This window comes from Oncorhynchus tshawytscha, linkage group LG02 (assembly GCF_018296145.1).
Source record: "Oncorhynchus tshawytscha isolate Ot180627B linkage group LG02, Otsh_v2.0, whole genome shotgun sequence".
Taxonomy (NCBI): domain Eukaryota; kingdom Metazoa; phylum Chordata; class Actinopteri; order Salmoniformes; family Salmonidae; genus Oncorhynchus; species Oncorhynchus tshawytscha.
The window spans coordinates 52,259,639-52,331,727 of NC_056430.1; the positions used below are offsets into that span (position 1 = coordinate 52,259,639).

The 72,089-nt window shown below is 44.3% G+C and overlaps 1 protein-coding gene across 1 annotated transcript; it reads left to right on the forward strand.

Annotated features, from left to right (window-relative positions):
- Positions 1-552: 552 nt before the first annotated feature.
- LOC112267244 (protein CBFA2T2-like) lies at positions 553-53,659 on the forward strand. Its single transcript, XM_024445484.2, is given in 12 exon segments — positions 553-763; positions 40,945-41,097; positions 41,898-42,139; positions 43,222-43,311; positions 45,903-46,093; positions 46,325-46,359; positions 46,362-46,577; positions 49,156-49,241; positions 49,941-50,148; positions 51,130-51,198; positions 51,431-51,621; positions 52,152-53,659. Coding segments are annotated over 12 exon segments (1,830 nt in total). The 5' UTR covers positions 553-735; the 3' UTR covers positions 52,473-53,659.
- Positions 53,660-72,089: the final 18,430 nt, after the last annotated feature.

Sequence of the window (72,089 nt, forward strand, 5' to 3'; positions counted from 1 at the left end):
CCTCAAATAAATATTGGAAGTGTATGTGTTTTAGGCCTACGGCCATCTCTGTTGAATGTACATTATTATTATTATCAACTATTTTACATTTTAGTCATTTGTAGATGCTTACAGTAATGAGTTCATAGATTTGTATACATTTTTCCGTAAATATTAATGTATTGATTAGCACATGTGATGGCTGTCAAATTAGCCCACAACATGACCAAAATACAGCACCGAATCAATCTAAACATTCTCACCATGGATAAAATGTTGACAAGTAGCCTAATGACATTAAGACTACAGTATATGACCTATATGCATTGCCAAAAACCTAATGGATATCTTGATTTAAAAGAAGTGGCTCCAAAACAACAACAAAAACATTTGGTCTAAACCGTGGATATGTGAGCAAGTGGTGGTCTATTCTGTCGTGACTCGCGTTAATCATTTCCAAAACACTGGTGTTCGTATTTCCCTGCTGTTACGACGGTGTAATAACGCAGCAGTGTATTTGCTTTTTGGCGAAAGGATTACAAATAGTCCCGCCCACTCAAATATTCAGCGCAATCTTGCTACAGTAGCAGCCTATGCCCCGTGATACCTGATGCAGTGTTACGAATCACAGCGGGCTTTTATCTTCATTGAGAAACAACAAGTCAATGCGAGATATCAATCGACGAGCATATATAATTTTAATTACAGTTGGCTGTGCCTTGAAACGTGCACACTGTCATTCAAAGTGCGAAGAGCATGGTCGGGATTCCGGGCGCTTTTCAATGTAAGTAGCCTAACTAAACTAGTATCTATGTAGGCTAATGCTGTGGGGTGGTATATGTTTTGGTGTTGTAAAATACACCCAACACGTGTTTGTGGGCGTTTGGGGGTATTATTATTTGGATTATTTGTATATTATCCTATGACAATGTATGTGGATCAGATGCGCTAAAAATCAAAGATGGTGGATAAATGAAGATATATTACTTAGGTCGTTTACCATTGATTATAATTGTTCAGTTCCGGTCTACTTAACTGGGTCTGTCTCCCATAGACACCAATGCAATAGCAGCTGGGTTTGGTCTACGTAAATTAAAGGCAGTGCACTAACCAGGAGAAAAGGGAAAACAAACAGGGGAGTGGGGTGTCTGGCTTCCTCTTCCGTCTCTGCTAATTTAAAGTGGCAGTCAGACTCATTTTCACCTCATTTAACAAAAGGCACATCTCAATAGGTAGTTCGGTGGTCCAGGTAAGTCAGGGGGGCTTTCCTCTTTTGTTATCTATTGTTCCTCAAGCAAGAGGGAGGCCGATGACATCACAACTTCCCATCAAACCAACTCATCTAATGCTCTACTCCTTGAGGATTACAGTTGTCTCTCAAAAACACAATTTTTCTCAAAACATATTTTTTTACCCTTTAGTGTGCGTACTTTACTATATTTATACTTGGGATATCACTTTTCAACAGGAAAAGTTCAAAAAACACATAAACCTGCGTCACCTACACCTGGGTCTCTCACACTCAGGAACAATGCGGAAACAGTCCAGGGTGTTTTGCAGCCTAATGTTATGATGTTGAGTATGCAGACACGTTCAATGGGACCAACATTTACCAAAATATTCACACATTTGGTGTCAATGCAAATGTGTCTCATTATTTCACTAATACATTGTTTTATTACCTCATAACTCTCATCGTAAGTAAACATAATCGACCGTTTTCATTCATGTCATGGTTAGATAATTACATTTTTGTAGCCTAACTTCAGGCAATTATAACATGCATATCCTTCTGTTGTGAGCTTTGCCCTCGTATAGCTCATACTATCCTGCTATTATGCTCCAATTTGATTCAATAGCAGGGCCGCCACTCTAAATGTGCCTTTTCATTGGAGGATTTGGAATTAATCCACCAGGCAAAGTTTTGCACCATCTGGAGTTTACAGCTTTTCAAGACAATAACACCAGGCGGTCGAAAGACTGCCAATAGAGAACTCCCACTTGTCTACTTAGCCTGTGGGACAAAGGCACAGTCATGCAATGCAAGTGGGGTCGCCAGTTCTAGCCAGAGCCTCAGGGCACAACTGTATCATTGCTTGACCCCGGGGGCCACCAATTCGTCTCCCTTTTTCCCCTAACGTCAGAATAACAAACGATGGCCTGACAAAGACAAGACAGTAATGATGATGATAATGATGATCATATTTTTGTTACAGTAACCAGCAGGGAGCAGCAGAGCACCTCTGGCAGCCATGTTAGACCTGTAATCGTTTTATGGTTCTTAGTGTTCAGGGATTTTGGTCCAAAACGTTGATCGGGTTACATGTTAAATTACATCTAGTTAGTAGGTAGTTGTTTTGTTTTTTTATATGAAATGAACAGTTTTAGAGTATGGATGGGAGAGTGGTGACCTTCGTTGTCTTTGCTGGGAGTACACCATCGCTGAGTAGTACACCATCACTCATGTTCTTTCTCAATCATTCCCCCAAATTGTTGCTGTTTTGTCTCTTGATTAAATTAAATCCACTTGAAAACATGTGGCCAAGTTGGACGCTCCTACAATTTCCCCCTTTTTCCTTCTTTCTTTCTCGCTTTTCTTTGTGTGTTTGTGTGTGTGTGTGTGAGCGAGTCAGATTCCAATCCCCTGACTTTTAAAAGGGAAATAAATTACAAAGCCCTGCAGGTTTGCATTAGGCTCCTAATTGAGTTTGGCTCGAGTGGCTCATCCGGGTTGCCAGATCTGGCCCCTTTGTGTTGTCGTGTGGGACAATTTCCCTGGCGCTGTGGAGAGAGAGGTGCCTGTAGCGGGGAGTGAGTCAGCCCAGCATCCTCATTTCCTCTCATGTGCTGCTCTCTCTGGTCTCCGAGTGGGTCTTTTCCACCAGTAACACCTGTTAATGCTTTACTGGGCCCCACGGTATTGCGCTGGCTGGGGGCTCATCCAGCTCCGTTGTCAGGCCCATCAGATTGGAGGAGGTTTGCTCTAAGTCTGGCTCCCATTAACTATCAGAGGATGAATCTATGTTTGATTCAGAAACGCGGATGATTTGAGCGGGGTGGAATTGAATTGGGTTTGAGGTTTGACTCGTCACTGATGGGCGATGACATTTTGTTCAATGTGTGTGCACTGGCAGATCATTCTTAGACATTTGTGAAGTGTTGTTATGAGTGGAAACAACTTGAGCACACTTTCATGCTTAGTGTTGAGTAATATCAGGGTGCCTCGCTATTCCATAACCTCATCAATTAGAGCCACAACAAAAACAATTATTCTGTTCCAAAGTCTTCTATTCAGTAATGAGGGTCATAATCTATACTAAACTACTAAATACCAACTCCAAAAAGTCTAAATGAAAACAAAACTTTTACCCAAAATAAATCAATCTATTCCCTCACATCCATTTTGAAGTTCACCCATGTTTTGATAGTCATGACATCTACCCTAAATCTCCTCCACAAGGCTAAACACGACTCACTGACTCAATGGTTCTCCCTTGACAGACCCTCATGTTGCGTGTTTTCATGAGATAGTCGCCGTCCATCCATGCTCCTTATTGACTGCTCCTTATTTCACAAACCCCTATTACTTCAGCCTGTGAGGCAACCTAAAGTGAAGGAGAGAGAGACAGAAAGAGAGAGTGAGGGAGGAAGAGAAAAAAAAGGGGAGAGGAACGGATTAACTGTCAGGAGAATGTGAAGCTAATTGACGCCAGGTTCGCACAGCTGTTTCTTGTTGCTGTGCGCTGCACGGACCGGGTGGGAGGATTGGATCCAGATGTGGGCCCTGCTCTTCGGATCGCCCGCCAATAACAGTCCTCTGGAATGCCAGTCTACAGGAGACGAGACCTATTAGTGGGCCTGCGCTGGGGCGTGCTCCGCTCCTCTCCTCTCTCTGCTCCTCTGCTCCCCTCTCCATGTTAAACCCTTGGTTTGTTTTTCAGCAGACCGTCTTAAGATGATTACTTCTCAGGGGCTTTTTGTTATGGCGTTGAGTTGACTACAGGGCTCTCTTCGCAGAGCTGTTAACACTTCCATTTTGTTTTACTAACTAGCCTCATAATGTAGGTAGTGTCATTGTAGCCATGTTACACATTGGTATTATATGACACATTCATGTGTTTGAAACCAGCTAGGGGATTCGGAAATATGTTTAACATATTTCTCAGGTGCTTTTGAAAAGTTCCCCAAAATGGATAAGACCTTTGTGTCCTGCCTTGAAAAGTGTTTCTTTCAAAACCGTCATTGGAAATGCATGTATCCTTTCCACCCAGCTGTATTTTTGGGCATTTGACTGGTGGGATGTGGGGGCCTTATTATATGCAGGCATTTATTTAGTCTCCTACTTTAAGAAGAGGACATTGACCGAGAACAAAAGTACTAGTCACCCAGTAGTAAATTAGAGCGCTCACAGTGTAAAAAGGGAACTGAAAGGAACTTATCACCACATTATGCTTTTTTAATACCCGTTCTTCCCTCTTCCAGCCCAGACAAAGCCTAGTTCGGATTGGTTCCCCCTATTCTCCACGGCTTTCGGGGATATTCTACCCCTCTCGCTTACTCTCTCTCCTGGTCAATGGGGTTGGGGCTCAGCTGCAGTGGGCTTGTCAGCACCCAGAGGAGAGTTAAAATCCATGCTTGTATGAGTTTCCCATTGAAGACTGATAGTACAATATGGACTGGTTTTCAAATGAGAAACTCAAGTTTGAACGTTGCTGCGAACCTTCTCTCGCAAAGCATTCTTTACATTGTCATAATCGGGAATATTGACGCGACACATCATTGGCTGTAAAAGAAAACATCAGCTCATGACAAAGAATGCGTAACACTGTCCAAGTCTGTCTTGTTATGTGCTTTAGAGCTCATGCTAACCTTTTCTGGCTAACCGGCTGACCTAAATCAAGGCTTGCGTCATGAAGGCGGTTGATGAAAGATTCAGGAAAAGTCTCCCTTACAACTCTTCCCATGTGTCTCTGTTGTACGAGTGCTTTATGACTCCTCATACTATCTCATCAAACTGCACCCCATCCATCTCTGCTCTGTTTCCAGTCCTGCTGAGCTTCAGAGCCGCTCAGGGATGGAGGTCTGTTCAGGGTCTGTAATCATAAAGTCCTGATCCAGGATCAGTCTTTTAGATCATACTGAATGCAGTTCTTATTTTACTGACTTTGTCCCCGCGGGGAAATTTTGTTGCAGTGTCACATACACTTTTAAAGTGGCGTTTAAATACACAACAAATTGACAATACAACTTTCATAACAGTTACATACCAATAAAATGAGACTAGCCTGCTGGCCTTACTGGGTCAATAGGAACATTAGCCCAAGCTATTTAGGATGGATATCACACCTGGCACAAATTATTGTCTAGTTTTATTTTTCCTGCCGAGGTGTGCCCTATACCTGCGCCCAGAGGGAAGTAGTTCAAAGTCCGGGTACAAATCAAATTTATTTATATAGCCCTTCGTACATCAGCTGATATCTCAAAGTGCTGTACAGAAAACCAGCCTAAAACCCCAAACAGCAAGCAATGCAGGTGTAGAAGCACGGTGGCTAGGAAAAATTCCCTAGAAAGGCCAAAACCTGGGAAGAAACCTAGAGAGGAACCAGGCTATGAGGGGTGGCCAGTCCTCTTCTGGCTGTGCCGGGTGGAGATTATAACAGAACATGGCCAAGATGTTCAAATGTTCATAAATGACCAGCATGGTCAAATAATAATAATCACAGTAGTTGTCGAGGGAGCAGCAAGTCAGCACCTCAGGAGTAAATGTCAGTTGGCTTTCCATAGCCGATCATTAAGAGTATCTCTACCACTCCTGCTGTCTCTAGAGAGTTGAAAACAGCAGGTCTGGGACAGGTAGCACGTCCGGGTACAGGGGGTGGCTTGGGTCTAAAATTATTTTGTGATCCTTGAAGTGGGGTTCTGACCCTAAAGATCTCATCCAGGCCTGTCTGTTTGACTCCAGGTACCTTGCTTGCCTTGGTGATAATCCTTCTCAGCGTATTTCTCTGGCTGACAGTGGCATTGCCAAACCAACAAACAATACAAAAAGTTAAAATACTCTCAAAGAAAGATTTGTAAAACAGAGTCAGTATAGTACAGTCAACATTGAAAGATCCCAGCTTTTTGAGAAAGCACAGTCTCTGTTGACTCTTTTTGTAGATCAGGTCTTATGGACAGGGGATACCTGATCCTAGATCAGCACTTATACTCTGAGATGCTTTATGAATACTGTTGTTGTTGTGAAAGGAAACCCTACTGTTGTTCCGTTATTCACGTATCTCCAATTTACCAGACCAACTTGCTCTTGTTGGAATATGATCTATTCAGACCTATACTATATATACAAAAGTATGTGGACACCCCTTCAAATGAGTGGATTTGGTTATTTCAGCCACACCCATTTCTGACATGTGTATAAAATCGAGTATACAGCCATACAATCTCTATAGACAAACATGGGCAGTAGAATGGCCTTATTGAAGAGCTCAGCGACTTTCAACGTGGCGCTGTCATAGGATGTCACCTTTCCAACAAGTCAGTTCATCAAATTTCTGCCCTGCTAGAGCTGCCCCGGTCAACTGTAAGTGCTGTTATTGTGAACTGGAAATGTCAGGAGTGGTGTAAAGCTCGACACCATTGGACTCTGGAGCAGTGGAAACGCGTTCTCTGGAGGGATGAATCATGCTTCACCATCTAGCAGTCCGACGGACAAATCTGGTGTTGGCGGATGCCAGAAAAACATGCATAGTGCCAACTGTAAAGTTTGGTGAAGGAGGATTAATGGTCTGGGTCTGTTTTCATGGTTCGAGGTAGGCCCCTTAGTTCCAGTAAAGGGAAATCTTAACGCTACAGCATACAATGACATTCTAGACGATTCTGAGCTTCCAACTTTGTGGCAACAGTTTGGGGAAGGCCCTTTCCTGTTTCAGCATGACAATGCCTCCGTGCACAAAGCGAGGTCCATACAGAAATTGTTTGTCGAGAAGAACTGTCAGTGTGGAAGAACTTGTCCTGCACAGAGCCCTGACCTCAACCCTATCAAACACTTTTGGGATGAATTGGAATGCAGACTGCAAGCCCAGCCTAATCGCCCAACATCAGTGCCCGACATCACTAATGCTCTTGTGGCTGAATGAAAGCAAGTCCCCGCAGCAATGTTCCAACATCTAGTGGAAAGCCTTCCCAGAAGAGTGGAGGCTGCTATAGCAGCAAAGGGGGGACCAACTCCATATGAATGCCCATAATTTTAGAATGAGACATTCTACGAGCAGGTGTCCACATACTTCTGATCATGTAGTGTACGTGATGTTTATGTCTCTTTCCTCTAGTAGTGTTTTTTGTTAGTTTTCCTCTCATAGTCACAAAGCCGAGGCAGATGGGCTCATCATCCTCAGTCTGGGGTGTTTGGTTCTCTCTCGCTCTCTTTTACACACACACACACACCTTGGAGGGGAGCGCACCTTCAATAAGCCTAAACATCCCTGCGACTGAACCTTGAGTAAGGCAAAGGCATGTCTGTGTGTGTGTGTATGCGTGTGTGTTTGGGCTATACCCCAGAGTCCTTATCTAGCCAAGCTGTAATTGAGCCCTTCACAAATCCCCCCCGCAGGCTCTATCTCTGCTTGGCCAGGTGTTACCAATGTAACCCTCCAGATGAGCCACCTGCATAACACACTACACAGGTGTGGCCGTCGCCAGGCAAGAGCACAACACAGCTGCTCCGGCCCGGGGGATAACTAGAAGGTTATTATGGGATCAACTGCAGGTGGAGGAAGAAACACACACACACACAGTAACCGAACACCCCAATGAGATGAGAGGTCTTTGGCTGGCGATGTCAAAGCACGCCTTTGAATCCAAAAGATGAGGACTTTCTCTTTCCCGGGCCCCCGTGTTGACGTACGTTTCATTTCACCTGTCTATTGTTTCGTCTCTGACATGACAGGAACAATAATGTTCTTTGTAGGGCTGAAAGTGGCACTATTGTCAGGTCCTTCCTGCAAGCACAATGGACGACAAACCACCATCTTGGAATGAAGCTCAGGTTAAACCATTTAATATTAAGAGGAATGCGGTTCGTGCTTTTTTTTTATTTTTTACTTGCCCTACTGCCATGTCAGACGTGCCCATTGCAAAATGTCTGTTCCCTATAAAAAGCAGTAGCAAAGTCACCATTGTTTTACAAGGTGGCTGTTAAGTACATTAATGCACTGTGCTCATGTCAACCGTAGACTTCAAATGACTTATAACACTGTAGGTGTAGACTATAAGAAACTAAGAACGCAGTATGCGTATTGTATATGTTACTAGGCTATACTATAGAAAAAAGGTTTTATGCCTGCATACTGTATGTATGAAAGCAACAGTATCGCCATAGAAAGCATGCACATTGCACTCCGACTGTCAGTCTGGCATTTTTTGCTTCTAAGCAGTTGTTTATGTGCTGAGAATTTGGTAAGGTTGGCAGAGCAGGCCAAACTTCAAGAGATCTCTCGCTGCCTTGTACACTTTAATGATTAGAATACTGTAAGTAAGGGCATGTAAGGCTTTAGCTATATATGGAGTCAGCCACGGATAGCCCGATTGGTTTATCTGGTGCACGGTTTAACTGGAGAGAAAAGGAGAAGGTGGTTATTGAATATCGTTTAACAGAGTTATTGGAGAAAAGGTTTGGCGTCTGTCCCACACTTGGCCTTCCTCTGTGGAAACTTAGGGAAGATGCAGCCAAGTGAGCGTGTGACCCACCTCTCATAAATTCTTAGCGTGTGTGCACACGCACACGCGCTCTCTCTCACAACCACACACACACACTCGCACATTAACACACCACATGCACAGTTGCACACACAGGCACTCGAAAGCACAGTCCTCCCTTCTCCAACCAAAGTGTAACAAGAGATCTGACGGTTTTCCATGGGTGAGTAGGCGGGTCAGGCCTTACTTAAACTAATCGCTCCCAGCAGTGTTGAATAGCCAGACACTCTGGAGCCGTGGGCTGAGGTTTTGGAATGCCACTGCCGGCTCAATGCCTGCCTTTCATCGAGAGCAAGGGAGAGAAGGAGAGAGAGGGAACAAGAAGGGGGGTGAGAGAGAGAAAAAAGGGACCCATTTGTTACTGGTGATATAGGAGTGTCTGAAAAGGAGGGTACAATAGCTCATGTGGGGGTAAGGTGGAGCTTGGGGGTAATGGAGGGGAGGGGGGGTAAAGTAGCAGTCAATGGGTTTTCTTGTGTTTTCACTATGAGCGCCCCCCTACACACCCATTTGTTTTTAATATCCCCAGGATGATATGCGAACGAGCCTTTGAGTGAATCGATAGCTTTGAATTGAGTTGCTGCAAAGAGGGGGGAGACGAGGCCGAGAAGAGAACACCCATAGGAATTCACATGGCCTGTTCTGATTTTATACCATTATTGTGCTGAGTATGCAGCGAATAAAATAGTCCCCGAGATTTAGCGTGTGACCATACCACTGCCAAGCATCTTATTTATTTTGCATGTTTTTCCTTCACTGCTAATGACCCTACCAGACATGGAGAAAATGATTATGTCTCCCGTCAAGTTCTCCCTACAGCAGATGTAATGGGAAATATGGCATTAAAAGATCAAACGGGACTGCGGAAAAGCAGAGGAGAGAGAGTGAGACTCAGAGATTCAGGTGCATTGTGCTTTCATTGATTCCAAAGGAACTCCTGTGGGCTGAGATATGGTGAGTGGGAGGCAAGCCAAGGAGCAAGCTGTTTTGGCTGGCTCTCAAGCCTGTGAATGACGAAAGACAAGCGTGGCCTCCAACAGACGTACACAATAACACACACACACAAATACTCACAGGTGTCTACTTAAAACAACGTGTGGGGGAGGGGGATAGGTCATTTACGGCTGAAAGAAAAAGACACTTTGCAGCATCCCAGTGTTGTTGACTTCCTGCATGGATCTCAATTTGGCTAGCGTTAACATGTTTGCGCAGCATTGCAAATGAATCATTTAAGTCGCGTGGTTTGCAGAAAATGCATTTGCAAACACTCAAGCTGCCTTGTTTGTTTAATTCCCGAGTAGGCTACCTTGTTTGTCTGTCTCTCTGTCATTAGCATGTTTACTAAGCATTAACGTTCGTGACGCCATTATCACCAATGTAATTTAAGTCATTGCTGCTGCCTCCCCCCTGCATGCTTCTCAAACTTTTGTTATCTAAAATTTTCTTGGATGGCTTCGTATGCTAATACAGCACGACACTTGACTGAAGCCGTCACAGATGTAAACCATACGTAGCGCTAATGCTAATACATTAGCCGTTGATTGCATTCAGAGCATTCGTGTGTCGCCTTAGCACAATGGGGCTCCTGGGGATCCTGTTGCGTTGTGCTGCTTGGTAGCTTTCTCTCGCACTGATAAGAGCAGGCCCAAAGTGCTGTTGGGCTAGCCCCAGCTTTGTTGCCCTTGGGGGCATGTTAAAAGCCTAGAGATAATTGCCCATTTAAGAAGCAAGGTTCTTCTACCCCAGCCCCCCCCTTTTGAGATGGAGCCTCCCATCAGCGCTACCACAGCCATTCATGAGGCTACGTGGCCACCTTTTGTGATGATAATGACACCTTTCAGTAGTCACCTCAGCTGACCGGGGTTGGCTGTGTTTTCCTAGCACAAGGTGGTGCGAGTGTAAATTGTGTGTAAAGACTTTTGGGTTCGCTCCAAGAGGGGAGCATAACTGTTTGTGTCTAGGTCTTTCACTGAATGACCTTGAACCACACAACATATTTCATCCCCGATGAGTACATTTGGGTAATGTGACTATGGTCATGATGGGGTATTGATTGTCTCTGCTAGGGATTCATATTTTCCGCTAGGATATTCATATAATACCGCAAAAAAAATGTAAGTGCCCATTTAAAGCATTTAAATCCAAGATATGGTCACTATGCCAGGGTTCTCCCAAAATGAGAGGGGCGCTGGGCCACATTGCTGTCTTGGCTGCTTCACTATGTAAAGATTTAACAGCAGATGAAACGGATATTTAGTAATGATAGAGTAACTTTGATCGCCAATGACATTGATGTGAATTTCGAAACAGGCCGTTCACAAATTCTGAGCGTTTATGTTCCTCAATTAATTCAGTGCATTTTACTAGTAGGCCTAGGGCATCTCGACACAGAGCGCGCTCAGGACGCAACCCGAGTAGGCTACAGAGTCGTCGAATCATACAAACTTTGTAACGGCAGTCAAACAAAAGTAAAATGACCAAAGTTGCTAAACTTGCTAAATAACCTCAAAAAATTACAGAATATCTCATCAGCTCATAAAATAAAATAATCCATATCTAATCGCATCCCATTTGTTGATCGCACATTCTCTACCCAAGCTCTCATATGGGCAGCAATACAAGACAGCGCAGAGAGGCGGGGGAAATGTTTTAGCCGTATTTTTTAAATGCATAGGCGAAACGTGCTTTGATAATGCAACCTATGGATTACAGAATAAAGTTAGGAATTTTCATGCAAGACGGGAGTCACGATTTGGGGTATCAGTGGGATTGGGATGATAGGAAAATAGCAGAGTTGTGGACTCAAGTTTGATGACTTGAGACTCACCTTGATAGAAAATAACTTGGACTTGGAGACTCAAGACTCAGGATTTGACTTTGACTTGAGACTGATGACTTGTAATTGTCTGGACAGGTTTTTTGTCATATTTTGTCAGTCATTTTGTGGCACAGAGTCAACCTGGATGACTCTACATGCAGCCAGAGTCAGTAGTCACAGCTTTGCCTTTGCAAAATAACCTGCAACAGATTGGCTAGTGAAATGCACACTCGGCCGTCTGATTGGACTGTCAATCAACACAGGTTAGGTGAGCTAGCGAACAGATTGCTGATTTGCAGTACAGCTATAGGATCGGGTGCAGCGCAAACATCAAATTGTAGGGAGAGATGATTACCATAATAAATATGCAGCAATTATTATTTTTTTAATGGGGATCAAGAATATTATTAACTGTTGACTTTGCAAGTTCACCAGCAATGTGGCAACAATTACTATCATAGGTATGTACAAATTACTTGAAATTGATCATTAACTTATGAAGCTTGCAGGTAGAAGTTGTACGACATGCTTAGCTAAATGTTCCTGATCATCTAATAGATGAGCAAACTGTAATAAAGATGATCATTAGCCCTCACGTCAACTTTCCCCAGCCTAATTGTTACCAAATATCCAAACGGAGATACAGTGAATACAAACAAAAAAATCTGATAATGATTGAATTACCTAGATGAGTCTCCCACGCTCGTCTCAACACCGTGCGATGGCGCTATCCCAATCAAAACGGCGCTGGGAAATATAATCTAGGTGACCACATACATTTAAATTAGTAAAACGGTTGGATATGACTTTGGGCGTTTCAGTATAAACAAGAATTTGATACATGCCTTCAATTGCATTATCCTACTTTATTCCAATATTTTCATCATTCAGTTGATCATAACGAAGGTGAGTTATGAGTTATGGCTGTTTCCTTGTCTCCTCACTCCGCTGCCGCCCGCCTCTGCCCCTTTGTTCTCAACACCAGTTTAAATCAATACAGCCTTTTTTCCGGACTCATTTAATTTCTGTGATCTCGTACCAGGCCTGGGCTCGGGCTTCAGATCACCGGGCTTGAGTCGGACCGGGATGTCATTTTCAGTTCTGATTAGAACTCTTAACTGCATTCGGGTCTAGTGTGCAGTCCGGCAGTGTCAATCATTCATGTCCTTTGAATTTATGGTGACTTTGTGTAAATACTCTATTCTAAAGGTTTCTAAGCAACAACCAGTTTTGATGTGCTGTTAATGTGCTTTTTCATTTTATTGTTTTACAATCTGCTGCTGCGCATCTTGTGTATTTTGTGTAATTGCATTAGTGCAACATTGGGGGGAAATGTTGTAGGCTAATTTCCCGGGTTTTGTCATCAAAAATATCAGGAAATGTAGAGTGGTCCCGGGAGTGTCCCGGGAACCGGTGTTAATCCCTAGTCTCTGCTCAATAGTGAAGGGAATTGTGTCATTTTCACTGATATTGGGTCCCCCAAAAAATTATCACTTACCGAGATGTGACCACATTGACCCCTTTTCCCTCTCCCACCTGGACAAGAGGAACATCTACTGTACGTGATAATGCTGTTCATTGACTATAGCTCAGTGTTCAACACCATAGTACCCTCATCACTAAGCTCAGGACCCTAGGACTGAACACCTCCCTCTGAAACTGGATCCTGCACTTCTTGATGGACCACCTCCAGATGGTGAGGGTAGGCAACAACACAGGCCCCTCAGGGGTGAGTGCTTAGTCCCCTCCTGTACTCCCTGTTCACCCACGACTGCGTGGCCAAGCATGACTCTAACACCATCATTAATTTTGCTGACGACACAACGGTGGTTGGCCTGACCACCGATGACGATGAGAAAGCATATTAGGGAGGAGGTCAGTGACCTGGCTGTGTGGTGCCAGGACAACAACCTCTCCCTCAACAAGACAAAGGAGCTGATTGTGGATTCCAGGAAACGGAGGGCCTTTCGCACCCCCATCCACATTGATGGGGCTGTAGTGGAGCGGGTCTAGATCTTCAAGTTCCTCGGTGTCCACATCACATAGGAATTAACATTGTCCGCACACACCAACACAGTCGCGAAGAAGGCACGACAACGCCTGTTCCCCCTTAGGAGGCTGAAAAGATTCAGCATGGACCCTCAGATCCTAAAAGAGTTATACAGCTGCACCACTGAGAGCATCTTGACTGGCTGCATCACTGCTTGGTAAGGCAACTGCTTAGCATCCGACTGCAAGGCGCTAAAGGGGGTAGAGGTCGACCGATTAATCGGAATGGCCGATTAATTAGGGACGATTTCAAGTTTTCAGAACAATCGGAAAACGGTATTTTTGGACACCGATTTTTTAAAATATGTTTTATTTTTTACACCTTTATTTAATCTTTATTTAACTAGGCAAGTCAGTTAAGAACACATTCTTATTTTCAATGACGGCCTAGGAACAGTGGATTAACTGCCTTGTTCAGGGGCAGAACAACAGATTTTTACCTTGTCAGCTCAGGGGATTCAATCTTGCAACCTTACAGTTAACTCGTCCAACGCTCTAACCACCTGATTACATTGCACTCCACGAGGACACTGCCTGTTACGCAAATGCAGTAAGCCAACGTAAGTTGCTAGCTAGCATTAAACTTATCTTATAAAAAACAATCAATCATAATCACTAGTTAACTACATGGTTGATGATATTACTAGTTTATCTAGTGTGTCCTGCGTTGCATATAATCGGTGCGGTGCGTATCTTTGCTCCAATGTGTACCTAACCATAAACATCAATGTCTTTCTTAAAATCAATCAAATCAATACACAGAAGTATATCTTTTTAAACCTGCATATTTAGCTAAAAGAAATCCAGGTTGGCAGGCAATATTAACCAGGTGAAATTGTGTCACTTCTCTTGCATTCATTGCACGCAGAGTCATTGTATATGCAACAGTTTGGGCCGACATAATATTGAAGGTTGTGCAATGTAACAGGAATATTTAGACTTATGGATGCCACCCGTTAGATAAAATACGGAACGGTTCCGTATTTCACTGAAAGAATAAATGTCTTGTTTTCGAGATGATAGTTTCCAGATTCGGCCATATTAATGACCAAAGGCTCGTATTTGTGTGTGTTATCATGTTATAACTAAGTCTATGATTTGATAAAGCAGTCTGATTGAGCGATGGTAGGCAGCAGCAGGCTCGTAAGCATTCATTCAAACAGCAGCTGTTTATGACTTCAAGCCTATCAACTCCCAAGATTAGGCTGGTGTAACCGATGTGAAATGGCTAGCTAGTTAGCGGTGTGCGTGCTAATAGCGTTTCAAACGCCACTCTCTCTGAGACTTGGAGTGGTTGTTTCCCTTGCTCTGCATGGGTAACGCTGCTTCGAGGGTGGCTGTTGTCGTTGTGTTCCTGATTTGAGCCCAGGTAGGAGCGAGGAGAGGGACGGAAGCTACACTGGCAATACTAAAGTGCCTATAAGAACATCCAATAGTCAAAGGTTAATGAAATACAAATGGTATAGAGAGAAATAGTCCTATAATTCCTATAATAATAACTACAACCTAAAAACTTCTTACCTGGGAATATTGAAGACTCATGTTAAAAGGAACCACCAGCTTTCATATGTTCTCATGTTCCGAGCAAGGAACTTAAATGTTAGCTTTCTTACATGGTACATATTGAACTTTTACTTTCTTCTCCAACACTTTGTTTTTGCATTATTTAAACCAAATTGAACATATTTCATTATTTATTTGAGGCTAAATTGATTTTATTGATGTATTATATTAAGTTAAAATAAGTGTTCATTCAGTATTGTTGTAATTGTCATTATTTCAAAAACAAAAAAAAGTGTTCTATTTTTTTTTTAAATCGGCCGATTAATCGGTATCGGCTTTTTTTTTTGGACCTCCAATAATCGGTATCGGCGTTGAAAAATCATAATCGTCGACCTCTAATAGAGGGTAGTGCATACGACCCGGTACATCACTAGGGCCAAGCTCCCTGCCATCCAGGATCTCTATACCAGGTGGTGTCAGAGAAAGGACCTAAAAATGGTAAAAAACTCCAGACACCCAAGTCATACTGTTCTCTCTGCTACCGCACAGCAAGCGGTACCAATCCACCAAGTCTGGAACCAACAGGACCCTGAACAGCTTATACCCCCAAGCCATAAGACTGCTAGTTAGTTAAATAGTTAACCAATAGCGACCCGGACTATCTGCATTGACCCTTTTTGCACTAACTCATTTGACTCATCACATACGCTGCTGCTACTGTTTATCTATCCTGTTGCCTAGTCACAGTATCCCCACCTATGTGTACATATCTACCTCAATGACCTCGTATCCCTGCACATCGACTCGGTACTGGTACCCCGTGTATACGGCCAAGTTACCGTTACTCATTGTGTATTTATTCCTTGTGTTATTATTTTTCTATTATTTCTATTGGTTTCTCTCTGCATTGTTGTGAAGTCTACACCTTTTGTTTTACGAAGCAGGTGAGACACACACACACACAGGCACACACGCTCCAAATGGTCAAGGTATTGGCCCTACACATCTGTATCCATTCGACCCGTAGCTGTATTGTATGAGCTCATTGTGGAGGCCACAATCCTCCTCCTATTCCCCTCACTCACACAACAAGCTATCCATCACAAGGTGTAATTAGTGAGTGGGTGAGGTAATGATTATATATTTCTCCCTCTACCCTTTAGACCCTCCAAACTCCCCAAACTCCTCGTTCCTCCCACCTCTGGACTACAGGAGAGTGCCGGTGCTGTCGTTTAAGCACTCTGTTTATTTTTCTAAAAGTAGATGTTCGGAGAGAGAGAGAGAGAGAGAGAGAGAGAGCGTGTGAACAGAAACAGATGCTCGAGGTTCACTGGGGTGTCTCATTTTGTGGGCAGCTAGCAACGTCCCCTTTTCCTTTTCCTTTTTTCTCAGTCTCGGCCGCATAGCCTAGCACAATGGTTAACAGCTGTGGGAGACTGCATGAAGGAGCTAAAGCAATTCCATACCGCATTCAATATTGACTTTCCCCCTTAAAAAATGACTACATAAGTGTATGCTTTGCTTTCTCCCTCTATGGGATCGATTATGGCCAAATACATAGACAGTTCAGACGGTATGCGTGGCAGAGAAAGCTAAAGGCTAAGTAAGAATGGTTGGTTGGTTGGTGTGTGTTATCTGAATTAAGGGCTAGCTAGCATGGACACACTGACCTGTAGGGCTGGGTTTGGGTTTATCATCTGCAGAGCACCCGCAGTCAGTGCTGCACCTCCTGTTCCCTCTGCCACGGCCACCTGGCCCTCTCTCCCTTGGCCAGATGCACTCTCTAAATGTATCAGTCCAAGGATATCAAATAAAGCTGTGCTGTGCGTGTGTGTGTCTGCTCTTGGCTTAGTTGCCTCGTTTTAACCTGCAGTATCAGCTGAACCTTGGGAGGCAATTAGGATCTGTGTGTGTGTGTGTGTGTGTGTGTGTGTGTGTGTGTGTGTGTGTGTGTGTGTGTGTGTGTGTGTGTGTGTGTGTGTGTGTGTGTGTGTGTGTGTGTGTGTGTGTGTACGTACAAGGACGGGTTATATCACTTCTTAATGAACTGTTAGTGTTTGTCTTGGACTGTTGTTTGTTTGTTTGTTTGTTTGAGCACTTGTGTGCTATTTAGAGTACTCCTGTCTGGAGCCTTGAAATGCCTTGATTATGTGTACGTGGTTTGCCAGTTGTCAATTATAGAGCCTAATCATTGACTCACCACAGAATTAGAAGGAACTCAGTCTTGACAATCTAAAAATCTACATTATAATTCTATTTTTAGAGGTTTCATTCCCCCCAAAAATGTTGGTGAAAAGCAAAACCATCCACTTTCTTTCTGTCGATAAATCAGTTGCAGGCTTAAATTTAACTCAGTGAAGCTTGAGGACAAGAGGTTGCATTCATCTCCCCTCAAGTGTCCACACACTGGATTCAATGGCCTACCAGACTGCATTAAGGTGGTGAAACAAAAAGAGAGCCAAAGAAAGAAAAAGGGCCACAGAGGGGGTATAAAACATTGTGAGAGCCCCACTCTTGAAGGGGGGTATAGAGGGAAAGTAATGCCCCCCCTTACTTGTCACAGCCTTTGTTTAGCCTGAAGGTGCCAGTACAATTAGTTATGTTAATCACGAAGTCCGTCGGTAAATACATTAAATAGGGGGGACGTGGCCTTGTCGGTGACATCAGCCCAGCAGACTGTGCCTGGAAAAAGAGGAGAGAGTCTGTGGGAAAAGGGGGGAGGAGTCAGAGAGACAGACAGACAGACGGAGGGAGGGCGAGAGAGAGAGAAATTCACACAGCAGAGAGAGAGGTAGAGCGCGAACACACAGTGTGTGTGTGTGACAGAGAGAGAGCAGTGACAAAGCGAGAGCAAGAGAACAGGCACAGAGCGAGAGAGAACGAACAGAGCAAGAGAGAGCGAGAACGCACAGTGCTGGACTGCCTGGATATCCTCTTCCATCTGGGAGCCATCTGTGTTTCATTGGCTCTGGACTCGGCCACACTGGGGCTCACATATGTGGGAACGCAAACACATGCCTGACATATGAAGGCGTGGAGAGGGAGAGAAGACAAAGATAAGAAAGCAAAAGGCACCCCAGCTGAATTAGGACCGATAAGAGCCGACTCTGCTAGGGTGGAGGTAAAAACATATTCCTTCACTTTCTCGTGTGCGCCAAGTGCATTTTCTATTTTTGTTGTATTTAAATCTGTCTCTATGCGCGTCGGCGTGTTCAGGGTGTGATTGAGCGAAGGAGAGTGTGTGTGCTTTGTCTACCCCAATTAGCCTCTGTACAGATGGTGCATCATCCCCCTTTTCTTATCTTCTCATCTCTTTAGCATTGTCTGCCAAGGGAAGAGAGGGATGCACATGGCTAAGAGTTAGCTTAGCACCAGAAAACTGCTGCCGTTTGAGACCAATTGTCAGCTCAGGGTTGCAAATGACTGTTTATGGCATTGGGTCTGGTTTTGAATTGGAACGGACACTGTAAACGCAGGACTACTTACTAATCGGAGGTTGCTTTGGTCGTTCACGTATTTTCCCAGACGGATGGTAGTCTTGTTTTTAGATTTTTTGTTGTTGTTTTGAATGACAAGTGATAATTTGCTTGCGGGCTGTACTGCCGGGCTATTCCATGCTTTTTAGAGGTAAACCAAATGAACGCTTATGTTGAGGTGAGGCTTGGGTGACGATTTAAGGATATTGCGATCTTTCATGCTTTCCTTATCCTAAAAAATGTACCTGGCAACACGTTGTTAATTAATAGTACTATCCAGAGTAGGGCACTCCAGCCCTGTTCCTAGAGAGCTACCCTCCTGTAGGTGTTCAATCCAACCCCAGTTGTAACTAACTTGATTCATCTTATCAACCAGCTAATTATTAGAATCAGGTGCACTAGATCAGGGTTGGAGTGAACCTACAGGACGGTAGCTCTCCAGCAACAGGGTTGGAGAGCCATGGTCCAGAGAATACTCTTGTTGCTGACACTGTGTGCAAGGCTCACACTTTTCCATAGCTAATAATGAATTGAAATCGTTAGCAACTCAAGTACATACCTAGTACATGTATTATAGTGTAGGGCAAGGTATATATATTTCAAGAAGAGCTCTGCTGCATCAAAGGGTGACGTCTGGGCATGTTTTGAGGTAAACCAGTGAAGGGGAAGGCTAGTCCTATTGGTACAGTGAATGGACTCGTCTCTGTGTATTTGTGTTTGCTGGGGTGGAGTGGATGGAGAGGGAGGAATGGAAGGAGAGACAGACAGAGCGAGGACCTGGCAAGTCTCAGCCAAGTAGAGCAGGACTCCACGCCTGTAGGGAGATAGGACTGGGCAGGCTCAAACCATGAAGTCTCGAGTCTGGGGGCCGGCTGGACATTGTCACACCCCTGACAGCAGGAGGTGTGTGTGTGTGATATGGGCCCCCATTTTCTTCCATCTCCACATGAATTTTCAACCGTTTCAAAGTCGAGTCATTTGGTTTCTATAGAAATATTAGGATATTATGATTTACAGTTTTGAAAAATCCATTCAAACACTCATCCACCTACATTCTCTTACCTATGAAGTATGAATTTATACCTAGTCTATACCAATTATTAGTGATTAATTGATGAGATGAATGAGAAAGATCAGACTTTCATGAAGTCATCGACACCATTAACCTTTGTCCACTCAGCATTAAATCCTTACAATGCTACATTTATTTTCCCCTCTTTCCATCGCTCTCTTTGGTGCGCGCACACACACACACACACACACACACACACACACACACACACACACACACACACACACACACAAGTCCCAAGCAGCTGCTTCAAACATTGCGGAGCAGGAAGCTCTTGAATAGTTCCAGTGATTAGGCCTGTGATATCTAGCCTGGGGGAGGAAGAGGAGAGGTGGGGATGATGATGACCTGTCATCTTGTGCTCCGAAGAGGCCCCAATCACAGCAATTTGCTCTCGCCAAATGTCCATTTTAGAGCAAACTGTCTATATGTATATGAGGAGTTGGTGTGTGTGTGTGTGTATGAGAGAGAGTGCGTGTGTGTGGGGGGGGGGATATTGCCTGTGTGTAATTTATGACTGCTCGTGTAAGTTCATGAGTGTGTGTGTGAATGCCCCCCCCCCGCCCAACCAGTTTTCCATTGAGGTCCTATGAGGGCCCCCTTCCTTTGAGAAGTGTCATAGGTCTGGCTTGGAGCCTATGGCTCTGGTGGAGACTGCTCAGGGTAATGCCTGAGTGCCCCAGCCCAGTGACCCAGAACCGCAGGCCTTTGTTCACTGTACTGGTTTGAACAGATATGTTTCCCATCTGGGGGGCGGGGGGGGGTCCTTTGAGTGGTGTGTGTGTGTAAGAAAAAGTAGTGTAAGAGAAAGTATGTATGTGTGATTTTATTTTATTTTTTAGGTTCTGTGTGTAGGGAGTACAAATCAAATTGTATTTCTCACGTGTTGAATACAACAGGTGTAGACCTTACAGTGAAATGCCTACTTACAAGCCAACAATGCTTTAAGAAGTTAAGCAGAAAAATGTGTTAAGTAAAAATATAGACAGGTAAAATGTAAAAAGTTGCAAATAATTAACCAGCAGCAGTAAAATAACAATGGCAACAGCGAGGCTATATACAGGGGGTACCAGTAGAGAGTCAGTGTGCGGGGCACCGGTTAGTCGAGGTAATTGATGTAATATGTACATGTAGAGTTAAAGTGACCATGAAGAGAGAAACAGAGTAGCAGCAGCATAAAAGAGTGGTCTGGGCAGCCCTTTGATTAGCTGTTCAGAAGTCTTATGGCTTGGGGGTGGAAGCTGTTAAGAAGTATTTTGGACCTAGACTTGGAGCTCCGGTACCGCTTGCCGTGCGGTAGCAGAGAGAAGTCTATGACTAGGGTGGCTGGAGTCTTCGGCAATTTTTAGGGCCTTCCCCTGACACCGCCTGGTGTAGAGGTCCTGGATGGCGGGTTGGTCCCGGTGATTTACTGGCCGTACGCACTACACTCTGTAGTGCCTTTCAGTCGGAGGCTGAGCAGTTGCCATACCAGGCAGTGATGCAACCCATCCGGATGCTCTCGATGGTGCAGCTGTAGAACCTTTTGAGGATCTGAGGACCCATGCCAAATCTTTTCAGTCTCCTGAGGGGGAATAGGCTTTGTAGTGCCTTCTTCACAACTGTCTTAGTGTGTTTGGACCTTGATAGTTTGTTGGTGATGTGGACACCAAGGAACTTGAAGTTCTCAACCTGCTCCTCTCTGTGTTTAAGAGAAAGTATGTGTGTGATTTGTATATATTAGGTTCTGTGTGTGTCGGGAGTTGCTTTCAAGGGAGACACTGTTGTCACTGTGTGTGTAAGTGAGAGGTTGATTCGTAGATAGAAGCTGTGTTAACCTCTTGCACTTAGCCATCCCGGATCCGGGATCGTGAATACAGCCTCAAGCTCATTACCATAACGCAACGTTAACTATTCATGAAAATCGCAAATGAAATGAAATAAATATGCTAGCTCTCAAGCTTAGCCTTTTGTTAACAACACTGTCATCTCAGATTTTCAAAATATGCTTCTCAACCATAGGAAAACAATCATTTGTGTAACAGTAGCTAGCTAGCGTAGCATTTAGAGTTAGCATAATGCAGGCAACATTTTCACAAAAACCAGAAAAGCATTCAAATAAAATCATTTACCTTTGAAGAACTTCAGATGTTTTCAATGAGGAGACTCTGTTAGATAGCAAATGTTCAGTTTTTCCTGAAAGGTTATTTGTTTAGGAGAAATCGCTCCGTTTGGTGCGTCACGTTTGGTGCGTCACATTTGTCTACCAAAAAAAACGAAAATCCAGTCATAAAAACGCCAAACTTTTTTCCAAATTAACTCCATCATATCGACTGAAACATGGCAAACGTTGTTTAGAACCAATCCTCAAGGTGTTTTTCACATATCTCTTCGATGATACATCGTTCGTGGAAGTGTGCTTTCTGTCCTGAATCCCAGGAGAAAATGCCCGCAACTGAAGATTACGCACCAATTTAGACAAAGGACACCGGGCGGACCCCTGGTAAATGTAGTCTCTTATGGCCAATCTTCCAATGATATGCCTACAAATACGTCACAATGCTGCAGACATCTTGAAGAAACGACAGAAAGCGCAGGCTCGTTCCTGGTGCATTCACAGCCATATAAGGAGACATTGGAAAACAGAGCTTCAAAAATTCTACCCATTTCCTGGTAGAAGTTTCATCTTGGTTTCGCCTGTAGCATGAGTTCTGTGGCACTCACAGATAATATATTTGCAGTTTTGGAAACCTTAGAGTGTTTGCTTTCCAAAGCTGCCAATTATATGCATAGTCGAGCATCTTTTCGTGACAAAATATTGCGCTTAAAACGGGCACGTTAATTTATGGATAAAAAAAAGAGCGCCCCCTATATCCAAGAAGTTAAAGGGAGATTTTGGTTGTTTATCTACATACCAAGTCAGACGCAATGTACAGTGCCTTGTGAAAGTATTCGGCCCCCCTGAACTTTGCGACCTTTTGCCACATTTCAGGCTTCAAACATAAAGATATAAAACTATTTTTTTGTGAAGAATCAACAACAAGTGGGACACAATCATGAAGTGGAACGACATTTATTGGATATTTCAAACTTTTTTTAACAAATCATAAACTGAAAAATTGGGCGTGCAAAATTATTCAGCCCCCTTAATTTAATACTTTGTAGCACCACCTTTTGCTGCGATTACAGCTGTAAGTTGCTTGGGGTATGTCTCTATCAGTTTTGCACATCGAGAGACTGAAATTTTTTCCCATTCCTCCTTGCAAAACAGCTCGAGCTCAGTGAGGTTGGATGGAGAGCATTTGTGAACAGCAGTTTTCAGTTCTTTCCACAGATTCTCGATTGGATTCAGGTCTGGACTTTGACTTGGCCATTCTAACACCTGGATATGTTTATTTTTGAACCATTCCATTGTAGATTTTGCTTTATTTTTTGGATCATTGTCTTGTTGGAAGACAAATCTCCGTCCCAGTCTCAGGTCTTTTGCAGACTCCATCAGGTTTTCTTCCAGAATGGTCCTGTATTTGGCTCCATCCATCTTCCCATCAATTTTAACCATCTTCCCTGTCCCTGCTGAAGAAAAGCAGGCCCAAACCATGATGCTGCCACCACCATGTTTGACAGTGGGGATGGTGTGTTCAGGGTGATGAGCTGTGTTGCTTTTACGCCAAACATAACGTTTTGCATTGTTGCCAAAAAGTTCCATTTTGGTTTCATCTGACCAGAGCATCTTCTTCCACATGTTTGGTGTGTCTCCCAGGTGGCTTGTGGCAAACTTTAAACAACACTTTTTATGGATATCTTTAAGAAATGGCTTTCTTCTTGCCACTCTTCCATAAAGGCCAGATTTGTGCAATATACGACTGTTGTCCTATGGGCAGAGTCTCCCACCTCAGCTGTAGATCTCTGCAGTTCATCCAGAGTGATCATGGGCCTCTTGGCTGCATCTCTGATCAGTCTTCTCCTTGTATGAGCTGAAAGTTTAGAGGGACGGCCAGGTCTTGGTAGATTTGCAATGGTCTGATACTCCTTCCATTTCAATATTATCGCTTGCACAGTGCTCCTTGGGATGTTTAAAGCTTGGGAAATATTTTTGTATCCAAATCCGGCTTTAAACTTCTTCACAACAGTATCTCGGACCTGCCTGGTGTGTTCCTTGTTCTTCATGATGCTCTCTGCGCTTTTAACGGACCTCTGAGACTATCACAGTGCAGGTGCATTTATACGGAGACTTGATTACACACAGGTGGATTGTATTTATCATCATTAGTCATTTAGGTCAACTTTGGATCATTCAGAGATCCTCACTGAACTTCTGGAGAGAGTTTGCTGCACTGAAAGTAAAGGGGCTGAATAATTTTGCACGCCCAATTTTTCAGTTTTTGATTTGTTAAAAAAGTTTGAAATATCCAATAAATGTCGTTCCACTTCATGGTTGTGTCCCACTTGTTGTTGATTCTTCACAAAAAAATACAGTTTTATATCTTTGAAGCCTGAAATGAGGCAAAAGGTCGCAAAGTTCAAGGGGGCCGAATACTTTCGCAAGGCACTGTATCTGTCTAGTCCCCTGCTTTTGAGAGGAGATGGCCACTGTATTAGGATACTTTATGGGACGGCAGGTAGCCTAGTGATTAGAGCGTTGAACTAGTAACCGGAAGGTTGCAAGATAAAATCCCCGAGCTGCCAAGGTAAAAATCTGTCATTCTGCCCCTGAACATGGCAGTTAACCCACTGTTCCTAGGTTGTCTTAACTGACTTGCCTATTTAAATAAAGGTAAAATACTTCCAGCATTTGTGCTAGGCTAACTATATGCTAACTTCAATAAACTGCGCAAAGAGACAAAGATAAACAACCTACATCACGCAGTATCCCTTTAAAGGAGATTGTATTGTTTTGTTGTTTTTTTTCCCTTTCCCCATGCATGACCTTAATCAGAACCTTGCTCAGGGCCCACAGACACCCAGAGGTACACCTCGGTCTCTCTCTCTTGCTCTCTCTATCTGTTTTTCTCTCTGTGATCTATCTATCATCCGTGACCTCTACAGAGAGTGTGTGTGTGTTGGCTCAGGCCCACCTCACAGGCTGTACGACAGCCACCATCCAACACAAACACTTCTGTCTCTCCTCCCCCCCTTTTCTCCCTTACCCTCTCTACACTATCCACTCTCTTCTCACTCCCCTTTTGTTGAACCCCCGCTCTCTTTTTCCTATGTTTCTTACTGTAGCCCTGTTTTCTCTCTTTCTTACTGTTGTACACTATCCTCTCAAGGTTCTCTCTCTCTTCCTCCTTCTTTCCCTTCCTATTGATCCCTCTCCTTTCTCTCGTCCTTCTTTACCTTCCTCACTTCCCTCCCTCCTACTCTCCCTCCCTTTCCTCTCAAGTCAGCACATGCCTCCCTTCCAAAGGAGGCTGGTGGGAGGACCTATAAGAGGACGGGTTCATTGTAACGGCTGGAATGGAATTAATGGAACGGAGTCAAACATGTGGTCGCCATTTGTTTGATGTGCTTGATTTTTGTTCCATTTATTCCATTCCAGCCATCCCAATGAGCATGTTCTCCCATAGCTCCTGCCACTAGCGGCCTCTGTTCCACTCCCAGGTTTCTGTTTCACATTACCAAGTATGTCATTAATTATGGCGAGCAAACAAACTCTCTGCGGTCTTCTCTGTCCTATTGTCTATTTTCCTCTCCTAAGCCGTGAGTTATGGACCTGCGACTGACTGTACAGAGAAGCGAGACGCACCCCCGCTCTGGGCCCCCGAATGTAGGTAGTATAGAGCATAGAAGAACAGTAGTACACTCCCTACACACCCAAGTAGAAACACACAATCTTGCACACACACGCTTTTAGAAACGCACAATCATGTGCGCACACACCAAAACATGCGCACACACTGTGTGGAACACCCACACACAATCAGGGCCGGGACGATACCAGCGGATATAACTACTTTAGGAAAACATCATTATGTTGCCTTCCAGAGTCACATTTTTATTTATTTATTATTTAGCTATAGCACACAATATTTTGCATACAGCAGGTTTTGAAAGGACCAAAGAGTTTGATCTGCCTCGTGTTTAAATTTTTGCTATCAAAAAAAATATTGCGATACTGGTATCTTCACAGCCCTAACACAACTGCACTGAAACACACAAATGCATATGCACCCCCCCCCCCACACACACACACACTAATTTTCTCCATTGTTCTAAGCACAGCTGGTCCCTTTGTTGTCCTTATCTCTTTCTCTGGTAGAGGCAGTGGAGCTCCAACATTAGGACTGACTAAAGCCTGTCGCATGCTATCCAGTCGAAACTTGGCGCGCCTGTTCGCACATACTGTATATTATGATGGCATTTTGTGTTGTTTTGGAGTTCGGCAGAGATTTTGCTTCGGATGTTTGTTCACACTACATTTTTCCTTGAGGCAAGTAGAAGTTCGCTTGCACCAAACATCTTAGCCTGATGTAAAATTAAGCGACAAAGGCCTCCCCGGCAAAAACGAGAAAATGAATGACACATTTCTTGATTTATCTTAAATGAATTCAGACTATGTTGAGGAACTGCGCTAGAATGGTGCCGAAGGAGATGGCTGCTGTTTTACGATCCCGTAACCAATTGTGCAATTTTGTATGTTTTTTTTCGAGTTATTTGTAAGTTATTTTGCACATAATGTTTCTGCCGCTGTCTTATGCCCGGAAATACCTTCTAGATGTCAGGACAGTGATTACTCACCCCATACTGGAAGAATAATTTTTCTTCAACGAGTCAGACGGGAAGGATTTACTTCAGACGCCTGACAAGGCCGTCAATCACCGTCATCTGCAGGAGAAAGAGACTGAGGTATCGTGGACAAAGATCCGGGTGCTTTGTTAGAATCCGTTGCCGAGAGGGTAATCGAACTTTACCATCGGTCCTATTAGCCAAAATACAATCAATTGATAATAAAAATGGATGAACTGCTATCACATATATCCTACCAACGAGACATTAAAAACGAATGTCTTGTGTTTCACCGAGTCGTGGCTGAACGACATGAATAACATACCGCTGGCGGGATAGAACAGTGGCCTCTGGTAAGACCAGGGGTGGCGGTCTATGTATATTTCTCAACAACAGCTGGTGCACGAAATGACGTCTCAAGGTGTTGCTTGCCTGAGGTAGAAAATCTCGTGATATGCTGTAGACCACACAATATACCAAGAGTTTATCTGTATTTTTCGTAGCTGTCTACATACCACCACAAACCAATGCTGGCACTAGGGCCGCACTCAATGAGCTGTATACCGCCATAAGTAAACAGGAAAATGCTCATCCAGAGGCGGCGCTCCTAGTGGCCGGGGACTTGAATGCAGGAAAACTCAAATCCGTTTTTATCTATTTTCTACCAGCATGTTACATGTGCAACCAGAGGGAAAAAACTCTAGACCAACTTTACTCCACACACACAGAGACACGTACAAAGCTCTACCTCGCCCTCCATTTGGCAAATCTGACCATAATTCTAACCTCCTGATTCCTGCTTACAAACACAAATTAAAGCAGGAAGCACCAGTGACTCGGTCAATAAGAACATGGTCAGATGAAGCAGATGCTAAGATACAGGACTTTTTTGCTAGCACAGCCTTGAATATGTTCCGGGCTCCCGAGTAGCGCAGCGGTCTAAGGCACTGCATCTCCGTGCAAGAGGGGTCACTACAGTCCCTAGTTTGAATCCAGGCTGCATCACATCCGGCTGTGATTGGGAGTCTCATAGGGCGGTGTACAATTGGCCCAGTGTTGTTCTGGTTTGGCCGGGGTAGGCTGTCATTGTAAATAAGAATTTGTTCTTCACTGACTTGCCTAGTTAAATAAAAAAAGATTCTGATGACATTGAGGAGTACACCACATTGGTCACTGGCTTCACAAATAAGTGCATTGATGACATCGTCCCCGTCCCCCCCCTGCTATGCCCTCCGACAAACCATCAAACAGGCAAAGCGTCAATACAGGACTAAAATTGAATCGTACTACACCGAGCCTACCAGACGAGCTAAATTACTTCTATGCCCACTTGAGAGCATCAGCTGTTCCCGGGCGACTACGCTCTCCGTAGCCGATGTGCGTTGGACCTCTAAACAGGTCAACTTTCAGAAGGTAGACGTGTACTCTGAGCATGCGCTGACCAACTGGCAAGTGTCCTCACTGACATTTTCAAACTGTCCCTGTCCCACTGAGTCTGTAATAGCAACATGTTGCAAACCGACCACCACGGCCCCTTTGCCTAGAACACTAAGGTAACCTGCCTAAATGACTACCGACCCATAGCACTCACATCTGTAGCCATGAAGTGCTTTGAAAGGCTGGTCATGGCTCACATCAACACCATTATCCCAGAAACCCTAGCCCACTCCAATTTGCATACCACCCCAACAGATCCACAGCTGATGCAGTCTCTGTTGCACTCAACACTGCCCTTTCCCTCCGGGACAAAAGGAATACCTATGTGAGAATGCTATTCATTGACTACAGCTCAGCGTTCAACACCATAGTGCCCTCAAAGCCCATCACTAAGATAGGGACCCAGGGACTAAACACCTCCCTCTGCAACTGGATCCTGGACTTCCTGACAGGCCGCCCCCAGGTGGTAAGGATAGGTAACAACACATCCGCCATGCTGATCCTCAACACGGAGGCCCCTCAGGGGTGCGTGCTCAGTCCCCTCTTGTACTCCCTGTTCACTCATGACTCCTTGGCCAGGCATGACTCCAACACCTTCATCAAGTTTGCCGATGACACAACAGTGGTAGGCCTGATCACCAACAACGATGAGACAGCCTATATGGAGGAGTTCAGAGACCTGGCCGTTTGGTGCCAGGATAACAACCTCTCCCTCAATGTGATTAAGACAAAGGAGATGATTGTAGGTGACAGGAAAAGGAGGTCCACATCACCAACAAACTATCATGGTCCAAACACACCAAGACAGTTGTGAAGAGGTCACTACAAAGCCTATTTCCCCCCCCCCAGGAGAAAAGATTTGGCATGGGTACAGTTGCACCATCGAGAGCATCCTGACGGTTTGCATCAGTGCCTGGTATGGAAACTGCTCGGCTTTTGACAGCAAGGCACTACAGAGGGTAGTGCGTACGGTTAGTACATCACTGGGGCCAAGCTACCCGCCATCCAGGACCTCTAACAGGTGGTGTCAGAGGAAGGCCTTAAAAATGGTCAGACTCCAGCCACCCTAGACATAGTTCTCTCTGCTACCGCACGGCAAACGGTACCGGAGCACCAAGTCTTGGTCCAAAAGGCTTCTTAACAGCTTCTACCCCCAAGCCATAAGAATCCTGAACAGCTAATCAGAGGGCTGCCCAGACCCCTCTTTTACTGCTGCTACTCTCTGTTTATCATCCATGCGTGGTCACGTTAACTCTACCTACATGTACATATTACCTCGACTAACCTGTGCCCTCGCACATTGACTCTACTGGTACCCCCTTTTATATAGCCTCGCTATTGTTATTTTACTGCTGCTGTTTAATTGTTTTTATTTTTTATTATTTTATATATTTTTTCTTCTTAAAGCGTTGTTGGTTAAGGGCTTTGTAAGTAAGCATTTCACTGTAAGGGCTACACCTGTTGTGTTCTGTGCGTGTAACAAATACAATTTGATTTGAACTGTACTGTGGCTATTTTGTTGCTACGGTGTCTCGAGGGATAAACAACAGTAATTGTTTCTCTCATTTTGCATGCGAAGGTCTTATCCGGGAGTATGCGAGCACAGACGTTCGGTTACGCCTAGCCGAGTTCTGCTAGAAGCAAAACAGAATGTAGTATGAGGACGCCTTAACCCATATCTCAACCCCAGTGGATTAGTACATACATGGGCCTACTCTGGCACACACCTGGGAAATGGGCACATATGGCTGGCTGATGATTAATGGGGCATTGCATGAATGTGGAAATAGTTATGTCTCCATCTGTGTATTTTTATTCACTCCACCCTCATTCCCTAGGTCACGGGTTTCATGTTGAAGTTGCAGAGAGAATATTAGGCTTATTAGTGGACTCTCTTGAAAGCTACTTCATGAATCAAGTAAATTGGGTAAGGATAAGCCTACATTGCATGTGAATAGGCATGTAGGCTACACGTCAATGCAAGACCGTAGGTTACAAGTCCCAACATTACACTGCAATGCTTTACACACACACACTCTAGCGCCATTCTCCTGGCTTGCGCCCAACCATTTAAGAACTTCGAAATGGTTGAGTTCAGGGGGGTATACTCTGAACATTTCCCATATCTGACTATCACTTTTATTACTCATCTTCTGTTTTCCCTCTGTGTCTACGTGCAAGTATTCCACCCTCATCTGCGTTGTGAAAACCAAGGCTCATGAATGCGTTAAACACAGCCTGTGGCGTATTGAACATCTGGCTTTGATTGGCCCTCCTCTTTGCCTTGGTGGAGTTGTTCATATTAGTCCTCCCTCCTTGCACCTGGTCTCAAACTCGCTTGCCTTTACTAGCCTCTCTCGTTCCTGTCGAAAGTTTGTGTACAATTTTATGGACAACACTGCCTTAGTTTGTTCAATCAGGCTGTAATACACAATTAATTGGTGTATTGACACATCCTGAAACGAATGCCTGCAGAATCGTGTAAATGGTCACTACAAGCCAGATTTTAAACTTACTCTTATTTTAGACATAACTACAGGAGTGTATTAATGAAAATGGTATATTCAAGTTTTCAATCTTCAAAAACATCTAAATATATCTTTTTTTTTAAAGGTATGGATTGTTCTCCATCATCCCCTGATTCAGAATATTTTAATTGTCATGGCATGCTTGGTTCAATAGCTATTGATGAGAGAACCAAATAGGCCTATCCAATATAACTAACTTTACCTTGGTGCCAAAGCAAACCATATAAGCTACCTACCGACTCTCTAAGTGATGTCAACATTACTATCCTGTGGATATTTTTGACTCAAATTTTGAGCAGCTGAAGGACAAACCGCACAGACAACCGAGTAAAGCTATAAGCATGGTCATTCATACTTATTGTACTTCAGGGAGCAGAGTAGAGCCACAGATAGAACAATGAGAGATATTTCACTAGATTTATAAATATGAAGCATCCGGTTGGCGTTTCCTCTCACTATCAAATATGGTAGTGAGAGGAAGCCCACTGGCGGGCAGTGGGAGAAGCTGGTTCGAGATGGATTTTGGCCTACATTCTGCAAATTTTATCATTGATTCAACATTTGTTCCCAAACTAGAATCTGTTATGAACAGAGTTGACCAAGTTTAGTAGACTTCACCCTTTGCAAAAGTTAAAAATTTTTAAATCGCGCAGTTTGGAAGGAGTGCAGAAGGCAATTTGAGTTATTGCACACAATCACTTCACAGAGCAGGTTTATACAGAACGTACCGCGTCTTCCTTCCGCCAACCAATCATGTCAATGTGGAGCTATACCGAGCCTATGCAACGTACAAAAAAAATGCTGTATTGTACTTGATTTGGCCTCCGCAGACCTCTGGAAGCTTCACAACTGCATCACACCCTCTATACGGAGCCTCTGAACCACATTGCCGCTTTAAGTTTAAATGTAGCCGATGAAACTCCGCTCCACCATTTACGATGGAGTTGAGCGGCGATGTGTGTGCAGACTTGAGCAATTACACACACAACATTGTTCTGTCATTGCAGGCTATTTTTGGGGGTTCAGAAATAAGTTGTTTTTGATTACTTCGTTTTATGTAACTTCGGGGCTCCAGTCCAATGGGTACACTAGTGGACACTCAACTCGGATACTTTTCAGGGTTTTGTAGTCATTCGTTTCAGGCTGTATATACCAACTAATTGGGTTTTACAGGCTGATTAATCAGAGTAACACTGCCCGTGCCTGCTGTAGTAGACTAGTGTCACACGCTTTTGCATCGGAGCTGCCTCCTCTCTGACTCTGTCCGACATGATAAAAAAACGAGTGCCGTCCAGGCCAGCAGGTTAAGTGGAATGTCAGGCGGTTCGTAATGAATAGGAGCCGCTTTGTCTGACCCTTCCATAGACAGACAGAAGAACTCAAAAGCACGCACCACTCTCTGATTTACGACCGCGCGCAGTGTCAAGGGAGTTTTATCGATGTGTTTTGCGAGCCGGATCGTTAATCAAACAGTGGCGGCAGGAAGTTGAGGTAAAATCCGAAGGGACGACAACACTACTCGCGCTGCTTCCCCGTTTTTTAATGTGTCATGTAATTGTCGGCGGTCGTTTTTCATGGGCGCAGCTGGAGTTGAAAGAGACATCAGGGTGGTGGGGACTCGGATGATTGTTTGCAAGCAAATCAATTTGGCACGGAGAGGTGAGAAGGGCTGTAACCCTATAAGCAGATAATCTACTAGGCAATGAGAAGGAGTGCTGCTGGTGTGGGAATGGGGGGTAGAATGGGGATATATGAAGGATGGGAATTGAGGGTATGTCACTTCATTCAGTGTGTGATTTTTGGTTTTTGGACAAGCCTTTGTTTTGCACAGGTCTGTTCACTGAATTTTGTATGCGTTTCCCACTCACGTGGTGACTGACCCCACGCGGAAACACACGGCACCTAGCGACACTCAGTGACACAGGTGTGTGTTGTGCCACTCTGAAATGGATGATACTCCCAGTCAAGTGACAATCGAGCCATTGGTTGCAGACTGTGTGTGTGTGTGACTCTGTTTCAAGTGTCACCAACATACTAGAATATCAGAAGACTTCCCTATTACTTGTGTTAAATGAAGATGCAGTCCAGAGATTTTAAAATGCCCGTATTCAATCAAATCTGTTAACCAGGTTTCTAGAGGTTGACCTAAGCCATTTGGATTCATACATTCATCAAATGCAACAATCCTCTGTGTGGAACAGAAACACACATAAAATGCACATTATGAAGGCAAACCCCCATTGTCTCTGTGACTAGAAGAATGTGACAGCCATTCTTAACAATTGGGATTGAGTAGTGTCCAGGGGGGTGTAGAGGCACCGTATTTCCTATATAGTGCACTACTTTGACCAGCGCCTTAGCCTTGGGATGCACCCTATCACACACGTGGAAGGCCATTTAAACCCAGAGTTCTGATCTCATTTCCATGTGGAAGCCGTTCCCTTCCCTCTGGTCCTACAGTATTTATGAGTCCTCTCTCCCAATCGCCCCGTTCCTTCCCTGCCTTTTGAATTCAATGTCACTTTTTTTTGTCATGGGGCCACACCTTCTTTCTTTTTTTCTAGCCGGCGTTTGTCCACCGTACAGTCCTATGCTTTTGCTCTCTCGTTTTTCATTCTCCTCTCTGCTGTTTCTCTGTCATTCAGTGCCATTAAGTGCTATTCCATCCCCGCAGTCATTTTTTACAGGCACCAGACAGGACAGCCGTTTGTGTTTTTGTCATTACTGCTGAGAGGCGAGGTTATAGACTGGATTTTTTTTGGGGGGTGGGGGGCCAAAGTGTGCACCCCCTCTTTTCTCCCATCTCTCCGTCTCTGAGAAACACGATGGGCCCACGTTGACGACACATCTGTTACTTACTCACTCGGACACACACACACACACACACACACACACACACACACACACACACACAAAGGTACCCTGTTGACGTGGGGCCTGGGTCCAGCTATGTAGTTTGCTGCGGGCTGGAGATGTAAGGCGAGCCAAGACAAACACACAGCCGGGCCGTTTGAGGCCTTTTCCCCTCTGTGGCGCCTCTAACGTGTAGACCAATTTCTTTTCCCTGACGTTGCTTGTCCAACAGACTTGGGGTACATCCTAAATGTCTGCCTATTCCCTTAATAGTGTACTAGTTTTGATCAGAGGCCATAGGGCTCCACTATATAGGGAATAGGCAGCCATTTGGGATACAGTTTGGATATCTGACATTTTTGGCAGGACTTAATTTGAGTCTTTCTTGGATCAAGGCCCCACAGAATATTCTAGATGATATTTACCTAATTTTAATTTTAACAACCCCAGTTGATTGGACACTAGGTAGGTTACAATAAAATGTTCAATTGGCAGATCGGAGTTGTCGCTGCCGAGAGGCAAAGACTATAAATAAAGTTTTTTTCAAATGAGCTGAATGGAGCTATCAGCGTATGCCTCCCGCACATCAGAAAGCTGACACCACACACACACACACAGACATATCCCCGATTTAAGAGCAAGCCCTAAGCTTTTATTTACCCAGTTGTCATGGGAAGTTGTTCAAACCTGTTGCTTAGCTGTGGAGGACACGAGGATGGCTCGGCCCGACCGCAGGTGTTTGTGTGAAATGTCTGTTATTTTGCGTGTGCTTTTGTGTGTTTGTGCCGTGTGTTTTTTGCGCATGTGTTTGTGTGTGTATGGGCGACAGACCGAGAGAGAGAAAGGCAGAGAGGGTAACAGATGTGAGCTGTATTGTCAGTGCGTGTGGACGGGCAGAGACCAGGTGCAGGCTTTGTTTCCAGCCTTAAGTCCACTCTCACCCCGCTGCATTCAGTGCCTCGTGTCTTTACCCCTCCTCCCTCTATCCCTCTCTCCCTCCTCCTTCCCTTGGAACACAGTATTGTGTCTCTCCCCTTGGCTGGGGGAGCTGGGGCCCTTCTGTCCCCTCTTTCTCCATCACAGGTGACTGTTGGGGGTCCCAGCTGGCCAGCCTCTTGCCCGATTAGATCCATATGGCGGTGGGATGGGGGGGGTGAATTGAGGCAGCAATGGTAGCGGTGGTGGTGCTAAGGGGCCGACAGCTTAAACCCTTTGGTGTCCTTGGCTTTGCGGGCAGCCTTCTTCTTGTCCTCGTTTTGACTAACTCTTTCTCTCTCTCTTTTTCATTCTTTCTCTCTATGTATATATCGATCTCCTGAGTTTTGTCGGTTGGAGTGCGGGGGTGGTAGTTAGGTGGGTGCAATGGTCCTTTTTTTGTTTTGTCATTTCTTTTATATGGATTTCTAAGCATTCAGAGCGTAGAACTACCGAGGCCTTTTGATGGAAATGTATCTTTCTAAAAGCACAAGTAGAATTAGTCATTTAGAAGCGCTCTACGTGTCTCGCTTGTGAAGCAAAAGGCGAGTCATTTTGACTATTTACTAAAATGCAGAAGCTCTTTTCCGTTTGTTGTTTGAGACATTGGTGTCGTCGTTGTGGGACTGTCACAGTCTGTCAGGTGTCCTTGATTTACAACATAACGTTTGGCTATGTGTGGGTCGGAATGGCCACACGCCAGGAAATATCCCAGAGTTTTGACTTGATGTGTTGTGCACTGAATGTTGCAGCATGGGTACTGACCAAGACGCTTTTTAAATCAAGCTATGATTGTGCACCCCAATACATGTCAGACATGGCTATGAGTTGTAGATCCATAAATATATATTTTGACCAATGGTTAAAATATGTTAATGTATAAAATCCTATTAAACAAAACAATGGTCCAAACCTCGTCTCTTATCTGTTCAAAAGTTATAGGAGTTTTTACCCTTGTAGGATGGTCAGCATTAGGATAACTAAATCAATGGAGGCCAGAGAAATTCTGTGCAAGAATTAAGGCTCACTTTCCCCAACTCATTATCTTTCTTCTTGAATCTGCAGGACATAAAACAATATAGATCTTAATTTTAGTATACCAATGATTAATTCTACATCTTTTTTTTCTCTTTCTCACAAAAAGAAGCATATTTCTGTGAAATGTCAATGGAGCACTGAACGTATACCAAGCAATTTAATTTCATTGCTGTTTAATTCGGCTCATGTCATATGCTAATTTTGCGACCCACGGAAATACCTTTTTGAAGACGCCGATAAAATCTTCAAGTTGTTACAAGAAACATGTCAACAGAGCACTGTGCTTATTATCAATGTATTAGGTTATAAAATCTTGAGTTTTTGGGATATAATGATGTGTTAAAGACCCCACTGAACAATTCCGAACATAAATAATTAGATTTGTCTTGGTAAAATGTACAATGAACAAAAGATAAACACAACATGTCAAGTGTTTTGGTTTCATGAGCTGAAATGAAAGATCCCAGAAATGTTCCATATGCGCACAAAAGCTTATTTCTCTCAAATGTTGTGCACAAATGTGTTTACATCTCTGTTAGTGAGGCATTTCTCCATTGCCAAGGTAATTTATCCACCTGACAGGTGTGGCATATCAAGCAGCTGATTAAACCGCATGATCATTATACAGGTGCACCTTGTGCTGGGGAAAATAAAAGGCCACTCTAAAATATGCAGTTTTGTCTCATAACACAATGCCACAGATGTCTCCAATTTTAAGGGAGCGTGCAATTGGCATGCTGATTGCAGAATTGTCCACCAGAGTTAAATTTTCACCATAATTGGCCACCATAAGCCACCTCCAATGTCCTTTTAGAGAATTTGGCAGTACGTCCAACCGGCCTCACAACCTCTGACCACGTGTGTGTGGCATTGTGTGGGCTAGCAGTTTGCTGATGTCAATGTTGGGAACTGAGTGCCCCATGGTGGCTGTGGGATTATGGTATGGGCAGGCATAAGCTATGGACAACAAACACAATTGTATTATATCAATGGAAATTTGAATGCGCAGAGATACCGTGTCAAGATCCTGAGGCCCATTTTCGTGCCATTCATCCGCCGCCATCACCTCATGTTTCAGCATGATAACGCATGGCCCCATGTCGCAAGGATCTGTAAACAATTCCTGGACGCTGAAAATGTCCCAGTTCTTCATGCTCACCAGACATGTCACCCATTGAACATGTTTGGGATGCTCTAAATCAACGTGTACGACAGCGTGTTCCAGTTCCCGCCCGTATCCAGCAACTTTGCACAGCCATTGAAGACGAGTGGGACAACATTCCACAGGCCACAATCAACAGCCTGTTCAACTCTCTGCGAAGGAGATGTGTCGCTCTGCATGAGGCAAATGGTGGTCACACCAGATAGGGACTGTTTTCTGATCCACGCCCTACTTTAAAAAAAATAATAATAATTTTAGGTTTCTGTGACCAACAGATGCATATCTGTATTCCCATAAATTAGGGCCTAATGAATTTATTTCAATTAACCGATTTCCTTATATGAACTAACTCAGTAAAATCATTAATGGTTGCATGTTGCTTTTTTATTTTTGTTTTAGTATAGTTTATAACATAAGGATGTCGAATTTCATCACCAATGCATGTTTTCAATCCACTCGGGGCACCCTTTAACGGGTATTCAACTCTGACCCCTACGAGGTCAGGATCCTGCTGTTCTACTTGATAATTAATTGTACACACCTGGTGTCTCAGGTCTAAATCAGTCCCTGATTAGAGGGGAACAATGAAACAAATGCAGTGGAACTGGCTTCAAGGTCCAGAGTTGAGGTCGGAGGCCCTATAGCATGCTTCCTTCCTTGTATCCTTGTTTCCTTTCCTTCATCCCAGTATGAGACTCAAAGCTTTTGTATCGCATGACATCTAATTGACATTTCTGTACCACACTCCTATCTCAGTCACTCTTATCAACTAAACATGCTTCAACTTCTTTTATCTGCATTTGTCATCTGATTACCCACTCAAATATAACACAATTACCCTCAAGACACACACACACACGTCACATTTGATCTAGTTATTAAATGCAGTGACTCTTTTACGGGCCATGGGGGAATAGACCACAGCAAGGAGGATGTCGGCCATTCCAGTTCACTGCTTCATCTGTTTCTCAAAACCTATCTACCCCCAGCTGAGTGACACTCTCCACAGCTGTTAGATTGCTTATTAGAGTGGGAGATTGGAGACACCTGGTGCACAGGAGATATCTCTCTGTATAGAATAAGAAAATTACATGAACGATTTAAGAGGTAGGCTGTGTCCAAATGTGCGTACTTCCGTCCTACGTAGTGGGCCGTTGAAGGTCACAATTTTTTTTCTTCAGTTTTATAGTCTGCCTAAGTAATATTTCGATAAATGAGTATTTTAAATGCCCAGATGTCCTACTCATTTCGGCTTTTCATCTAGTAGAATTTGCTGCACACTCTTGAGGAAGACAATTGTCTTTTCACGCCCATGTGTGTTCGACAGATGATAATCAGAATAGAGGAACAATTCTCGACAAAGATCACCGATTTGGCGCGGAACAAGTGCGATTCCGTATTTGATGATGCCTTCTCAGTATGGATGAGTAGTAATGTTTATTTGTTTCATATGGCATATGTTTGTACTAAACAGGATGTAGTATGATTAGTAGTAATACACAGTAGGCAGATTAAAGGACCAATGCAGCTGTTATCTCTATCAAATAATTTCATGGTAACAATTAAGTACCTTACTGTGATTTTGTTTTCAATTACAATAGTCAAATCATTTTAAAAAATGGCTTCTTAGCAAAGAGCATTTTCTCAAGCAATAATGTTGCGAGGACTGTGTGGGAGTGTTCTGAGTAGGGAAGGTAAACCTAAAAGCAGTCTATTCTAATCTATTGTATTACCCTTTTACATTTTTTTATTATAAATAAACCAGCTCTTTGAAACAACTTCAGGGACTGCCCATTCCCATAAAAATAGAAGCTATGGAACGGGCCTCAAGTCATTCTAGATTGTATTTCTATGTACACTACAGCATTGCTTTTTGTTTTCTTTGTTCTCTCTATGGTTGTCCTTTTTTTTTCCTTTTTTTTTTTTTCTTCCATCCATATCAGGGATATGGTGACAGGTGGCACTCAGGCCAGCGAGACAAACTTCTGGCACAAGGCAAATATTGACTGGTAAACACAGGTGTCTTTTTGAGCTAACGCTGAACCATATTTTTATACCCTAATAGTGTGTGTGTGTGTGTGTTTGGTCTGACGTGCCAGCTGCTTGACATGTCCTTCAGACTGACAGTAGGAGGGGTCTCCGGTGCTAGGCAAAAAAAAAAAAAAAAAAAGGGAAGTCGTCCGGCTATGGCCCACTAATGTAAACGTTTACGTTAAATGATCTGTAACGGCGCCGTGCAATGTCTTCCCGATTACCTTTGTCATAGCCAAGGTTTCCCTTTTTTTATTTTGACTAGTGCGTGATGCTAGAACTGTGTGGGGTACTGTAGTAAATCATGCTACAAAATTGGCTTCGTAAGAAAACGTTCTCGTAATACACTGTCTGTTTCAAGTACCGGCCATGTCTGAATACCCATAATTAAGTCCTAAATATTAAGCATTTTAAGTTTTAGTAAGTAGTAGGTAAAGACAGTAAGTGTCCCCGAAATCTGTCTTCCTTTTATGTCCTGGTAGAAATGTTATTTAAAAATCCTGGAAAATGACAGTGTTGTCTTCTGACCTGAGGCGGATGTACTGAAGCAAAGCACAAAACCGATACGGGGAATAAATACACAGCGATTAACAATAGAGTAACCGTAACACGGCTTTACACACGGCGTACCAGTACATGGAGGTAGGGATCAACTGAGATAAAAATGAATATTTTGAAAGCAATGGAGGGTTGGGTTGCATATCAGTTCAGAATAGAATGCATACTATTTGTGTTGTTGGCTCAGATATTATTGTTATTATTAAGGTATACGTCCCACGGATTGTGCTATTGAGACGTCATCCTCATTTCCTGACCATAAGGCTTGTGTGAGGCGTTGGAACCAGTGAGTGAGTGTGCTCCATGCGGCTCCCTGTGACGTGCTGGCACTGTGTGTGTGTGTGTGTGTGTGTGTGTGTGTGTGTGTGACGGAAGCCCAAAATGCTGTGTATAGCCCTCCTTCCTGCCCCCTGCTCTAGTGAACAGGTGGAGCGATAGCAGGCAGGCCACGGGATGTGGAGGGAGAGGGATGGATGGATGGATGGATGGAGAGAGAGCGGAGGACAAGAAGCGGGAGAAAGGGAGGGTAGAGTCAAAGTGGGGCTCAGGGGCAGAAGGAGCTGTCAAATCATGGGGTGCAGCGGTTGCAAGCCTGACAGTTCAAGTCAACCCTCGCTGTTGTGTGGGAATGTGTGTCTGTGTGTGTACACGCTTGTGTGCTGGCTTTGATAATTCAAAAAGAAAAGTAACTACTACAAAGCAAGCATATGCCTTTTTTTGTTGTTTCTTTCCCCTTTTCTGAGGGTTACGTCTACGAGCCAATGAGTCGCGAGGCTTATTGTTTATTTCCACATGCCAAATAACTCCACATTGGAGCCACATCGACAGTGTACAGTCTTTTGCTTTCACCCAAGTTCTTACCCACGTTTCTGTGGCGCTTGTTGCATATGAAATGCAATATCGCATACGCACTTAAACGTCACTGAAGTACCGGCTATTGCATTCATATGTTTTTGTATGATGAGACAGACACTCGGTTCATAGCATCAGAAGAGCACAATAGTCCCACCCTAAAGCCACGGAACTCCATTGAAAAGAGCCGTTTCACCCAACCTTTGACCCTTTAAAACCCCGCTTGTCTATTAATCGTACGTCCTAAAAGCAGTTGGACGCGTCTGATCCACTCCAAATGGAGACAAGATGCAGCCTTCATGGGATCTGCCCCAACAAAGACGCCCTCTGATCCAAAGATTATTACCATCTTTCTTGCTCGCTCTCTCTCTCCCTCTCCCCATCCCCTGATCTGGTGGTCCCATTCATTTCATTCATTGGCCGTGGCATATTGAGAAGTATGCGTTTAACATTCAAAAGCTTTTGCGATCTTGTTAGTAAAGCGTGAAATAGCTCCCGGACCCCCCTTTTTTTGTTGCTTCTTTCCCCATCTCTCTTCTGCCCCCTGTCCCTCTGGCTCAATGAAAAGCCATTCTTCTCCACGAACACAATGGTTTTTCTTCATTAGCACTTCTGCCATGGATCTCAATGGAGGGGTGGAGGATCGCAAGGCTAGACCTCGAGACATCTGGGTTTCTCTAGTAGGGGCGAAAGGGGGTGGGTGTGGAGGCGGGAAGTTCTGTTGCGTGTTTTTTGTGTGTTTTTTTTCCCTCTGACAAAGGCAGGGACTTGAAGAGACTACATTGAGAAGATTGAGCTGGATCTGAAAATGTTGGATTGCTTTTCATAGCACGCATGCATGCACACACTGAGGCTTAGGATAGTGTGTGTTTAACTTGAGTGGCTGATGATCAAAACTAGACTTCAAACCTACTTACATGAAATGCTTTTGTCATTTAGCAGACGCTCCTATCCAGAGTGACTTACAGTACTGAGTTCATACATTTTCATACTTCTTTTTTCATGCTGGTCCCCCCCGTGGGAATTGAACCCACAACTCTGTTGCAAGCGCCATGCTCTACCAACTGAGCTGGGTGTGTGTGTGCCTCGACCACGTAATGCCCACTCCCCACATGCACCTATTGACCACTCCTCCCCTCTTTCTCCCCCTTCAGACAGTGGAGAGAAGAAGACCCCTGCCATGCCCGGCTCTCCTGTGGATGTCAAGACTCATTCCAAACCAGCCCCCAGCAGCAGTGCCACCATGCCCCCCCTGCCCTCCATCAACCCCAGCGGGCCCCGGCCAGCCTCCTTCTCCTCCACCACACGTGAGTACCGCGTTCCCAGGGTGAAGTTTCCCTTAGGTGCAGATCACGTTCTCCTCCCCCAATCCCAAACTTAAAACAGTAGTGGGGGAAATGCAAAACTGACCCATGATGAGCTTCTAGGGGCAACTTGACCATAGTCTCGCAGCCACCATGACAGCGCCCACCACCGCTAGCACCCCCTAGAGGAGCCTCCAAGGACCTGCACGCTTTGGGGTGAATTGTAACTGCATGTGACATCAAGTGAAAATTGTGACTTTAATGGAAGTTATGATTGAACCCTTTTAATAGCAACCAGCAGATTTGAGCTGTGTGATCCATAAATTGATTAGGTCACATGTGTCAAACTCAAAGAAACGAAGACGTATGTAAATATACCAAAATCATGTACCACAATCCCCTAATCCAAGGGTGGAAAACTCATTCCACAGAGGGCCGAGTGTCTGCGGGTTTCCGCTCCACCCTTGTACTTGATTGATGAATTAAGGTCACTAGTAAGGAACTCCCCTCACCTTGTTGTCTAGGTCTTAATTGAAAGGCGAAAACAAAAATTCGCAGACACACTGCCATCCGTGGAATGAGTTTGACACCCCTGGATTATTGGACTGTGGTACATGATTTTGCTATATTTATGTCTTTATTTCTTTGTCGGCCTTAATGGCATTAAATCTTCAACATGATAAAAGATGTGAGGATCCCAGTATGAAAGATTGTGTCAACCCATTCAGTCCAACTCCTCCGATAATTTCTTTGACCTCTCATTGGCTCTTCTCCCTCCCTCTCCCACCTCGTCCCTCCCCCAGTGACCAATGGGATCCACCACTCCCCACCCATGCTGAACGCCGTGCCCTCGCCGCCCCAGCGCTACAGCAACGGGCCTAGCTCCTCTTCTTCCTCCTCGCTGGCCAATCAGCAGCTCCCGGCCACGTGCGGCGCCAGGCAGCTCAGCAAGCTCAAACGCTTCCTGACGACGCTGCAGCAGTTCGGGAACGACATCTCGCCTGAAATCGGAGAGAGCGTCCGCAACCTGGTGCTGGCCCTCGTGGTGAGTGGTTGATATAACGTTTTAGGAACAATGGATGGAGACGGCCGTGAGAACCTTGTCACTTTGCGTTGTTCTGTATTGATGTGTCGATGTGTTGCATTTGATTTGAGAAGCGATATGATAATTTCCCCTCGGGATAAACTCAATTCAGTTTATTCAAGAGAATTTTATTTCATCGAATTAGATATTTCAGTGTGTGTGTGTGTGTGTGTGTGCACTGAACAAAAATATAAACAGCATGCAACAATTTCACCGATTTTTACTGAATTACAGTTCATATAAGGAAATCAGAAATTCTCCTCAGTTTCATCAGCTGTCCAGGTGCACATTTTCAGGTGGCCTATTGTCCCTAGCACTAGGTGAACCAGTGGTGTGATCATGCTGTTTAATCAGCTTCTTGATATGCCACATATGTCAGGTGGATGGATTATCTTGGCAAAGGAGAAATGCGCACAAAATTGGATGTTAACAAATCTACGCACAACATTTGAGAGAAATAAGCTTTGTGTTTGTGTTTGTGTGTGTGTGTGTGTGTGTGTGTGGAACATTTCTGGGATATTTTCTTTCAGCTCATGAAACATGGGGACCAACACTTTGTTTCATTTTATATTTTTGTTGAGTATAACATATATGATGTGTTTATTTATGTAGGATTATGTTTTATTTTGGGAGGCACATGCCCATATATTTGCTATATGTGGCCTAAGTGGACCCACAATATTGGGTTTTGACAGGCCCCATCTGTAACATATTGTGCACAAATGATAGATAGCTATCAATCTTTCATCTTTCGACAGTTTGATTGACAGTTGAAAGAGAAACTGCTCTGTTCACTCAGTGATCGAAGCGATTTTCAAAGTCTATCATCCTGTCCGAAGCATCCATTTTGACTGATCTACAAATGGACTGATCCACTGTAGTTGGACTATTTATGACGCCAAATGATTTGTAGATCAGTCAGTCTGCAGTTGCTGACGACTGCAACGTGGTTGATCTGAAACACGCACAATGTCAAGCTCAGTGTTGGAGACTTTAAACCTTGAGGGGAACTGTGATTGGCTGATCTCTTCCCTGTGTCCCAGAATTCAACGGTCACCATCGAGGAGTTCCACTCACGGCTCCAAGAGGCCACCAACTTCCCCCTGAGACCCTTCGTCATTCCCTTCCTCAAGGTAGCACCTACCTCTTTCTATAGAGCTGTCTCCCTTCTCCCTTTCTGTTACACTCCATTTCCCCTCTCCCTGTCTGTCTATCCCTTCCTATGTCTTGTTCTCTCACTATGTGGTAGAAATATTGATGAACTGAATCCAGGCCTGTGCTGTGCGGACGACCGCTTTCCTCTTTGTCCTCTTCAAAAGGTGTTTGATGTTCGAGGGAGGTTTACAATGACTCAAGGACTGCATATAATTAGTAATGAAATCAGGACTGGAAAAAGCAGATGTTTTGTATTGAAGGTAACAGCTAGTGTGCGTCCCAAATGCCATCCTCCCCTCAGCAGCCTCCACTGATGGATTTATCTGTCTGTCTCAATGGAGGCTGCCGAGAGGAGCACTGCTCATGAAAATGGCTGGAACAGCGCAAATGGAATGGCATCAAACACATGGAAACCATGCGTGATGTATTTGATCCCATTCCACCAACCCCGCTCCAGCCATTACCACAAGCCCGTCCTCCCCAATTAAGTGTCCGACCAGCCTCCGTGGATATCTATGCTAGCTCTGGTCAAAAGTAGTGCACTATATAGGCGATAGTGTACCGTTTGAGACGCAGCCCTATTCCTTTCATGAAGCGTAGAGGAGCTTCTGGAACAGAATACTCTAATTACACTTCTCTCAGAAATCTTGAACTAATAATAATGCAAATATGGCCATAAATAATGAGAAACCACAAGTAGACAGTAGCATAATACAAAATTAGGAAACCATGAAAATCATTTCTCGAATTGATTTTTCAACAGCAAGACCGTTGTCGTATGAACAGAGAATTGGTTGTGAATGTATTTATTTATTTATTGCCTTTCGGTCATTCCCAAGTAACAATATAGTTCTATGCGTTGACTAAACGAGCAACAGGGGTTGCGCAAGTTTAATTGGGCCTTTGAGTAAATTGGCAACATGGGGGCCTGAGATGGAATACTTTTTAAGAGCTACCCTCATGAGAACCGAACACAAATCTTCCAACCAGTCAAATTGTGCGGTGTTAATGCTCCATTCTTCAGATGGTGAAAATCAGCTCCTTTTTCCATGGGTTACCTCTCCTTCACCTTTCAGAACCCTGAGCTTCTGAGAGAATAAGAGAAAAAAATATTGTTTTCCCTTTTTCTTAATTTACGAGGCTCCCCAACTTCTCCCGCTCCCTCCATCCCTCCCTAGCACCGTGGCAGTGGATAGCTCGAAAAGAAAGCGAGGGAAGAGACAGAGCTCGGAAGTGTGAAACATGACTGTAAACCATTCCCTCCTTTTATGGGGCTCAGCAGCGCGCCATATGGACTCTGTGTCGCATTAAAGGAAAGCAGTCGTTCAGGCTTGCCCGGCGCCGCCAATTTCGCATCCGCCCCGAAGAAAAAGAGAACGGCGCTTAACTGACAGACAACATATGTGGCCCTGGCTGGGGGGTGGTGTGTGTGTGTAAGGGTCTTAAGTGGCGAACGAGGAAGTCTGTGTAATTATAAGCACACTTGGGCCTGTTGCTCATTAAGAAATGGAAGGAGAAATGGAGAGAGGGCGGAGGGAGCCTGCCTCCTCTCATCAGGCCTGTGGTCATTTTGTTCTGCCTCTGCTCGTCACTCTGCTGCTCTCTTTCCCTTGTCCCTCTCTTTACCCCCTACCAGGGTGCCTGCTTTCTGATTGCACCGTGTGATGTTTGTCCTCTGCTTCTGTATCATTCTCGCTCTCCCTCTTTTCTCTGTCTGTCTCGTTTGACCCCCACAGACGCTCTCATTCCACTCTGCCTTCTTCGACTACACACACACACACACACACACCCCAACACGAAGCCCCATTTTTCTCCTATGTACACTGCTCTAATCTTCTCTGCTTCTCTTTTGTCGCGGTTCGTCCAAAGCGAGCGATGGACTATGTGTTTGGGTTTTTGCAGTGATTTACTGAAAGGTGGGCTGCAGAAACAGTCACGGGGCTTACAATAAGGCAGACAGATCGAGACGGCGGACATTTTTCTCCCCCTGTAGGGGGGAGGGGGGTGTGAGTCTCTGGCCTCTCAAGGAGAGATCTGCTGTATGTCTGTCTCCCTCTGGGCCTCCTCAGTGAACCGTGTCTGCCTAATGTCTCTGCCGCGTTGCCATGGCATTTCCGCGAGCCTTACATGCAAATAAGTCAACACGTTTTTTTCACTCGAACTTCACTTCATGAAGTTCATGTTTTTTTTTTTTTTAAATGACGTGTACTGGTATTTTGTGGACATGTCACTTGGATTTAATAGGAAATTCACTTTTGAATTTGCACAAGATCAGACGTTGGGTCAGTAAAAGTGTAGAGAATGAAGATATTCCCAACTAGTTTTGTCAACTAAGAAATAGAAGCCAGCTCTTATGGCGACAGTATGGCATCTATACCGTCTCCATGGGGCCACTGCGTCTACGTGGCGTTTCCTCGACAGCCGCGATCCCTGTAGTTTAGATTTCTAAGGCTTTGAGAAAACAACATTACAAGAAATCGCAAGAATACTGCTACTGTGTCTCGCTCTCGTTCTTGCCTTTTTCAAATGACACTCACCTCCCTTTCTCCCTCCCCCTCCCCCTCCCCAGGCCAACCTGCCACTGCTGCAGAGGGAGTTGCTCCACTGTGCGCGTGCAGCCAAGCAGACCCCGGCCCAGTACCTGTCCCAACACGAGCACCTCCTGCTCAGCACCACACTGGCCTCGCCCCCCGACTCCTCAGAACTGCTGCTGGAGCCCAGCGAGAGAGACATGGCCACCAAGAGACACAGCCCTAACAGGTAGGAGACAGACACACAAAATGTACACACACACCAAGAGAGACACAGTCCCAACAGGTAGGGGACAGACTGTCATATATACACAGAAATATACTGTACACACACACACACATCCATGTGTAGTTTGCAAGCAGCCCCAAACGATGATACACAAGACTGCCCTCCCCAGTATCATAAGTTCACATTTCCACTCTCTCATGTCTTCCCCTTCCCCCCCCATCTTTCCTGCAGGGCCAAAGAGAATGGCTTCCACGAGCGCCCGCCCGCCCCCTGGAGCCACCAACCAAGCGCATCTGCACCATCAGCCCTGCGCCCCGCCACAGCCCGGCCCACCCCCTGCCCCTCAGCGCTCAGCTGCATCCCACGCCGCCCCCACTGCAACACTACGCCCTCGAGGACATCAGCACCCCCCACCTACTGCACCGCGAGAGCAGCCACCGGATACTGGAGCTCCGCGAGCTCAAGGACAGGCCTAGACTACCAGGTAGATTCATCCATACATGTCTACTGTACACACCTACCGGTGGTCATGTGGGGGCTCATTCTGTAAAGCACGGTGCTTGCAACGCCAAGGGATTGTGGGTTTGATTCCCGCTGGGGCCATCCATACAAAATAATTGGAGAGAGAGAGAGAGACACACACGCGCAAACAAATGCAACCCAGACGTATATACAAACTCACGAGGGTTTAGCCCGACATTAACAGATGTAGGCGCCCTTTGTTCTCTCACATTGGCCGCTCTGCTGTTTTCCACAACAGTCGTAAGGGGCGACTCGAGCAACACCGAGATGCCGTCATCAAACGGCACTCTTTCTCACTCACACACACAACCACAGCCTTTAGTGTGGTCGATATGAAAGCTGCTAATGGGTGGTCTGTGTGGGTGTCCATGCGCTCAAAAGTGTGTGTGTGGACATGCACAGCAAACGGCATAGAAGTTCTCCGAAGACCATAAATCCATGGAACCCACATGTGCTTTGAGTGTGCCAAACTACCCGGGAAGTAGTGTACCTTTTTTTGAGAGAAGATTTTTATCTAGTTCGTTGTAAAATCTGCGTGCCATCTGATCCCTGTCAGTGTCAATGGCCAGATGGGATGTAGATATTCAACGAAGTAGACATGCACTCCCGTAAACGGAGGTGAACAGGAAACGAGAGTAGTTCATGCCGAGGCACACCTTTCTGAGAGTCGAAGCACGGGGCCGGTGTTTACGAGCGGTACGTCTCAAGGTACAGTGAGCCATCCAGCCTGTTCACCGCTACATCTCAGAGAGCTTTGAACTGGGGAGCGCTGATGAGAAACAGCAGCCGGGGGTGGAGAAGGAGAGAGGAAGGTGGGTGGGGTTGATAGAGTGTGTGTGTTTGCCCTTTTTTGCCGTTCATGTGTGTATTTGCGTCTTTGAATGCTGTGTTGTATGTTTGCCTCTGTGTTATCCCTTCCCTGCGCTCCTCCAAACCAGAGTTGGTGTCAGCGCTGCTTAGCCACGAGGCAGATGTGTATAGAAGTGGGCCTGCGCCACGCAGCCTTTACAGCTCCAGCGCTGGAATTCTGCTAGTTCCAAACCATGGGGAGGGGATGCCCACCACTCCCCGATAGTTACCCAGCCGCAGGGGCAGAAATGGGAAGGAGAGAGGGGTGGGGATGGGATGGTGTTGGTTTTTTTGGTGGGTTTTTTTTCCGGACAGCTGACCTCCAGATGTGGAGGAGTCCCAGCGCTGCTGCATGCCGTGACTGGGCTCGTGGTCTGGTTCTCATCAAAAGACATCGCTCTCTTCCCCTGTCCCTCTTTCAACCGCTCGCTCGCTCTCTTATCTCTGTTCTTTATTTCAATCTCTTTTTTTACATCTCTCACTCTGATATACACTGAGTGTACAAAATATTAGGGACACCTTAACAAGGGCGCAACTTTGGTTTTAGAAGGTGGGGGGGGGGCATTTTTTAAAAAAAAATCCAGTTTGATAAACACTCCAAACAGCCTACCTGACCGCTCTGCAATGTCCACATGGTCCTGAAGCACACTGTTGCCTTGTGTTGTATGACATTTCAACGATAAAACTAGTGGGGGCAAAAAAATGCAATTTCAGCATGTGGGGGGGGCATGTCCCTAGTGAAAGTTACGCCCCTGCTTCCTAATATTGGATCACACCTGCTTTTGCCCTCAGAACAGCCTCGATTCATTGGGGCATGGACTCTACAAGGTGTTGACACCGTTCCACAGGGATGCTGGCCCATGTGTCAAGTTGGCTGGATGTCCTTTGGGTGGTGGACCATTCTTGATACACACAGGAAACTATTGAGCGTGAAAAACCCACCAGCATTGCAGTTCTTGACCCAAACCGGGCGCGCCTGGCATCTACTACCATACCTAGTTCAAAGGCACTTAAATCTTTTGTCTTGCCCATTTTTTTTCCCCCTCTGAATGGCACACATACACAATCATGTCTCAAGGCTTAAACATAAACAGGCTTAACCTGCCTCCTGCCCTTCATCTACACTGAAGCGAAGTGGATTGAACACGTGACATAAATAAGGAGTCATACCACTCACCTGGTCAGTGTTTCATGGGAAGTGTTCCTAATGTTTTTTTTTAATACTCAGTATTGTCCTTCTTTTTGGTAGAGGATATCTCCTTTTCTAGCTTTCTCTCTCTCTATAGCTTTGTCGTTGTCTCTGTAACTCTTGTCTTTTTTATTTTCTCCCTTCTGTCCTTAACTCTTTTGAGTAGGCCTCTCTTCATCTTTCACTCCTCCTCTTCATCTCTCTTGTGTATGAGGAGGTGAAAGGGTGACGACGGTAACGAGACACTAAAGCACGGCTCGTCACTAAGCTCCGGTCATGGCATGGAATGTTGTTGTGAAATAAGACCATCTAAGTGTCACTGCCTCATTGTGGTATTGACTAATATGATTAATGGACGCCACTTTCACCCCCTTCCCTCCGCCTCTCTTCCTGCCATTAATTTGTAATGACGGGCCAATGTTCCTTTTTTTTTATTTATTATTATTATTTTTTAAATCACACCGCTTTTAAAGCTTTCAATTGTCTCATCTTTTCTAATCAGGCACTAACGGGGGCTACCGCGAGGAGCCCGTGGACCACAGGCTGACAGACCGAGAGTGGGCCGACGAGTGGAGGCATCTGGATCATGTAAGTGCCACTGCTGACGGTAGACGCCGCCACCACCACTGGAACTATAAGTGGCGTAGCACTTCTCAGTGCCTGGTGGAGCCATCAAGGCGATGTCAGACTGGGTGTCCCTTTCACAGTGGTGGACTGGTGCTAAAGCCATCTGCTGTCTACATCTGAGAGCCATGCGCTCCAGTAGTGATTGACTGCGCAAAGCAGGAGTCCTACCCAATGAAATGATATTTGTTTTTATCTCTACAAGTATAATTCTGGAATGGTAGTTCCTGTGTATTGAGACTCATTATGTACTCTCGTAACACTACTGTGTATATATAAGTCTTAGTTACCCCCACATTACGACATGTACCACAGGAGGTTGGTGCCACCTTAATTGTGGAGGATGGGCTCATTGTAATGGCTGGAGTAGAATGGTATCAAATACACGGTTTCCATGTGTTTGATGCCATACCCTTCGCTCTGTTCCGGACATTATGAGCCGTCCTCCCCTCATCAGCCTCCACTGACATGTACAGTATCTGCAGAGTTCGGCCGTATTTTCTGCAGTAGTGTAGATATAGGACGTATTTTGTGGTTGGGCATTTGGAAAATTGGGTGAGCCAGAACTGCAGCCTTCCTACTGTTTTTTTTTATTTTATTTTTTTTTTAAAGTTTGGCTCTCTAATGGTCCCCTCTTTCTATCTCTGCCGCTCACGCCTCCAGGTGTTGAACTGCATCGTGGACATGGTGGAGAAGACGCGGCGCTCGGTGGCCGTGCTCCGCCGCTGCCAGGAGTCAGATCGCGAGGAGCTCAACTACTGGCGGCGGCGCTCCAGCGAGCAGGAGGACCCCCGCAAGGGAGGGGCTGCCACCATGCCCGCCCCCTTCTCCAAGACCCACAGCCCCCACACGGCCGAGGGACTCACCAATGGTGGGTGGTCCTCTGTCTTTTTACGTTATCACTAGCTCGTGCTGTCTCAAATCCATGGGTGCAAAGTTAAGTTCATGTCTAACCTTAGGGTTGGTCCTTTTTCAATGAATCGATACACACCAGATCGACAGATCTATTTGTAATGTATCTTGTCAGGTGGGATTCCTGGTAAGGGATTTAAAAACGAGTGGTCCCCTTGATGATGAGCCGCTGAAGCAACCTGCCAGCTACTGAGCTCCCACACAGTCACCACATAGACCCACCGCCCTCTGGTGTTCATCTACAGAACTACACCCATCAACACACTACTGACACATTTCGAACCTACACATATAGCCTGTGTTCCAAATGTCATCATATATAGAATGCGTTCCAAATGTCGTCATATTCCGTATATTGGTAAGGAATAAGGCGCCATTTGGAACACACTCTCAGTCTTGCTGGCAGTGTTTGTCTATCAGTGCTCGTCTGCTCCTCTCTCCGGGGCCCATGCTGCTCCATGGCCCCCAGACAGGTGCCAACGCTGCCCCCGTCCAGATCTGCCACAGAAGGCCCTGGCAGTGCCAGCCTGTCGTCCTTTAAGACCCAGAGCTGGCTGCCTGCCGCCCGGCCCGAGTACCATCTGTGTGCCCAGCAGTGTGTCTGGGCACAGTGTACACAGTCCAAACCCAGCCCAGGCACCACAGAGCTTGGGCATGGGTCTGGATTGAGAGGAGCAGCTCAGAAAAGAGAGAGGGGGGGATAAAGAGTGATAACAAACAGAATGTAGCTACAGCTTGGTTGTCAGCTCCTCTGCCCTAGCCAATGTACTCCCTCTTCAAGCTGCCTGGCTATTCGGTTAATTTGGCCAACTGGGGAAGGTTGAATTGGTGTGGTTAGTGAGGGGATTGTATATCCCAAGTAAGTAGAGCGGATGATGCTATTTCACACAAGTCTGCCGGGTGCTAACTTATTTTATTTTTTTGTCTTTCTGTGCCACAGAATCCCAGAGAGATTTTGTGCCGCGGCCTGGCTCGGGTTATGTGCCGGATGAGATCTGGAGAAAAGCTGGTAAGGGCTAGTACAACAGTGTTCAATGTCCCATGTGTGTGGGCATTCAACATTTTATGTGTTCTTCCCTTTCCCCTTTTTTTTATCCCTCTTCTTCTCTCGCTCATTTAAAAAAAAAAATATTATTGAAAAACATTTTGATATAAAGGAGTCCCCTCATCCATCTATTAGAACCACTACTTATCATAGAACCACAACATGGTCTAAAACCTGTGTCCCCTCTCCTGTGCAGAAGAGGCAGTGAATGAAGTGAAGCGTCAGGCCATGGACGAGGTGCAGAAGGCTGTGGCTGAGGCGGAGCAGAAGGCCTTTGAGATGATCACGGCCGAGCGCGCCACGATGGAGAAGACTCTGTCCGAGGCCAAGAGGAAGGCCACCGAGGACGCCATACAGGTCATCAACGAGCAGGAGGACTCCAGCGAGGTTAGGAGGATATGTTACTCTGCATAACTATACACACTCTTAGAAAGAAAGGTGCTATCGAGAACCTTTTTTTAAGGGTTCTTTCAGCTGTCCCCAGAGGAGAACCCTTTGAAGAAACCCTTTTGGTTCCAGGAACCCAAAAGGGTTCTGCCTGGAACAAAAAAGTGTTTTCCTATTGGGACAGTTGAAGAACCCTTTTTTTCTAAGAGTGTACATGCATACTGTGAAGTGAGTCATAGTGAGCACATAGGAGCAACAGTCAAAGCTGCAGGATGTGTAGATGAGATATTTACCTACTACTTGCCCAGTATACTTTGTCCATTTCTCCATAAATATATATATATACATATATATATGTATATATATATGTATGTATGTGTGTGTATGTGTGTATGTGTGTATGTGTGTATGTGTGTATGTGTGTATGTGTGTATGTATATGTGTGTGTGTGTACACACTCTCTTCCTCTCCCCCTGCGCTTCAGTGTATTATTTATCTCTATACTAAACTCCTCCTTTCTCTCCCTGCAGTGCTGCTGGAACTGCGGGCGCAAGGCCAGCGAGACGTGCAGCGGTTGCAATGCGGCGCGCTACTGCGGCTCCTTCTGCCAACACAAGGACTGGGAGCGCCACCACCTCATCTGCAGCCCTGGCCTGCAAGCCCAGCCCAAGCCTGTGTCCGCCATCACCGCAGCCAGGGCGGCCGCAGCCGCTGCAGACGTTACCATAGGGGTCAAGGCCCCAGAGAGTGTACCAACCGCTGCCAGCCCTGGGGGGGACAAGGGGTCGATTGCCTCTCGCTCCTCCACCCCGTCCACTCCTGCATCAGTGTCAGAGAGCAACGGGCACTAAGACTAGGACCATGGAGGGTGGTAGTGATACTGGCTCTCACTCAAGATGGCCTCCGTTCCCCTTTTCTTTCCGTTCTGTGGTTCGTGACTGTTCATAATGGACACTAGGACCGGGCGCCCCAAAATGGCTTCCTTCCTTTGTTTCCCGTTCCTATCGAACCGGTGAAAGGTGCTAGTGTCTTGTTCCATCGTTTGGCTTTCACCTGACGAATAACTTTTGGTCAGCGGTTGTGAGGAAGAGGAGACGAGGGAAGGAAGCTGCTTTGAAGACTTACGATGACACTCAGCTCTGGACACCAACCCCTAATCTAGCCAAGGAAGTGATGTCAGACAGAGAAGTGATGTCACAGACATTGAGTGAACGGGGGAGGAAATTAGGTCCCTGATGTCACAGGTCATGTGAGACATCAGGGAGAAACAGTGGGGAAAGGAAGGGTTGCTTTGGCAATGGTGGGCAGAAGACAGACTCCTCTGCTTTGGGACTCTGCGGATCCATCTTCAACAGTTGGACAAACAGACAATTCACCTCGCAGATGGACACTTGTTTCACTTCATCCAAAATAACAATCCCAAACAGATATGAGACAACTAAGGACTGACTTCAGACAATGTTTTTGTCATTTTGTTTTAAGAGGGCTGGGGGGGGAGAGAGATGTATGAGATTTGGAATGGTCATTTATACCCAAGGGTGAAAGTGATGGTTGAAGTACTCACTGCATATTTCCAAGTTTCCTGTTGTGTGTGTGTGTATATAAAGCTAAGAGAAAAGAGGGTTATGGGTCTGAGTGACAGTACCAGCTCTAGAGTTCCTCTCCCGCTCTGGAAATACATTTTTTTTGGGAGGTAACATGATAGCGAAATCACCTCCGGAATCCTGTTTGTACAGTATAGCTGTTCTACTTTTCTTGCTCGCACAAGTTATTCGTCAGGTTCTTTTTTTTTTTTTTTTTTTTTTTTGTGTGTGTGTGTGTGTGTGCGTGTACGTACACGTGTGTCAAAACGGTTGTGCCGTCGGTGGATATTGTAAACTAAAACATTACTACGAATTTCAGAGCAATATAAAAAAAATACAAAGTGTTCAGGTATTCACAAGCTGTTATGCATCACCAAAGTTTCCAATTGCTAAACAAGTGTCATTTGCCTGTAACTGTCTATTGTTGTACACAGAATAAATATACAGAAACACTGTTTCTTGTCTTGTTCTATGACGCGCATAGTTGTCTATTGTCGTTATCACCCATTCGTCCACACCGAGCCTCTAGAATAAATAAGATGGCACGATAGAAAGTAGTATAAGGTGTAAAGATGAATGCTAAACTTCTAGAGGTTTGTGGTTATCTACTACAGTTGCTTGCTGCTTAGCTTCATGTCACCTGTTGTACAATTCTGTGTCCGACGTCTTCAGATTTTAAGTTTGCACAGGTTTTTCCATATCAGGACTATAGTACTGTATAAGGTGCAGTACTATCTAATGGAAATAAGTGCTTCATTTTATTCATTAATGATTAATTTATCCCACTGGGGCATCTATTTACAATTCATTAGTATAAATATAATACACATGTATTAAAATCAGATTCAAGTTGCTTGTTTTTTGCTTCCCTATTTACCCCTGGGGGGTCACACTGGTGCAACAGGAGTGACTCTTCTCTGGCCTCCTTTTTGAATCTCATGAGTGTGTTTGTGTGTGCGTGTACACACCATTGAGTTATTACTTTGACAGCATTCGATTCAGTTGAACATTTAGACGGCCATTTCTTTCATTTGATATCTCTTTATTGTTACCATGGACGATGCTTCTGGTGGTTTTTGATTGTTGGATGACATCTGTAAAAATGTACTTCCGGTCAAAAGTTTTAGAACACCTACTCATTAAAGGTTTTTTTTTTTTTACTATTTCCTACATTGTAAAATGATAGGGAAGACACACAAATAACACACAGTGGGGCAAAAAAGTATTTAGTCAGCCACCAATTACAAGTTCTCCCACTTAAAGATGAGAGAGTAATTTTCATCATAGGTACACTTCAACTATGACAGACAAAATTAGAAAAAATCCAGAAAATCACATTGCAGGATTTTTAATGAATTTATTTGCAAATTATGGTGGAAAATAAGTATTTGGTCAATAACAAAAGGTTATCTCAATACTTTGTTATATACCCTTAATTTTCTTCCAATGAATTTGGCTCTAGCATTTGAACCCTTTTGGCTATGTGCTATTATGAACCCATGAACCCTATGAGCTATTATGAACCCATGAACCCTATGAGCTATTATGAACCCATGAACCCTATGAGCTATTATGAACCCATGAACCCTATGTGCTATTATGAACCCATGAACCCTATGAGCTATTATGAACCCATGAACCCCATGAGCTATTATGAACCCATGAACCCTATGAGCTATTATGAACCCATTCCTGAAAGCTAAGACACTCTGGAGCATGGATGTGCTCCCCTCTATGATGATCACAGGCTGCGTTAGAAGGGAGTTTGGCCCCCATAAGAATATAGTTGAAATACCCTGTCATAGCCCATCTAAGGATAGCATTTCCACTCCCTCTGTTAATCTTGCTCTTGTGACTGACTGGGTTCGGACCAGGTCTCCTGCATGTCATAAAACTGTGTTAGCTCACTTAGCTAAAAACCTGTAGGGATAAGTTCAGGAAGTTCATGTAATGGACAACACACTGCTTATTTTACAAGGACCACTTCCCCCTGATTCAGTTCATACTGAGACTTGAACTCAGGACCTCTGCCTTGCAAACAGGCAGACTGCCCTCCTGAAGCATTGCAACCCACCGCGCTATTGAAAAAGGCCTTCTGCAACTATGCAAGGAGAGACACTTCAGGCTGATGAGTGAGTTTAACAGATCCCCCATCTGCTACACAAATCATCAAGAGACAGAAAGGTTACTCATGTGGTTTGGTGATCCATGCTTATGTGATGAGAACCTGAAGACATGTTAGCTGAAGACTTGCCTGAGAACCTGAAGACATGTTAGCTGAAGACTTGCCTGAGAACCTGAAGACATGTTAGCTGAAGACTTGCCTGAGAACCTGAAGACATGTTAGCTGAAGACTTGCCTGAGAACCTGAAGACATGTTAGCTGAAGACTTGCCTGAGAACCTGAAGACATGTTAGCTGAAGACTTGCCTGAGAACCTGAAGACATGTTAGCTGAAGACTTGCCTGAGAACCTGAAGACATGTTAGCTGAAAGCTGAAGACTTGCCTGAGAACCTGAAGACATGTTAGTTGACATATTATTTTGTGTTTGACATAGTCTAGTTTCAAGCAGCAGCGGACAACGAGTCCACCTTCCTAGATATGCTGAACAAAAAAATAAACGCAACATGTAAAGTGTTGCCTGAAATATAAGATCCCAGAAATGTTCCATATGCACAAAAAGCTTATTTCTCTCAAATTTGAATGTGTTTACATCCCTGTCAGTCAGCATTTCTCCTTTGCTAAAATAATCCATCCACCTGACAGGAGTGACATATCAATGAGCTGAATAAACAGCACCTGTGTAATACAAGGCCACTATAAAATGTGCAGTTTTGTCACACAACACAAGGCCACACGTCTCAAGTTGAGGGAGCATGCAACTGGCATGCTGACTGACTGTAGGAATGTCCACCAGAGCTGTTGCCAAAGAATTGAATGTTCATTTCTCTACCATACCGTACCAGAAGTCTCCAACATCATTTTAGAGAATTTAACAGTGCGTCCAACTGGCCTCACAACCACAGATCATGTAACCACGCCAGCCCAGGACTTCCTCATCCGGCTTCTTCACCTGCGGGATTGTCTGAGACCTGCCAGCCGGACAGCTGATGAAACTGAGCAGTATGAGTGGGCCGATGCCCTTCAAGTCAACTCAGTAAAATCTTTGAAATTGTTGCATGTTGCGTTTATATATATTTTTTTGTTCAGTATATCTTTGTTAAACATCTTTGTTGCTAGGCAATTGGAAGGACATAAGTACAGGCTTAATATTTACATTTACATTTGCTATTTTAGTCATTTAGCAGATGGTCTTGTAGTGGATGCGAGCTTCAACTGGAAGCCAGTGGAGTGTGCGGAGGGGCGGGGGGGACATGTGAGAACTTGGGAAGGTTGTAAACCAGGCGGGCTGCAGCATTCTGGATAAGTTGCAGGGGTTTTGACGGCAGAAGCGGGGAGCCCAGCCAACAGCCAGTTGCAGTTATCCCGACGGGAGAGGACAAGTGCATGGATTAGGACCTGCACCACTTCCTGTGTGAGGTAGGGTCCTACTCTACGGATGTTGTAGAGCCATGAACCTGCAGGAGCGAGTCACTGCTTTGATGCTTGCAGAGAACGACAGGGTGTTGCCCAGGGTCACGCCAATTTTCTTTGGCAAGGCGACAGTGTGGAGTTGTCAACCGTGATGGAGAGATGTTCTGCCCGCTCAAAGAACAGCTCCATCATGTGAGGATATGACAGAAAAGAGTGACTTGGTGTATAGAGAGAAGAGGAGAGGGCACAAGGTTGGCTTCAGTGTGTCTTTACCCCATCAAAGCCGTTGGGTTATATGCGGTATGCATGTCCATTTGAACTTATTTGTCTTGTTAGTGCAGTGAACCATTGATCCACTTTCTATGAAATGTGCAAGATGGTCTTTTGGCATAAAGGTACAAAACGGTGTGGACAAAACGGTGTGGACAAAACGGTGTGGACAAAACGGTGTGGAAAGGACCGAGGCCATTTCTCCTGAGAATCAACGGTTCCAAATCAAATTGTATTGGTCACAAACATATTTAGCAGATGCTTTTGTGGGTGTAGCGAGATGTTTGTGTTCCTAGCTCCAACGGTGCAGTAGTATCTAACAATTCACAACAATACACAGAAATCTAAAAGTAAAAGTGGCCGTCCTATGACATCGAGTGCTGTAGGTGTCCTTGAGGGCAGGCAGTGTGACCCCGGTGATGCGTTGGGCAGACCGCACCACCCTCTGGAGAGCCCTGGTGCAGTTGCCGTACCAAGAGGTGGTACAGCCCGACAGGATGCTCTCCATTATGCATCTGTAAAAGTTTGTTAGGGTCTGAGTGGCCAAGCCGAATTTCTTCAGCCTCCTGAGGTAGAAGAGGCGCTGTTTGCGCCTTCTTTCCCACACTGTCTGAATTTCAGATTGTCAGTGATGTGTACGCCGAGGAACATTTCACCTTCTCCTCTGCGGTCCCGTCGATGTGGATAGGGGCATGCTCACGCTGCTGTTTCCGGAAGTCCGCGATCAGCTCCTTCATTTTGTTGACGTTGAGGGAGAGGTCATTTTCCTGGCACCACACTTCCTCCCTGTTGGCTGTCTCGTCATTGTTGGTAATCAGGCCTACCACTGTAGTGTCGTCTGCAAACTTGATGATTGAGTTGTGCATAGCATATTCTGCTATGAATAATGCAGTCTACTTTGCATCTCTCCGGCCCATAAATATTTACTGGTCCTTGAAATTGATTGTGATCAGGTATTCATATGCAAAGGATGAGATCAACAGGTTGGTAGGGGAACTTAATGGTAATACCATAATACACCAGTAGGTGGTAGTATAACACTTCCACATAATTCATTCCCCACGAGAGGGTTTGGGCCAATTCTAATTCAACACAGTTTCAGGTAATGAACTGCAATTCACATCATGGTGTGAAGATACTGACGATTGTCTTCAATTATGATTTGGCTTTTGTTGAAAAATTATATCCCTCATTACTTACAGTAATATAGTACGGTAATATAGCGTAAACATATATATGCATGAAAATGCATAAAGTTGATCTCTTAGGGATAGTTGGAGATTGATTGATGTAATTCCTCTTCAACGCATGTGGCTCATGTTACAGCCCAGCTTCATAATATTGCTGTTTGGAGATCACCACTATATGTCTTCAAATAACAACAGCCAAGATAAGTACAAAGTCCTTTTATCACATGTACCTTTTACGTTTTTAAGTGAACTATCCCTTTAAGACTGTAGCTTCCCTTTATGTGAGTGTTTGAAGACGTCTGCTTGGACAAGTGCACTCCCCCTGGAAACAAGTTGGCTGTTACAAGCCCCACTGGCAGGTTCCCACCTCAGTCACGAGCACACCAGCCTTTCCTGTCAGGAACTAAGAACATAGGACAGTATACAGTAAAAGATAAAAGGATCATCTCAAAACCCCTCCTAAACTCACCATCCATCTAATTGATATAATTACAGAAATACGATTAGCATCAAGGATATCGTCAATAAGATGCGACACTGAAGGTAAATAATACAAAATACATGTTTTTTTAATTGTTACACTATCAGAGTCCAGATATCATTCTGATTTAGATATCGTAGTGTTTGTGGTGTTCCCCTCGCATCGGGAAGAGCAGGAAACTACGGAACATGTTGTATTTATCACTATTATATTTAGAGGGGAGGTGCATGTCGACCGAGTCTCCATCCTCCAGCTCTAGTCATTCCATTGGATACAATCTCAGCATTTCCGTGATTATTGTGCTGTTCTGGCCTCATTATACCCTGGTCATTCTTGAACAAGGGTACGACCACATACTGCGATGAGCTGTTGTCCATGGCACTGAATCTGAACCAGTAGACTTCTCTCACTGGTGCTGTGAAGATAATGTACCTGTATCAGATGAAAAACAGAGAGCGATACACTGTACGTCTATCATAGACACTGGAGCAGCCTGTTAGTGATATTGGACTCATTGCCTATAGCTGGTGTTGGCAATTTACGTTATTCTTCAATAACACAAACTCCAAAGCAAACCAGGGGGAGGAAAATAGGTTTATTCAAAGAGGACAAATCATACGGGGAGGTAGATGGTCATTCTCCCCTGTCCTCAGTGATTCTCTCATGTGGTTCTCTCCAGTGGTTCTCTCCCCAGAACAAAGGGACAGCGTGCAGTTTTATGACCCAGCCCTAGCCTGTGGTTGACCAATTAGAATTCCTTGCAATAAAACTAGCCAATGGCCAAATAACAAGTGTCCTATTTCAGAAGGCATATATCCCTTCCAGGTTTCTGAACCATTAATCAATAATTCCCTGTTACAGAAAAAACACTATTTCCCTTAATCGTTATTACTCCATTGACTTCTCATCCTTCTGACCTCTCGTCCTCTGTCTCTGCGCTGTGTATTTATCTTCGACATATTCTTACACTAGCCTCTGTGGACACGTGTGATTTATTTTGTAGATGTGAGCAGTACGTGAAATTGGGCTGTAGGCGTGGATAGTGTTGGTGATGACTTTGGGGTAGACCACAGTGGTATTGAAGGGTCCCACTATTTTACCTAAACCAGCAGAGAATGCCACCTTTGGTCTCGCTGTGAATATAGGGGAGGGACACAGATTTCTGTTATAATGCACACTATTGTACGGACGCAGGTAGCCTAGCGTTTAGAGCGTTGGGCCAGTAACTGAAAGGTCACTGGTTACAAGGAGAAAAATGTGTTGATGTGCCCCTGAGCAAGGCACTTAACCCTACTTTGCTCCGGGGGCACCATACTACTACGGCTGACCCTGTAAAACAAACACATTTCACTGCAACTTTCCAGTGTTCGTGACAATAAAACATCTTATTCTTATTTTGCACAAATTACTTTACCACTGGTGATTAAAGACCATATTCAATATTGGGGGAAAAATGAAACTATACTACATGGAATAAAAACGTTTTAATTGCTCTCCCACCTAGCTCTCACTGGCTGTGACTGTGGCCCCCATGGCTGGCATGTTGATGTTTTATTGTCATGAGTCTTGCCCTGGAGGGTTAGAACTGAGTGGTTTCCGTACATTTTGTTACTTTACAGCCTGAAATGGATTCAATTGTTTCCCCCCCTCATCAATCTACACACAATACCACATAATGGCAAACTATAAACAGGTTAAGAAATGATTGCACATTTATGCAAAACAAAAGAAGAAATATCACATTTACCTAAGTATTCAGACTTTGTTGAAGCACCTTTGTCAGCAATTACAGCATCAAGTCTTCTTGGGTATGACGCTACAAGCTTGGCACACCTTATCTTCTCTGCAGATCCTCTCAAGCTCTGTCAGGTTGGATGGGGAGTGTCGCTGCACAGCTATTTTCAGGTCTCTCCAGAGATGTTCGATCGGGTTCAAGTCGGGGCTCTGGCTGGGCAACTCAAGGACATTCAGAGACTTGTCCCAAAGCCACTCCTGTCTTGGCTGTGTGCTTAGGGTCATTGTCCTTTTGGAAGGTGAACCTTAACCCCAGTCTGAGGTCCTGAGCGCTTTGGAGCAGGTTTTCATCAAGGATTTCTCTGTACTTTGCTCCGTTCATCTTTCCTTCAATCCTGACTAGCCCTCCAGTCCCTGCCGCTGCCACCACCATACTTCACCGTAGGGATGGTTCCAGGTTTCCTCCTGATCTCTTTGGCTTGGCATTCAGGCAGAGAGTCCTTTAGGTGCCTTTTGGTAAACTCCAAGTGGGGAGTGGCTTCCGTCTGGCCACTCTACCATAAATGCCTGATTGGTGAAGTGCTGCAGAGATAGTTGTCCTTCTGGAAGGTATATTATGTTGAGCTTTTTCAGGTTTTGACTACACTTAGTTTTCCCATCTCCAATAAGGAACTCTGGATTTGTGTCAGCGTGACCATCGGGTTCTTGGTCACTTCTCTGACCAAGGCCCTTCTCCCCCAATTGCTCAGTTTGGCCGGGTGGCCAACTCTAGGAAGAGTCTTGGTGGATCCAAACTTCTTCCATTTAAGAATGATGGAGTCCACTGTGTTCTTGGGAACCTTCAATGCTGCAGCCATTTTTTGGTACCCTTCCCCAGATCTGTGCTTTGACACAATCCTGTCTCGGAGCTCTACGGACAATTCCTTTGACCTCATGGCTTGGTTTTTGCTCTGACATGCACTGTGTCGTGTCTCTGACTTGTCATTAAATGTAAAGACTGTTATTTTATCAAATCAATTCTCTGTAATTATTATTAATTGATTAAACTAATCATGTAAAATGTATTAACTAGGATGTCGTGGCACCACGGAAAATGTTGGTTTACAGAGACATAATTTTCTGAGTATAACTCAATTAGTCTTCTATTAATTCATTATTATTATTACCTCCCGTCAGTCTCATCTAAACGTCGTAAAAGTCTTGGTTATCTGCACGAACCCAGCCTCTACTATGAATCATCCATACACCAATTGGCCCAATTATTTACTTACTAACTAATTAAATAATTACAGAATATACAAAAGATAATAACATTATACAGTAAATACTGTCCCTAGTGGACTAATCAAAAATTGTTTGGTTATAACACGATAGATTCAGAGAGGAAAAGGGGGGTTTGGAAGGAAGACTTAGGAATGGGTCTCTATCGGACATGGGAAGGTATTCTCACAAAAATACATATGCCACTAATGATCGCTCATTCGGAGTAAGGTAATGCATTGTATTTACGTGAAGCTGGCTTCGATAGTTGAGCTGGTGGTGTAAGGCTCTGGTTTTCCCAGTCACCATTGTCCTTTGTAGATTCTTCCGGGTCGTCATGTGAGAAGTTCATCTCACTCTGGAGATGATTCCGCGTCGGTCAGTGTGCTCGTACTAGATTTGCGAATATGTTCAACTGCAGTCTGATATATGCTAGTTTAGTATGCACTTCTTCTTTAGGTGACCAATAGTTCAGAGTTCATAACATTTCACGTGTGAAGCAAGCTCTCACATTTCCTGGCCTGTATAGTTGAAATTAGCCCCTTTCAATGTGGAGGACAAGTCCTCCCATTATTTGGAACTGAATTGACTTTTTCATCACGGAGGCTTTTATTCAAGAGTGGAAAAGGGGTTGGTTCATCATTTCCAACCAATGTCTATTCACTTGGGCGTGGCTACTGACTTAGTTAAACCTTACATGGATTGCCAATTCTCTAATTTTAAAGGTTAAATTCACATCACATAAATTCGCAAACAGTTTCATCTTTACTTCTTCATTTTATACAAGAATTAGATGCAAGCCTCATAACTGAGGAACCTGTACAAAAAGAGTTTGGGTAATGTGGCTGTATTGTCTTTCATGAGGTCACAAATATGAAGCAAAATGGACCGGGTCGTAGCTGACTTCTCCACCGACCGTTTACACATTCTCCAAAATAGGAATATTGTTCAATTCTCAAATTCTGGAATGTAAGTCAAACTTGGAGGGAGAGTTCCTTTGTTCTACTGTGACCCTCTCCCTCCCATACGACATGGTCAGGGAGACAAGAGTTTCTGCAAGGAAGTTACGATGTGGTTGTAAAGTCGTAAAACTGCCCCACCCAGAGATGTGTTGTTCACATCTCTGCTAGCCAATTCACTGAAAGGGCTAGCGTCATGACAACTGTCAACTGTGGGGCCTTCTATAGATGCCTGTGTGCCTTTCCAAATCATGTCCAATCAATTGAATTTACCACAGGTGGACTCCAATCAAGTTGTAGAAACATCTCAAGGATGATCAATGGAGACAGGATGCACGTGACCTCAATTTTAAGCTCCATAGCAAAGGGACTGAATACTTACGTAAATAAGGTATTTCAGTTTTTTTATTATCCAAAAACCTGTTTTCGCTTTGTCATTATGGGGTATTGTGTTTAGGTTGAGGAGAAAAATAAACATTTAATCCATTTTAGAATAAGGCTGTGATGTAATAGAATGTGGATAAAGTCAAGGGGTCTGAATACTTTCTGAATGCACACACATTTAACCCCTTTTTGAGTAGGCACAAAACTACCTTCGTACTTCCATAACATTTTTGAAACCGGTACCGGTTACCTCTTAGACATGTCCTGTGACACTTGTGGGGGTCATAGCGCAAAACGTAGAACACCATCCTGTTCCACAGTGGGGTCACATTAGTTTGTAGCCCAAATGGTTCGGAGCCTATAAACAGAAGTTGGCACTTCGACTTCACCAACTTCAGACGAGTTCCCTGACAATTGACCACCAGCGTATTTGTGAGAGTCTCCCCTTTCCATGGAGTAGTCATACTAGTTTGTCAAACCGTTCAGACGCTACAGACGTTTTCGTTAGAGGACTGATTTTTTGGGGGATGTCTCATGGTCTGACAAACACCGCTCTAGTTCTGCCACCTTCTACCGCAGATGCGGATGTGCGATATCAGAGGATGTGGTGGATTGAGACGCATGGAAAAAAATAACATTTATTTATATCTTAACCTGAAGGATTATGATGGGGATTTGTTTTATTATGTTAATTTGGTTGATGCAATGGTGGGTCAATCGACTCTAGGGGGTTAATGGGTTAAACCTACTCTAAGCATATGTATTAGGCTGTTTGAGAGAAGGTTTCAATCCTAATGAACCCATCAAACATGAATACATCTGTTGTTGAGGTACAGTAGATCAATAAAACTACAGTACTCTAGCAGTAGTCAAGCTGCTTCTGCTGAAAAGCCTTGTTAGTGCATAGTTTAAGTTCGCTTTTGAATTTCCTGTCAAAAGCTAATATTTCACTTAAAAACATAGTTTTCCCAGAAGGTCTGATAATAACAGAAGTCCTGCCACCAAACATTATTACTGTGCATTATAACTATTTGAGATGGCAAAAACAACATGGCTGTCAATGGCAGCCTAGTGGTTGGTTTAGAAAATGATACAGCTCTTTAACAGTTTAAGCTACAGACACTAGCTAGAACAACAGTAAAAACATCTAATTTATTAACTATATAATGATTTAAATGCGAAAGGAATACATTTACCACAGTACCTAACTTCCCTCATTATGGATTTTCAGATTTTTATTTTATTTTGTGAAAAGCAGTTAAACTTCCCTTTTCCCACAACCACATGCTTTACAAAACCTGGTATACAGCATCTATGGACAAGGATTTCAAACGCAAATGGTCTATCACTCACAGGAGTGTAGCTCAAACAAGATGGCCACTATGAACCAATCAATGTTTGTAGGGATGCAGCTTGTGAAATAAATCCTCATAAATGATAAACTAATTGGTTTCTCACCACATAAATTGATATGCAGATTCAGGTCTATTTCTTGTGTCAACCCCTACAGCCTTACCAATATCCACCACATGAATGACTACTGACCTGTAGCACTCACTTCCATCATCATGAAGTGCTTCGAGAGGCTAGTCAAAGACCTCATTACCTCCTCCCCGACACACTCGACCCTCTCCAATCCGCCTACCGCCCTGACAGATCCACGGACTACACAATCGCCATTGCACTGCACACTGCCCTCACCCACCTGGACAAAAGGAATGCATATGTGAGGATGCTGTTCATAAACTAAATCTTGGCCTAAATCTTGGCCTCACCACAAAGATCACGCCACTGGGAAGGAACTCCTCCTTATGCAACTGTGTCCTGGACTTCCTGATGGGGCTCCGCCAGGTGGTGAAGGTAGGCAGCATTACATCCTCGACAATGATCCAAGAAAGGGGCCCCATAAGGGTGCGTCCTCAGTCCCCTCCTGTGCTCACTGTATACCCACGACTGCATGTGTAACAGTACGTTGTGTACAATCAATCATCGACACGAGTTCCAACTTATAGCACCAGTCATGAAGCTTTATTCTGATAGAAACAGCACAAACTTGCACATCATGCAATGCACAGCTCACCATCCAACTCTGCACGTGATGCACGCTGGTTTGGTGCTTGTTCACTGGGCAATGTAGTTAACAAAATAATCTAACAATTACAATATAAAATACAATATTTTGAACAATGTACCTGATAGAAACAGCACAAAATTGCACGTCATGCAATACACAGCTAACCATCCAACACTGCACGTGACACACTGTACAAAATATACGAACCCCCCCACCAGACACAGTAAGTTGCTAGCTAGTATTAGCTGGAATTCTCTACAACAAAATGCATAACAAATATGTACCAGAAAACGCGGCATCTTATGTGTGATGTTCAAATAACATTTACAAACAAATTTATATCAATTGTACATTTAAATCATCACTTGGGAGTATAAAAATCACTTTTGACGTACAGTGCTTTGCAACCAACAACTTACAGCTGGTTTGGTGCTTGTTCACTGGGAGGATTCTAACTGAAACATCCTCCCTCGTAAGCAAGCTACGCAAACCAGCCAATAAGATGCCATGTTGAGTAAGTGAAGGCAAGACAAAACTAAAACCAAAAACCCATTGGCTTAACAATAAAGTGGCAAGGGGAATCACCAATATAACCCTGTTACACATGGCCTCACACAGTTCCTATTCCATCATCATGTTCGCTGACAACACGACAGTAGTAGGCCTGATTACCAACAACGACGAGACGGCCTACAGGGAGGAGGTAGGCACTTTGACTGTGTGGTGCCAGGTAAACCACCTCTCCCTCAACATCATAAAAACAAAGGAGCTGATTGTGGACTTCAGAAGGAACCAGGCTGGGCACACCCCCATGGAGTCTATCTTTGACCAATCACAGGAGGAGGAGAGGAAGAGGATCAGCAATGGTCCACAATAGAAGTCAGCAGCAATGAGAAGTAGGCTACACCTGCAGTCAGACTATTACTAGGAGGGTGTGTGTGGATGTGGGTGGTCTTTATCTCATCTCTCATTTATCATTTCTGTCATGCCCTGATCTCTTATTCACCCTCTCTCTCCCTCCCCTTTCTATGGTCCAACAATGCGACCATTATTAGAGACTGCTGGATGGTAATATACTGGACCGGCCTGCCTTGTTCTTTCAATAAAACCTCTCCTTCAGGAGTGGGCGCCAGAAAAGCAAAGCAAAAAAGGGAACAATGAGGTAGAAGCACAACAAGGTACAATAGAGAGGAGGTGAACATGTCCATGTCCAAATACCCGTACTTGCATTCTAAATAGTAGGCATTTTCAAAACGTGAAGAAAAAAAAATTATACTATGTGAAATTTTGAAAAATGTTGTATGCTTTAAGTTAAATGCCAGGATGTCATACACATTTTGGCATTTGATCTAGTAGAAGTTGCTGCACATTATTGAGGAAGAGAATCGTCTTTTAGGACAACAGCTGATAATGAGAAATTGACGCATTGTGCCAAAATGAACGAATGGCGGGAGTTAACACTATCGCGCATTAAATGAAGCATTCTGAATATGGAGGAGCTTAGTATGATGACATTTCTCGCTTACTGCATTCCTTTTTTTTTTTACAAAACAGTACATTCTAAATAGTATGTACTATGATACTGTACGTACACAGTAAGCATTTTAAGTAGGTGGAAGGCAAGACAGATTCCGGACACGGCCAATGTCTCCATCTGTCTTTATTATCACCTCATGCTACTGTACAACTACCTCAGTGATGCAAAGTAGTTGAAGTCATTCAGTACTCACTTCCCATCTCACTATGATGAGTCATCAATTCCTAATTATTGATTGGTTTGTTCATTGTAGTTGGTGTATGGGTGACTTACACTTCCTCTCATCTCTCTGCCTCTCTCTCTCTCTCTCTCGCTCTCTCTCTCACTCTCTCTCACTCTCTCTCTCTCTCTCTCTCTCCCCTTGTCTCTGTGAGCTGTATTATGAGGAAAATCTAACATGGACTGAGGAGTCCAAACATTGTACAAAAGATTCGAGCCTCGAGCATTAAAGCGTGCGTGCGGTTGCATTCACAGACACAGCGATCAGCTCGTTGGAGGTGAACTGTGGAGGAAGCACAGTCCTGTGGAGGAAACACAGTCCTGTGGAGGAAACACAGTGCTGTAGGAGGTGGGAAATAGGAGACGGCAAACAGAGAGGGCTCCGTCCTGGTGACAGGCACACACACACACGGTGAAATTGACATACACACACTGACCGCCATTCCCGTGTATCTCTCTCTGTTATTCTAATTTTGGCAGGGATGCTAAGTGAGATGTTGAAGTTCAACGATGAGACACATGAAGTCAAGTCTTCCTATCACTCCAGCCTCCATGTATACAAAGTGTGCACGTGTATCATCCCTTCGGCTCCATATCCTGTGTTAAGAAAGCTTAGTTGACTTTTTGACCTCGACAAAACACCCCATGCTCAGCTGACATACCTGTATTTATACTGGCACCTTTCACATAGAATCATATACATTTTCTCTCCTTCCTGTAGCTGAGGGTTTGCATCTGTGTCTGTGTGTGCTATTGAAAATGTGCACAGACCCAAATTTACACCACATGCTCTAGACCAGGGGTCTTCAACTCTTACCCTATGAGGTCTGGAGCCTGCAGGTTTTCTGTTCTACCTGTCCTACCTGATAATGAATTGCACCAGGGTAACCGGTAAAACAAGCAGGGGAACTGGCTTCAAGGTCCAGAGATGAGTTTGAGGGTTCTAGACTATTCGCATCCCGCTATCCTCTGTAGACATGATCCAACTCTGTTAGTATATTGGCCATACTACAATGAGTATTTGTCACTTGTACCCATTTGCTTTCTTTGCTGACCACAACCATATACAGGTGAAGCTGTTTGAGAGAATGTCAAGAGTGTGCAAAGCTGTCATCAAGGCAAAGAAGAAGAATCTCAAATATAAAATATAAACATTTGTTTAACACTTTAACACTGAATGAGTCCTCCCAATAGGATCGGACCTCCAGTATGCCATCTGCTGAGGGATTCCTTCGTGCTGCATCCCCAGTTGCTCTCTCGTCAAACAGCATCCAAACAGCAGACGTTTGTGGCACTACTGCTGGTGCTTCTGCTCCATCTGCTCCCTCTTCTTCCTGTTGCCCTGGTGCCTGAGCCAGCTGACTGCTGGGGCTGTCCCTCCCTGCTGCTGAGGTTATTCTTTGAAGAGCCTCATCAATCTCTCTGGCATCACTGAAGGCTAACTTCTTAAACCTGGGGTCAAGTGTAGCGGTTTCTGATAGCACGTGATTATATTCCATTCTGTGGAACGTAATGTCCATTGATGAACAAAGGGTGTCCATCAACTCTGTCACATGTCCTGTGGTGACATTTGCTTCTCTCTGAACAGCTTATTAGGCTGGCTGTGATTCGCTGCAGACCCTTACACATGAGTATCCTTTTTTGAGGCTGTCACATAGCTGCTCCAACATATAAAAAAAGAGAGAACAGTAACTTATTAGTTCAGCTAGTTATTAGTTTGTGTGGGCAAGAAATGGATGATGGGTACATTTGAACATTTTCATGGCTTTGGTTATGTTAGCTGCATTGTTGCTAACACAAAAGACCACTTTTCCATCTACTTGCCATTCTCTTGCCACTCTCAACAGTTCCTCTGCCAAGTTCTCTGAGGTGTGTCTGTCGCTGAACTCAAAGCAGTCCAGAAGACAGCTAGACATCGAAAAATCTTCAATGAAGTGACATGTAACCGACATGTAAGAAGTGGTTACCCTTGATGTCCAGCAGTCAGTGGTAAGGCAAACTGCAGTGGCTTTTTGGACTCTTTCCCGCACTGAAGCCTGTGTGCTCTCGTACTGTTGTGGAATAAGTGATTTTGAAAGGGTTTTCCTGCTTGGAATTGTGTACATTGAATTTAGACTATTGCTATAATTTCTAAAACCTCTGTCCACCACGATCGAAAATGGCTGGAAATCGGTGGCAATCATTTTTTTTAAATAAATAGATTTGGCTCTTCTGATATGCGAGCCGGCTCCCAACGTTCACCTACAACAGCCGACTCTTAGAGCCGACTCATTTGCGAATGACTCATCACTAATAATTAGCTGGTTGATAAGCTGAATCAGGTTGGAGCAAAAGCCAACAGGAGGGTAGGTCGCCTGAAGATCTGGATTTCCACCTAGTCCAAGGCGACCTCCTACACAGTGTGAATTATTTCGAGACATTCCGGGGGCTACTTTTTTATGGGTCTAAGTAAAGACGTATTTTAAAGGTAAAAATGTATTACCTTTTAGTATGGCATGAACACAACCAGTCCTGATGTTTTCATCTGATTGTCAAAAACATCCCTTCAAAAAGTAGGCTACCTGCGCACGTTCATATCAAGTCTGAAAAGGGGCTGAAATAAGGGATGCAAATACAGCTGCGTCTGTTCTGAGCTCATTGGCTCTGTCAAGTGGGGTGGCAGGTAGCCTAGTGGTTAGAGTGCTGGACCAGTAACCGAAAAGTTGCTGGATTGAATCCCCGAGCTGACAAGGTAAAAATATATCGTTCTGCCTCTGAACAAGGCAGTTAACCTGCTGTTCCTAAGTCATTGAAAATAAGAATTTGTTCTTAACTGACTTGCCTAGTTAAATAAAGGTTTAAAAAAATACACATTTGGTGTGGGAAACTGATTGCCCAATTGAATGTTTGCTAGTGAATGCTCAATATAGACAGAGAGAGAGGCTGACAAGCAGAGTAGAGAGATTCATGTTATTGAAAGAACCTGAACCAACTGTCACTGGTTTGCATTTTGTTGCATTTAGGGGAGCTCATGTCTCATTCACACACTGCTCTGACCCCTTGCTCTTGAGTAGTGCGGGACACGTGACTGTATGATTTTGTGATGAAACTGTCCAAATAATATTGGAGATATGGCCAGGAGTAGCTAATACCAACGATCAAGGTAATATGGACTTACCTATAAAATGTTCCCACTTGTGTTTGTTGAAACTGTCGGGCACTGTGCTATTGTATCTATTTAACTTTAGACAAGCATTGATTTGATTACATTGGCTAGCTTCAGTAGCTAGCTAGCTACAGTAGGTCGGTAGGTCGGGTTGCAATTTCTACTTAATCTGCCTCAATTGTAAATATGTCTGAGGTAATAATAAAAAATAAGTATGTAGGGCGTCAACATTGGGTATAAGGAGTTAGCTAGCTACAGTGCCTTCAGAAAGTATTCATACCCCTTGACTTATGACACATTATGTTGTGTTACAGCCTGAATTCAAAATGGATTAAGTATATAAAAGATTCTACACACAATACCCCATAATGACAAAAAAACGTATACATTTGTGGAAAATTAAATACAGAAATAACTCATTTATATAAGTATTCACACCCCTGAGTCAATGCATGTTAGAATAACCTTTGGCAGTGATTACAGCTGTGAGTCTTTCTGGGTAAGTCTCTAAGAGCTTTGAACACCTGTATTGTACAATATTTGTACATTATTCTTTTAAAAATTCATCAAGCTCTGTCAAGTTGGTTGTTAATCGTGGCTAGACAGCCATTTTTAAATCTTTCCATAGATTTTCAAGTCGGTTTAAGTCAAAACTTTAACTAGGCCACTCAGGAACATTCAATGTCATCTTGGTAAACAACTCCAGTGTATATTTGGCCTTGTGTTTTTGGTTATTGTCCTACTGAAAGGTGAATTTGTCTCCCAGTGTCTGTTGGAAAGCAGACTAAACCAGGTTTTCTCTAGGATTTTGCCTGTGCTTAGCTCTATTCCATTTATTTTTATCCTATAAACTCCCTAGTCCTTGACGATGACAACCATACCCAATACATGATGCAGCCACCCCCATGCTTGAAAAAATGAAGAGTGGTACTCAGTGATGTCCTGTGTTGGATTTGCCCAGACATAACACTTTGTATTCAGAACATCAAGTTAATTTCTTTGCCACATTTTTTCAGTTTTACTTTAGTGCCTTGCTGCAAACAGGATGCTTGTTTTGGAATATTTTTATTCGGTATAGGCTTCCTTCTTTCCACTCTGTCATTTAGGTTAGTATGGTGAGTAACTACAATGTTGTTGATAATCTGTGGATGTTAAATGACCTAACCTGTCTTTATTATCACCTCATGCTACTGTACAACTACCTCAGTGATGCAAAGTAGTTGAAGTCATTCAGTACTCACTTCCCATCTCACTATGATGAGTCATCAATTCCTAATTATTGATTGGTTTGTTCATTGTAGTTGGTGTATGGGTGACTTACACTTCCTCTCATCTCTCCGCCTCTCTCTCTCTCTCTCGCTCTCTCTCGCTCTCTCTCTCACTCTCACTCTCTCTCTCTCTCTCTCTCCCCTTGTCTCTGTGAGCTGTATTATGAGGAAAATCTAACATGGACTGAGGAGTCCAAACATTGCTGTAGGAGGTGGGAAATAGGAGACGGCAAACAGAGAGGGCTCCGTCCTGGTGACAGGCACACACACACACGGTGAAATTGACATACACACACTGACCGCCATTCCCGTGTATCTCTCTCTGTTATTCTAATTTTGGCAGGGATGCTAAGTGAGATGTTGAAGTTCAACGATGAGACACATGAAGTCAAGTCTTCCTATCACTCCAGCCTCCATGTATACAAAGTGTGCACGTGTATCATCCCTTCGGCTCCATATCCTGTGTTAAGAAAGCTTAGTTGACTTTTTGACCTCGACAAAACACCCCATGCTCAGCTGACATACCTGTATTTATACTGGCACCTTTCACATAGAATCATATACATTTTCTCTCCTTCCTGTAGCTGAGGGTTTGCATCTGTGTCTGTGTGTGCTATTGAAAATGTGCACAGACCCAAATTTACACCACATGCTCTAGACCAGGGGTCTTCAACTCTTACCCTATGAGGTCTGGAGCCTGCAGGTTTTCTGTTCTACCTGTCCTACCTGATAATGAATTGCACCAGGGTAACCGGTAAAACAAGCAGGGGAACTGGCTTCAAGGTCCAGAGATGAGTTTGAGGGTTCTAGACTATTCGCATCCCGCTATC